Genomic DNA, 72,089 nt, shown 5'->3' with positions numbered 1-72,089 from the left:
CTACCAAATGTTGTGACAAATCTAATTGGTGTCACAGTTGAATTATTCTTCTCCTTGTACTCAAGTAAATCCTCTCGATTAAACTGTTCCACCCACTTAGAGGCTAAAATAACATCTTCATGTTTATATCCCCTAGCAAAAAATCTATTTCTAAGATCCTGCTGAAAAAATTCGTAACTGTCCTTATTGGAACATATTCTTGTAATTCTTAAAAATTGGGACTTGGGTATGTTTTTAATATGTTTAGGGTGTAAACTACTAGCATCCAATAATGTATTATATTGTGGATATTTTCTAAAGATTTTTGGTCAAGTGTATGGTCACTTTTTCTGATCACACAAACATCCAAATATTGAATTTGATTGTATTGCACATTGAGGGTGAACTCAACCCCCCAAACATTGTCATTAAGATATTGAACAAATTCTAACAAGTATTCTTGATCACATCTCCAAATAAACCAACAGTCATCTAGGTACCTTCGCCATATATCCAATTCTTCTATGTATATATTGTGGGATTTATCATAAATAAGATATTCTTCTAGATAACCCATAACCCATAAAGAGGTCTGCATATATAGGGGCGAAGGAAGCACCCATGGCTGCACCTTGAACCTGCATATAACATTCTTGATGGAAATAGAACACATTTTTATTCAGTACATGCTCCACCATACAAATAAGTAAGGTGTTAAAACCCGGTGGATAAAGATTACTTCTTTTCAACCAATAATCGACTGGCTGCAGCCCGGCCCAGTGTGGAATATTAGTATATAACGACTTAACGTCAAGTGTACACATCAACCAACCGGGGTCCAATTGAGAATCTGTGATAATTTGTAAGAATTCAGTAGTATCTTTTAACCTAGATCTGACTGAAGTCAATAAAGGTTTGAAATGTAAAGTCAAAAATTCTGAAAGTGGTTCTGTTAATGACCCTCGGCCTGAGACTATGGGTCTACCTGGAGGCTTCAATAAGTTCTTATGAATTTTTGGCAACAAATAAAAAATTTGTTTACATGGATCCGTCACTGTTAATTGCGTCTTTGAATTCTTATCAATAATCCCTTCCTTAACTGCTAAACCCAAAAATTCATCAATTTGTTGCTTAAATATATTAGTGGGATCTAAGGGCATCAGCATATGGTGTTTTTTATTAAGTTGAATATGTGCCTCTGCAACATACTGTTCCAAATCCAATACTACCACAGCGCCACCTTTCAGTTGAGGTGACAATGTTTGGGTTGTTCCTCAAATTCTCAATAGCCTGAAATTCTAAATCAGATAAATTATTACCCAATATAAATGTTTCTTCCTGTTTAAAGTGTAAATCTTTAATCACCTTTTCTTGAAAAATGGCCACATATTTGTCCATCGGTGGCTGGAAAGTAGATTTATAAAATCGAAACCCAATAGATCTTTGTGAATTATCTATGTCCCCAAAGAATAATTTCAAATTAAGTAATCGACAACATGTCAAAACATACTGTACAAAACTATATTCATTAACAAAAAACGGGAACAAAAGATAACCCTTTGAGTATTTTTAATTGTGTATCATCCAATGACACAGAGGGGATATTATGTACATTTGGATATACATCTATTTCTGAGTTAGAACATCTAACAACATTTCCAAATGCTTTACTGTATCTATGTTTGTGTTTCTTACCCCCCCCCCCCGTGTCTTTTAGTCCTAAAGGGCAATCCGTGTTTTTTGTTCTCTTATGTGCTGGAGACTCCTGAATGGAAACATGTTCATGCTCAGTAGTCGAAGATTCCTCCCCTGAGGTACTACCAAAATCAGTCTTAGATCTTTTTAATATAGACCTAGGTCTTTTTCCTGAATTTTGTGGGTAGGGACTCACCTTCTCTAAATCTGACATATTTTTTAGTGACGAATGGTTTCCCTTCGGCATAATCCGTAACATCCCTTTGAAATTTATGTATCTTTTTATCCTTTAGACCTTGTTCCAATACCAATAAATCCTTAGAAAGTTTAGATAAACAGTATTTATATATCATCTGTCCCTCAAAGGGCTTAATGTTGTCACATAATGTATTACCTCTGCAGTATTAGCATCAATACTTCTCTCATAAAAAGAGATAAGAATATCTACAAACAGCATCGTTGCTGTATGTTGAGCCTTAACCTATTCATCATTTAACTGCTCATCCGGACCATTCACAAACTGTTGAAGCTTAATTCTGAGTCCCCTAGGAGTGATATTTCTAGCCCTATAGGCCTTAAATAGTCTTAGATGCCAAACATTACTTCTGAGTTGTGACATACTTTGTTAGTTTAAAGAACAACTCTTTACAAGAGTCCCCCGGGTCCTTAACCCTTTCACCTTTGGGAGAAATACCCTCCTCAGGAATACCAAAAATTTGGACATCATCTTTGTCCGAAGACAAACCCTTCAAAATAGTTATCAAATCCATTTATACCAAATATTGCAATGAATCCTAAATTATAAGGAAGTCCACCAACATTACTACAATAGCTGTCAGTAGGTGAATAACCAAATCTATCCTAAGAATGTCTAGATCAATTTAGAAAATAGGGTGGATATAAACAGCCACCAATGTATAAATTACATCCCTCCCATCCCCATCCCCTCCCATCTTTCCAATAGCCAACCACAGCGCTAACCCAACACTATCTCCTCCATATTCCCTCTACTATCACACCTCCTCAACTGACATGTACAAGCATACCTTTCCTTTGCTTACTGCATGCACTCTCCTTGCATATCTTGCATCCTACCAAAGCTCCATCATTCCCCCACTCAACCACTACCACTGTACTACTACTCACACCACCACCCATGTCTCACCCATACTCAGATCCCCTCCCACCAGCTCAAGAACCATCCCTATGCACCCCCCACATATTCTACCAACTATATTACCCAAACGTAAAGCATCCCTTCAACTTAATATAGTAACCCTCCCACCATACCTATTACCCACAGAGAACAATCATAAAATTTCCCTTATAAACAAACACATTCAAAAACTGAGAAAACTAATAATCTCATGCATATCAAAACTAGCCCTAAGTGGAGACATCCACCCCAACCCTGGCCCTACCATCCCCAACCCCAATCCTCATAATCAGACTAGAAATCACAACTTCTCCCATATTACAGCCAATAGAAAGCCAAGTGACTTCCTTCTACTAAGCCTAAATATTAGAAGTATATCCAACAAAGTCCATGAACTCCATGCCACCATAGACTTATACTCCCCAGATATAGTCATCCTGACAGAAACCTGGCTAAAATCTCACATTACCAGTGAGCAAATACTCCCTACAGGTTACGGCATACTAAGAGTAGACCGGCTAAACAAAAAAGGAGGTGGTGTAGCTATAATATTTAAACAACAGCTAAACATCCAGATCTTAAAATCATCAGCTCCACAAATAGGCAATGAAGAAATAATATATACCAACCTCAAAATTAACCGAAACAAAACCAACATAATTGGATGCTACTTCCCACCTGGCCAAAACATCCCTCCACTAGAAAACCTCCTCAGCTGGTCTACCCACCATCTCCCCCAAGAAACTATCATCTTAGGTGATTTCAATATTGACTGGCAATCCTGTTCTGGCAACAATCCAACCCATCATGTACACCTTCATGGCTTCACCCAACTAGTCCAGTCACCAACAAGGATAAATAAAAACTCCAGCAAGCACTCTACCCTGGATTGGATACTAGTCAGTAAGAACCCCCAGTCATATATAACAGGCTGCTTATCAGATAGCCTCAGTGATCACTCCCCAACATTCCTACTCAAAAAATACCTGTACCAAGCTAAACCTGTCGTCTATCGTCAAATACGTAAAAAAATAAACTTTAACTCACTCACATTCATCTCATCCCTCAAAGAATGTAACTGGCATGCTCTAAAGTACCTCAGTCTAGATGACGCAGTTGAATCTTTTAATACTACCTTCCTGAACATCCTTAATTACCATGCCCCATAAGATTTTCCAGAACCAAAGCACAACCCTCCCCATGGCTACAGAAAACCACTAAGTCAGAAATGAAAAACAGGGATAAAGCCTGGGAGCCCTGGCGCAAAACCAAAACCCCTGCAGCTAGACAGAAATTCCTAGAACTACGCAATAGAGTCAAAAAGCTAATAAAATGGGACAAATTCCAATACTACCAGTCTGCCCTAGACTCCTCACAACACAGCCCCAAACAATTCTGGTCCTCCATAAACTCCATCCTCCACCCAGGTAAAGTCAGTACCCCTCCTCCTAACATCTCTCACTCCTCAGAAAATATTGCTACCTCATTCAACACGCACTTCACCCAAACCATACTATCACTAGCTAAACAACACAACCCCCCTCCCCTCCAACCCACACCTTCAACTAGTAATCTCCCCACTGCCTTCTCTTTTTCTCCTGTACCTACCTCCAACATAAAAAAACTCTTAACTAAACTTAAACCCACCAAATTAGCAGCAGACAAACCTCCCAAGTGAATACCTACAAATCGCAGCTGATGCTCTGGCCTACCCAGTATCCATCTTGATTAACCGATCTCTGTCAGAAAGTTACGTTCCCACATTGTGGAAAGTCTCACATATAATTCCCCTCCACAAAGGCGGACCCTCTGCAGAACTAACCAATTACACCCCATAGCTATTCTCTCTCCACTCTCCAAAATACTAGAGAGATGCATACACTCTCAGGTCTCACACTACCTCCTTACTAACAACCTCCTTTCCAGTACTCAGCATGGTTTCCGACCAAACCATAGCACCACCACTGCCTTGCTCTCCTTTACAAACACTATCCTTCAGCATAAAAACAATGGCTATCTCTCCTCTGCTACTTTCCTAGACCTATCTAAAGCTTTTGACATGGTCCCACACAAACAACTTATCTCTGTCCTCAATAACCTATCCTTCTCACAATCAGTCACCAACTGGTTTCAGAGTTACCTGTCTGACCGCCAACAATCCGTTGTATGGCAGAATGACATATCTCCCCAACTACCTGTCTCCATAGGGGTTCCCCAAGGATCCATCCTTGGACCCCTACTTTTCTCTGTTTGCACCAATAATCTAGCCTCTGCCACCAAACATGGCACACTCATCCAATACGCAGATGACTCTACCATCATCTGCTCAGCCCAGTCCCTACCCAAACTGCAAAAAGTCACACAGGAAGCCTTTTCCTCTGTTGAAATATGGTTATCCGATGCCCAATTAATACTCATCCCAAACAAAACTAAACTATTCATCTTCCAACCCACCAAACATACTCAAAACAACTCTCACTTTAACATCACAGCAAAAGACACCACCACTATATACCCAACTGAACACACCAAATTGCTAGGAGTGGAAGTAGACAATAAACTAAAATTTGACATTCACATATCCATGACCATAAAAAAAGTCCACAAAAAACTAGGAGCATTATACAGAAATAAACAATTTCTCACCAAAGCAGCAAAGATTTCAATAGCAAATTCTCACCTTATCTCCACCCTACTTTATGCCTCTCCAGTATATACCAACCTAAGGCAATGTGATCTAAATAAGCTAGAGACCTGCTACAACAAAATTGCAAAATTCGCCACAGGGGCATCCTACCGTAGTCACCACTGTCTCTCACTTGCTGAACTGGGCTGGCTTGAACTCCCTCACCTCCTTCAGTGGTATCAACTCTCACTCACCCACAAACTTGTAAACCATCTACTAAATGTCCCATCCCTCCAGAATCTACTCCAACCCTATCGCACCACCAGACCACTAAGATCCAGCAACAAAAATCACTTGCATATCACTAAAGCCAATAACTCTGCTGGTGAAGCACTATTCTCTTGCGCCATAGCCAAATTATGGAACTCACTCCCACCCACAATTATCTCCGTACCATCATGCACCAACTTCAAAACTTTATTAAAAGCACACCTAAAAACATGATGGCTATGCCCTTGCAACTTCCACTCTAATATCATCCACCCCATCCAACTACTACCTTTCTTTCACCTCCACTAACTACCTTGATGATAGCAAGCTCAGATGCTCATAAGCCTAGTACTTATTATACAGCAGGAACTTCTCATTGTTACATTTGTTAATGCCTGTTATGTACTTCACAGATAAAGATTCTAGTTGTCTACTGATGTACTATGTTCTTCATCTGTAAATATGTTGTAAGTAATTTCTGTGTTAAATTGTTAATCACTATGTAATCCAGTGTAACTACTGTCTGTTTATTTTACTGTGGAGCTTTTCTCCCCGGGCCTCCGCTGAAAATGGACCCACGTCCAGTCGGACACTCCCGGTCAACAAATTTAAATAAAATAAATAAATAAATAAATTAGCCATCCAATAGTTGAGAAGCATTAGCACTGACCACCTTGTATTGACAAGCCATGTAAAATCGGCCCCATCCATAAGCAGCCTAATGTTATTCAACATACGCAATAAACGCCAAGCGTCGCTAAGATGAAATCAACAGTGTATACCCATACAATCCACAATATACATATAAAAAGATGTTATTTCTTAATGAAACCATCTATATTAATTCGGATAACTGACAATAAACGTCCAAGCGTCGTCTGATATCCTGAAGAAAACTTAGCTGCTGATTCACTTTGGGCCCCAAATCACCCACAGTGCATGACCCCTCTAACCATGAATGGCATCAAAAGTATAAATCCAATAACTATAAATAAGAGTTATAAATGGCAGCTATAACTGTGATGTTCAGTAAACCTCCTCATTAAAACATAACAAACTGTCCATACGTTTATTAAGTATTTTGAAAATATCGAAACATTCAAAAACAAATTTCAATTGTTGAAAAATAGAAAAACATAATACAAGATAAATTTTGTATCATAATATGAGAATCAGAACTATTCGTGAATGTCCGTGATAGTCCAAATTCACAAAATAACTTTCCAGAGAGACAAAGTTCCCTTCCATAAGCAATCATCCAACAAGATACTTGTTGGATAGTCAGCAAAACTTTCAAATATACTTTGTAGTAACCGCGTCTCGATGTTGTACCACAAACGGCCTGTTCATATTAGAACCGTGTGCTCCGAATCACCCCCAAAGAAGTGAAAATGTTTATAATGTTCACATCAAGTTCAGAAACACAGCGTTGATCTTCACTTCCCAGTTCCATGCATAAAATAAAATAAAAAAGGCAAAATCACCGACAGATAAGACCAGCAATCAAGCAATGAAAAAATAACATGGCCTGCTCATAACTGATAGCATAATACTGATGGCACTCACACTATGTTTAGGCAACTGGGCTAATTATCCTTCATAAAAAATATGAAACAGAAAAATCAAAAAGCCCATACCAAACAAGTTAAAAAGTCAAGGCCTGTTGTAACTAATATATACCTTAACAGGCAAGGCAGAAACCCTTTATATATCGCCTAAAAAGGTATATAATTCACTGTGTCGTACTGTCTTATACCTTGATGAAAAAAACTGGTTGCCATAAAGAAATATAATATAGGAAGTACTTATCCCAATAATCTCCATGAGAATAGTTCCATCCAAACAGCATGAATCTTTGTTGAAAATAATGGTTTTCCCATCAAACAAATGGCGACAGCTTTAAACACTAGCCCCTTTCACAAACTGAGGTCATCCGTTCAAAATATAGGATGGATGTAAATCTCAACGTCGCTTTACTTCAAAGACGAAAAAAATGGAGATCATGACAAGAGAAACCTCACCAAGCTTCAAAATGATTCACACCGTCTACTCAAACGTAAATCCATGTGTTCATTCAGGAGCCCCCAGCGAGAAAGAACAGGAAACACCGCAACAGACCTGGCACGTAGGGCTGGTGCAACGGCCAAACACATCAATAATGTCCAAAAACAACAGCCAGCACCATGGAACACAATTTAATTCTTTAATAGTGAAAAGTGTGAATCCAAAATCATACCGGTTTCAGCATATAGCCTTCTTCAGTGATAATAAAACATTATATCCAACGACTATATATAGCCTTAAGCTAATTAATTATTCAAATTGGTGAGGATCAACTTAAAGATGCAGTCTATAATTTCAAATTTATGTAATATATACCCATAGTTATATATATATATATATATATATATATATATATAAGTATGTATTAATAAACCGACATCCAGTATATTAAACCACCATTAAGAAAAAGCATGGATCATTAGACTTGGTGGGTTGTTTCATCCAGGTCTAAATGAACATTTATAAGTTTTTGTTTGAATGTTACAACAGAAATTTGTGGTTTAATATACTGGATGTCGGTTTATTAATACATACTTATATATATAACTTTGGGTATATATTACATAAATTTGAAATTATAGACTGTATCTTTAAGTTGATCCTCACCAATTTGAATAATTAATTAGCTTAAGGCTATATATAGTCAGTGGATATAATGTTTTATTATCACTGAAGAAGGCTATATGCCAAAACCAGTATGATTTTGGATTCACACTTTACACTATTAAAGAATTAAATTGTGTTCTATGGTGCTGGCTGCTGTTTTTGGACATTATTGATGTGTCTTTGGCCGTTGCACCAGCCCTATATGCGAGGTCTGTTGCGGTGTTTATAGTACTAATTCTGCCAAATATTCCACATCTGAACGCCAAACCAACCAACAATCGTCCAAATACCCAAGCCAAATGTCAAGTTCCTCAAGATATAGATTGTGTGTAAAATCCTAGATGAGATGCTCCTCAATGTATCCCATACATAAGTCTGCATATATGGGATCAAAAGATGCTCCCATAGCAGTGCCCTTGAGCTGCCAGTAGCATCCTCCCTGAAAATAAAAAAACATTTTTATTGAGAACATGCTCAACCATACAAACCAAAAGTGTGTTGAAGCCTATGGGATAGAGTTGGGCTTTACCTCTCAACTGTCCCAGATTTTGACTCAAATTTTGGCTTTGCCTATCTTAATCCCTCCTAAAACTAGTGACTTTTGGAGCAAAGGTGGTGAATTGAACCTAATGAATAAAGACAATAATTAAGAGTTATAGACTTCTTTTATTTCAGAAAATGTGTAATAATTCATATGCTCTGATTCTGTCAATGTTTCAAGTTTATAGCACTAATATTTTAAGTGTCCCTGATTTTTCTTTACTTGTCCCTGATTCTGTTGAAATTTGTCCCCGATTGGTTGAGACCAAAACTTGAGGGCTTCCAATCCAGCCCAATGTGGTATGTTGGTGTATAGAGCCTTGACATCCAGGGTGCAGAATAGCCAGTCAGGTTCTAGTTGATTGTCAGCAATGTTTGTTTGTGTCTTTCGGCTTTTCCCTGTTAGGGGTCGCCACAGCGGAACTCCGGTCCGCTAATGATTGGCAGTAGATTTTTGTATACTGGCTTGCCGGGCCTAACGCACAACCTTCAACGAAGGAATGCCCATTTACGCATGTTGCTACACAGAAGACGCTCTAACTGAGAATCGAACAGGCAATGTCTAACTGTAAGGCAACAACGCTACCGCAGCACCATGGTTGTCAGCAATAATGTGTAGAAATTGTGTGGTGTCCTGTATTCTGGCACAAATCAGGCTTAGTAGTGGTTTGAGATATAATGTGAGGAACTCAGATAATGGTACAGTCAATGAACCCATATCAGATACAGTTGGTCTTCCAGGAGGTTTATTACGGCATTTATGTATCTTGGGTAACAGATATAATGTTTGTTTCTGTGGATCATGGACCGTGAGATGTGTCTTCACTGTGTCTGATATGATACCCTCAGAGACAGCCAGGTCCAAAAAGTAAAATAAACAATGTTTTTATTGTCCCTAAATATTCAAAATATTACCATCTATTGTCTCATAAGTGTTTGTATAAGACCAAACAAGGATGGCATTCAATTCCCACCAAAAAGAGAAGTATTGGATCATTAAACTGGGTGCTTTGTTTTCACCCGGTTTGAATGATCATTTATAATAATAATATATGTTTTATTTTAACATTACTAATTACGATGGACATTAACTATGTGGTTGTTTTATTGTATAACTTTTCCCGCTTGAAATTAGGAGTGGGGTCAGTAGGCATCTTCATGTAGTGGAGGGGTTGGAAAGTTGTCCATTTCCCTCCCCCAGATAATCAGTGTCCATGATAACTATCGACCCACCCTTGTCAGCCTGAGTAATGACGATGTTTTTATTGTCCCTAAGCTGTTGCAGTGCCTGTTGTTCAGTAATAGGTTGTGTTTCAAGGGTGAAAACTGATCCAACTTAGTGTATATCCCTAAGTACTGCTTGTTGAAAAACAGCTACATTGTGGTTCATGGATGGTACAAAGTTAGATTTGTGAAATTGGAATTCATTAGATCTTTGAGAATTAGCTCTAGACCCAAAGAAATGTTTGAGGTTAATCCTGCGGCAAAAATCATTAATGTCATTAACTATGTCGGATTCATCGACAAAAAACCCAGGAACAAAATTCAAACCTTTATTCAAAAGTTTCTTTTGGTCCTCTGTTAAAACAGTTTGAGAAGTATTCAAAATATTACCATCTATTGTCTCATAAGTGTTTGTATAAGACCATTGATTGTGTCTATCTTTGTACCTTCTATGCTTTCTCCCACCCCTCCTCCTAATGTGTTTAAAGGGTGGGTCTGGTTCTTAGATTTCTTGGAAACCGAGGATTCCCCAGTAGTCCCTTCAGTGTCTGTAGTGGACGAATCATCCACGGATGCACTGCTGTACATGTGAGACCGCTTCAGTATGGATCTGGGTCTTTTTTTTTAAATTCCTGCCAGGATTTTGTCTAGTATTCATTTTTGGTGGTGTCAAAAGGTCATCCCCTTTGATAATTGGTTAAGTCTCTATTGAATTTTTAAAATTTTTTTTGTCCTTCATTTGTTTTTCAAACACCAGCAGTTCTTTTGACAGCTTATTGAGGCATATAGAAAATTGTGTGTCCCCCTCATAAACTTTGACTTCCCCACACAGGTCACTAACCTCTTTAATGTTGGTTTTGATAGTTTGTTCATAATATGAACTTAATATTTGAACAAAGTTCATAGATTCATGTTGTTGGGCTAGATACCATTCATTGGTCAAAGTTTCATCAATTTTATTTACTAGAGGTTGAGTTTTAATTCTCAAACCCCTGGGGGTTATTTCCTTGTTCATATAGGCTTTAAAGAGCCTCAAATGCCATATGTTTGATCTCATACTTGTCATACTTTTACTACGTTTATGAAAAGCACTGTTGCATTTTTCAACTGGATCTGTTAGTTGTGGAATACCATCCTCATTTGGTATACCAAAGACACCAATGTCATTTTTGTCGGCACAACGCCCTTGAAGTATTGTTTCTAGATCTATGACAATAAGCTGTAGAGTGATGGGTCTTTTCAGATCACAGAAAAATGTAATTGTTTGTAGGAGCAAGTCAGAAGAATGGTATATGCTGTAAGCTGTCAAAAGTGCTGGGCAAAATAGCCCTATATATCCAGTCTAATAAAATAAACCGACTTATCAGAGAGGCAGTTCTATTACCTACCAAAATGGTGCCAGTAAATCTGGTTATATATAGTAGTGACCAATGAACTATGGCCACGAACTGATACGAATGGAGAATACAATTCGCTAAAGTAATTGGCTTCAGCTCGAATCCTGACAGGAAGTTGTAAATGTGCAAGCATAGGTGGTTGAAGTGTTCTTGATGAACTGGTGGTTCAACATCATATAATAAAAATATTAATGATTTGAAGAATTTTAAGATGTTCTAATTAATACCAAAGAATAGTTCCCAAAAGGCATATTGTTGTTGTTATGTTTAGAAAAACTGCTTCATGTATTCTGCATTTGGAAATGCAAGGTGTGGTGTCTCATCAAGATAAGATTAAACCTTATAATTATTAAGAAGTTCTTAGAACGTTCTGATTGGTACTACAATCTAGTTCCAAAATGCTGGTATTATTCAGTCCTAATATAGATGTGGTCAACTTGACCTATAGAGGTTACTCAAACTAAGTGGGTGCCAGAATATGGCAGTAACCACCAACCTAGAGCAGGGTGATAAGTGTTATTCATGGGGTAATCCAAAGGTGTAAACATTCGTATACAATCATCAAACATGAGGTAGAGAAACAAACATGTTGTCCAACCCTGTGAAACAATTTTCCAAGTTATCTTAGTGTTAGTCAATCAGGTTCTAGTGGTATCTATTCTGATCTCGAACTGTCAAAACAATCTGTCAGTTTATATCTAATTTGACTAATCTCTAAATCACACAATGGCAGTGAGTGTGTGTAAGCCAGTCATAACAGTATAAACATGCAGCTTAAAAGTACATTAAATGATGGTTCTTATATGTTAATTAACAGTAGAGGCTATTAAATGCAGGTATAACATTCCACATCTGTATAAAGATCAGCAATTGTCCCACTGATGAGAAACCAAGTTATATCCCTGTAATTTCCAGCTTTGTTTCAAACACGATGTTGCCACATCCATTTCCATGCAACAATGGCCCCAAAGTTCTTAATTTAGTATCTGGAGTCCGACATAAACCCCAACATATATATCTGGTTTATCAAAACCATATAGATAGTGGCAGCAATGTCCAGAATTGTTTCAGTTCCCAATAAATGCATCCAAGTAAACTAATTTGAATACTTCCATAAGGTAAATTGTAATTCCATGACCGTGTTGTAGCCAAGATAGGTTCTGTATTTCCATCTGACAGACCACACTGATTGTTGACATGAAACAGCTACATATCAGTCAGAAGAGCACCCGTTGACACATCTAATCACATATAACTGTTCCTACCATAAGATTGGCGCCCTCAGCAAGCCAAACCAAGGAAGCCATCAAAAAATACTGTGAGGCTTCTCCAAATGCAGGCATTGGTAACCTGATATTAATCATATAAACACAAAAAAAACTTAGATAGGATATTTATAGCCCAAGTATTAGAGAAACAGGACCATATATTTATGTAGCAACATGGCGTCCGCTTCCATTCTTGAAATAATGAAAATACGGCTGGAGCATAAAAAATGAGGTTGAAGCATGAAAAAATAAGGTTTCCCAACAGTATGTTATCGCCAAGACCAGTTACGTTTCTCTATCTGCCCAAAAAAACACTGATTGTTGCCAAAAAAAACAGCTACACATCCAAAACGAAAACCATCATTCATATATAGATGTTTGCACCATGTGGTATACGCCCTCAATGAGAAAAACCAAAAGAAGCCGTAAAAAATGCACTGTTCAGCTTGTCCAAATGCAGGCATACGTGAGTCAATAGACCCAATATACACAAGCAAATCAAAAAAGCCCTTAGTAGAATGATTCCAGCCCAAATAATTATTGAAACAGAACCTTGTGTTTGAGAATGAACATGGCGTCTGTTTCTGAACATAAAATGAAGAAATTTGTTGTCGTATTTACCAAGTAAAACCAGGTTCAACCAATTTGTAGAATAATGTGGTGAATAGATCCAAAATCATCCAAAACTCACTGTAAGTAAAAGCAATCCATGGGAAACCTGGGATAGTTCTGAGTAGCAGAGAGTACCTCCACTACAGCCACCGATTGTGCTAACACTGGAAAGTCCACAGCAGAGTGCAGGAAGTCAAGGTCAGAAAAAAACTCTGCAAGTAGGACCCAGGTGCAAGGCAGGAACACCACACATTTCCCTCCCCCAGATAATCCGTGTCCATGATAACCATCACCCCACCCTTGTCAGCCTGAGTAATGACAATGTTTTTATTGTCCCTAAGCTATTGCAGTGCCTGTTGTTCAGTAATAGGTTGTGTTTCAAGGGCGAAAACTGATCCAACTTGAAGTGTAAATCCCTAAGTACTGCTTGTTGAAAAACGGCTACATTACGGTTCATGGGTGGTGCAAAGTTAGATTTGTGAAACTTGAATTAATTAGATCTTTGAGAATCAGATCTATACACAAAGAAAAGTTTGAGGTTAATCCTGCGGCAAAAATCATTTGTCATTAACTATGTCAGATTCATCGACAAAAAACCCAGGCACAAAATTCAAACCTTTATTCAAATGTTTCTTTTGGTCCTCTGTTAAAACAGTTTGAGAGATGTTCAAAATATTACCATCTATTGTCTCATAAGTGTTTGTATAAGACCAAACAAGGATGACATTCTATTCTCACCAAAAAGAGAAGTATTGGATCATTAAACTGGGTGCTTTGTTTTCACGCGGTTTGAATGATCATTTATAATAATAATATATGTTTTATTTTAACATTACTAATTGCAATGGACATTAACTATGTGGTTGTTTTATTGTATAACTTTTTATTCTCTCCTTATTTTCCATACAGGAAACAATTTGAATGTTGGGAAGAATCCTATTGGATGATTCATGCTATATATATATATATATATATATATATATATATATATATATATATATATATATATATATTATGTGTGTCACTTCGAAGTTGCTATTACTTTCATTCCCTCTGAGGAAAGCCTGTTGGCTGAAACCAGTCTGGGTTGTTTATTACATTTAAATAATAAAAAAACTTATGTATTCAATTTATTAGCCTCATTTGATGCTTTTCACTGTACTTGGTGCTAGCAGTTTTGTCTACTTAGATATAGAGAAAGCCTTTGATTCCCTAAATTGGGAGCTATTTATTCAAAATCCTAATGCTATTTGAATTTCCTGCATCCTTTGTTCATCTCCTAAGGAATATATATATATATATATATATATATATATATATATATATACAGATATATATAGATATAGATATAGATATATATATATATATATATATATATATATCTATATATATATATATATATATATATGTATGTATATATATATATATATATAGCGTATATCAAGTTAGGTCCTTTTACCTCTGAATCTAAACATATAACAAAAGGCACTAAACAAGGATGTCCCATGTCACCGATTCTATTTGCTCTGGCTATTAAAGTATTGGCAGATTCAATTTGTAACAATGCAAAAATCAAAGGAATAGATGTTTATGAACCATACAATTCTAAAGCAATGCTATTTGCTGATGAGATATTACTAACATTATCTAATACAAAAGATACATTAGAAGAATTAAATATATTAATTGATAAATTTCACATTACTTCAGGACTCTATTTTAATAAATCAAAATCAAAATTTATATTTTTAAATTAAAAAAAGAACCGCAGACTAAGGAGATCACATCAAAGGGAAATAAGAATCTACCTTGAAATTTCTAGGAATTGAGTTATGCAAGGATAATTATAAATTAGTCTCAAAAACTACAATAATATCATCAATACAATTAAAATCTGTGTGGAAAAATGGAACAAAATATTAACATTTGAAGACAGACTACAGTTAATAAAAATTGTTTTACTGCCCAAGATCCTATATATAGCATTGGCAATGAACTGTTACCAGAAAGGAATATACTTAAAGAAATAAATTCATGCCTAATAAAAATTTTATGGTTTCCCAAAAGAAACAGAATAGCTTTAATACATCATCTCAGACCATGGAAACGGGGAGGATTAAATTTTCCTGATATAGAAACATATATAAAAACATCAATATCTAAAACAGTCTCAGATTGGACAGGTCCAAATTACTCTACAAATTGGAAATAATTACTAACTGTAATATCAATAAATTAATTTGATTTACAAAAAAAATTCAAATAACAGATAAAAACAATTTGCCATGGCACATATTATGTATTAGTATGCAATACGATATAACTAAACCTAGAAACTCATATGATTAATTATTACATTGACTCATTTAGAAAAATTATTAATGCAAATATAGATTTAAAAATGTGGTTTGATCTTGTAACACCATTTATAGTCACAAAGAACTTTCCACATAAAAGATGGAGAGAAATGATTAATTCCTGGGAACAGAAAGGATTTGTTTGTTGGCTCCAATGTATTAAAGAACTAAATGTTTTAGATATGCAAGTAATAAAAACAACATACAAAATTCCATAACAGGACTGGCTAACTTTACAGAGTATTCTGTCATATTTACAAGCTTTAAGTAGAATTATTAACCATTCTTCATTTAAAGAAATACCTAAATTTACAAAATACATATATGAAATCATATATATAATGACTTTGACATGGGAAACAGTATTTCAAAATTTTACAAAATATTGATAAACTATAAAACAACACCCAAAACCTCATATTGGAAATATATAACAAAAGGACACTCAATCCAGTTAACTGAAGATATTAAAATAATATCTTATTGTCGATAAAATATACATCCTTTACACAATACTGGAAAGTTTTTAATTGGAAATGCTTGCACAGAGCATGCTTAACCCCAGATAGAATCAGTAAAATTATTTCTTCCATAAAAGGAATATGTTGGGGATGTGAGCAATTACGCAATGCAGACTGGAACTACATTTTCTTTGATCGTGTTAAAATTAAGCCATTTTGGAATGGTATTAATACATTTCTACAAACTTTAATTATTTTATTTAACTAAAGCTCTTGTATAATTAAATGTGAACGAAGGTCCTCATTTGAATAGGTCAAACATGTATCTAGTATGGACTATACTTGCAATTTCAAGGAAGTGTATAACAAGAAGATGGAATACAAACACAATACCAACTTTGGAAGACTTCTAAAGCCTACTGAAGACCACGCCATTATTGGAAATTAAAATTAAAGAACTAAGAGTTTATTCAAAGCCATTTATGAACAACCCTTGGGGAAAAGTCTTATCATTGATTGACACTATACAATAATTGATCAGACACTCTGATAATGGATTTGACATACTTATAAAGTAACTATACATTAAGATCTGTTATAGTGTCAGGCTAATGTAAATAGTGTACATAGTTATTTAAGATGTTCTGTATAAATACTATGGAATTCTGTCAAATGTATTTGAAAAATAAAGAATTTTGAGAAAAAATAAGGTGCTTCAACAAAGTATTAGTTTAAGGGTGTGCAGACTTATGCAACCAGTTTATTGCACGTTTTTTTATTTTTAATATTTTTTCCCCTAATAGATTTGTTTGTTTCAATTGAATTGTACAGGTTATAGGTCACATTAAAGGTGGAAAAAGCTTTGAAATGATTTATTGTGGTCTCATTTTTTATATCGCAAAACCCTGTCATTTTAGCAGGGGTGTGTACACTTCTTATATCCACTGTACCTTACGCAAATTAATACTTACAAACCTTTCAAATTACACCTCAAGCAGTTCCTCATTGACTCTGTTCATGCTCTATTCCAGGTTAACTCACTCAACCCTATTGAGCCTCGCACTGCACTTTACTCATCTCGGTTATCTTGTAACTCATTACTATTACTAACTCCACTCACACTTCCACACCCACTGCCTTTCTCTACTCTGTTTTTATGTTAATTTATGACTCTCCTCTCTGCCTCCTGCTATCCTACCATCTGCCTTCCCATCATTATCATCATAAGGTTGCCATCTTATGTCATGAGTCTCAGTGAATCATAGTAGAAAACTATATTACCATCACAGCAATGTAACTACATATAAACATATGTCCATGCAACAGTTTGATGCAACTGAATGTAATGTCTACTTTGTGCATTTTCTGTGCTATGAATAAGCTTCATAAGCCCTTTTTGCCATGTGGGAAATACAGATCTTGTTTTCTGAAATGTTTATGCTCAGGTATCTAACTGAATGTAACTCCACTTTGTGCTCTGATTTTATGCTATATACATGATCTTTTAGGTCATCTTTGTCATGAAGAAATAATGATCTTGTGTTATTGAATGTTTGTATGCTTACTGTGTTCTGAATGCTGTCACTGAAAGCATGTATGTGAATTGTACACTACTGGACCTTTTCTCCCCAGGCATCTTCTGAAAATCAGTCACTGTGTTGACCTATTTGGATTATCCTAGTAAACATGTGTTAAATAAATAAAGGGATAAAGCCCGACAATGACCAGGTGAAATGGTTTCAGTGAGTGGCTCAGGCATCTGAAACAATAGCAGGGAGGGGAGGGCTGGTTGTGCATATCTCAGGGGAAGGGGCATTCATAGATGCACTCCCTGAAGACGTCTGGTCCATCATGGGAAGTAGGCCTTAGATAAAATAGAAGAATTCATGAGATGGGAGAAGGGGAGAGTAGATCATTTTTTAAAAAAAATCCCTCGCAGAAACAAAGACCGCCATGGACCCCCCCCAGGATTGTCTTAAGATCCACTATGGCCCCTGCCCTGAGTCAGAGGAGGTCTAGGGGTAGAAAATGCTGATAGTCCTGGATATGGATGAGGGCACTGTGATGGATGGAATTATGAAGCAAAAGGGGGGTGAGACCTTAATATATGTAATAAGCTCTTGAGAGAATAACTACCCTGAGAGCGGTTATCATCCTGTATATACAATGCATCTGCAGGTGAAGCAGAAGTGTTTAAGATCCAATGTCTGTCGTATCATAAAACCTACCTGCCCTCATAAATGTATACAGACTAAAAAGCTTCAGACTCCATATCCACCAAGTTTCTGAAATCAAACTTTCTCTCTCTACCACACACAATGGCTTTAGATCCCTGTCTTTTTAGCAGGGGTCTAAAAAGGTCTGCACAATGATGAAAATTGAGAACAATTTTATGTTGCAGAGGTCAGAAAGAGTCTTACCCTGCCTACGTTTTCCAGACAAATTTCTATTTACAAAAGCCTTTACCCTACTAATATTAATGGGACAACAACACTTTCCAAATTTACAAAAAATGTTTTTTAAAGCTTTTTGTATTGCTGTCTCTAATAGCAAACTGTCTCTCCCCAATGATGCCATTGTTGAAGCATTTGTGCTCAGAGATCTGATAAAGCACAATTGCCACCATTTTAAAGTTAGCCTGGGTATATGGTTGCATGGATATTACATTTCATACTGGGTAGATTCAATAACTCAGAAATGGTATATCCTTCTGAGATTTATTTATTTATACATTTGTTGATTGTGGTAGAGCGCTCATCTCAATGGACTGATTCCAGACTCAGCCTGTTGCTTACAATCCAAAAGAGAAAACAGAGAAATTATTTAGCATGCAAAGTTAAATAAAATAACATTATATAGTTGAGGTTAAATGGACATTTTAGTCAGAGATGACCAATTCAGAACCCATAAACATGAAACAATAACTTTCATATGACAACAATTAGACTTTAAACGTAATCTGTAAAGGAACAGCTATGAAGTGGCGACTTAAACTTTCTACCAAGAAAAATAAAACTTGCTTTCCACCAGCCCTCCACCCCATAATATTTGAAGGTCTGATTTAAAAGCTCCAGAGTATGTAGGAGTCTCTATCCACCAATGTATACATTATCCTACTTTTAGAACATTACTGCTTCCTGATGCAAGAATCCATCTAGTAAACAAATAAGATATAATCTAAACAAAAAAACACAATACTTTGAAACGCTGAACTGAGTTGAAGAATATCATAACAGTACAGCAGTGTGCCACCAAAATAATCTAATCCTTTTTTGTTGAAAGATCAAATCTGAACCCCCTTCTAACCTGCATATCTGCCACACAATGTGAATGATATAGTCTCTTTGTCCCTAAGCATTACATAGTTCCTCTTGATATGTGTAGAAAAAAATTGAAGCGTTATACAAAGATGAGTGAGCACCTCGTTAAAAGAAATAACCACAAACTCCATGTTATATTTGTCACCCTCAACATAAAATAAACCATTAACCACTGCACAGTTATTTACATTAAGACAACACTAAAAAGGGAAAATACTTTTCTTTTTTGACTTATTTTAACCATGGAGTCTATATTATATATTGCAGAACATTATATGTTTAATGGAGTACACCATGTAAGACTCCGGGGTGTCTACTGAAGTAACTTCCTATATGCTGAAGCTATGTGCAGTGGAATGGTTGAGTGTTAGTTTACGTTTCCTTAAGGAAAAACAAAGTCACTTAGCCATGGCAAAGAAAATGTTTTGTAGGAGGCACAAAAAGTTGCCCAAATTCCTACTTCTAAAGTTTCTCCATTCACCTTTTAGTTCACTGTAAAAGTTTCTCCATTCACCTTTTAAGTGCAACTTTGAGAAGACATTAATGACATAAATTTTCAAGGCTGTTTATATAATATGGCCTTTCCAGGGAGTGCAAAATGTTATTGAAACTACACTATAAGGAAAGTTTCTGACCTGGCCTTCAGCAGGTAAATTATACAAAATCTATGACTGGTTCAAAAAACAAATAAACCATTCAGTGCTACTACATTATTTATCCTTTATTTTTGCTCATTCTTCATTTGTGTTCCCTTGTTTCTGCCTAATTTCATTTTCCCATCTCATATGGCAGTCTTCCTTGTTGTAAGTACTGAATCACTGTGGTGATCATCAAGCTTTTCTACTGAAGATGATCATCCTGACATCAGTGGTTAACATTCCTAGAGTACAAAAATCTCCAGAGAAGCAGCCAGTATGACATCATGACTAGTATTATCTGTAAGTCACACTTGACTCAGTTTTGTCATTATATTTCTGGTGAACTTGACAAGTGAGTGCCAAGAGATATAGTCTACCTGGAATTCAGCAGGGTCTTTGACATTGTCTTCTAGTCTGGTGGCTGATAGGAAAACCGGAGGGGGTGGGGATATGATAAAGACAGAAGAACTGAATTGTTGCATGACTACATGGTTGAATAGTACAGCACAGAAGGAAATGGTGATGGGGATGATGTACAAAATAGGGAAACTAATTGGGGGAATACAGCTTGGGCCAGTCTTGGGTGTAGTACTTTTCACTGTGTTTGTCTTAGTTATCCGAGGAAGCCGTAAAGAGGGTCTAGTTCTTTGTTGATGCAAAGATAATTGTAGCAGTATGATGGGAAGATTTCTAAAGAAGGATTTCAAAAAGTTTACCAGACACAGTTTCTCAAAATGCAGCACATTACCTTTGATGCTGAAAGATCAGAAGTCTGTGGGCTCTATTCCCCACATTGGTGCTTTGATTACTTTTCCAATACTGACACTATAGTGCACCTTAAGGGAGTGCCTCATGCCTGAGTGTGCCATACTTTGGATGAGATTGCCTAATCTGGTATTGCATATGTGGACATAAAAAGCTGCATGTTACTTCCTGAAGAAAGTAGGGGCATTATTAAAATCATAAACAAAAGATTTACATTAAAATCAGTATGCAAGCAACATAACCAAATATCTCATCCCAGTGTTAAAAAAAATAAATAAAAATGCCTTGTTGTACAAAAAGAGAAAATCCAAACAAAAAGCATTGCTGAAAGCAACTCTTTACACATTCCTATAATATATGTCCATCTGATTACTTCATAAGGTGTCTAATATCCATATTCTATTTTGTAGCACCTACCTGTGCTTGTCTTGTCAAATACTGACTTTTATAAGATAAACAATTTTACAGCTTATACACTGTCCACATCTAAACTTTTTAAAATTTCTACTGCCTTCTTTTCTATTCTTCTATTATATCCTGCATCCCAAAGGTACTCCAACACTTCCAAAGTTGTATTAGAAAGACATTATCTTCACCTGTCCTCAGTGCCTTCTAATTTCTATGCTTACTTTCATTCAAAGACATTTTTGCTGCAAAACATTTGAAATATTTAGCACAGCTCCCTAAATCTCCCAATTTTACCATTATTATCATATTTTTTGCAGATGGCATTTCAATAAGAATTCTATCTTCTTCCCAAATTCTGAGTTCTGTTTTACATATCTGTACTTAAAGCTTCACCATTATAGTATTCATCAAAACAAAATCGGTCAATCAGCATAGCACAATCCTCATCTGCATCCCTTTACTCAACTGTCAATTAACTAATGTCTTTGACGTCAGATGTTCACATGCCAAATAGATTTTTGAAAGCTACATCCAAAACCACATTTGCCTAACAAACATCAAAATCAAAAGTTTTGCTACCATCACCTATGACTCCACTTCCATTATTTTCTTCCACTACTTCCCCAATCAACACTAACAAATTCTGCAACTGCTTACATTTAATCACTCCATAATATATGAAGACTATTATTTCCAGCAAAAGCTTGTAACTTTTAGTTGAAATAATTTAGACAAAATCTAATCTTTGTTTCATATTGCTAATGGTCTCCATTATCAGATGCCATCTTATTTTCATTTTAAAATATTCTAATATTCCCATCAACAAATATTCTGTCACATTTTTCATTCCTTATGTCCTGTAAAAACTCTCTCATCAGACTGTCTATCACTTGATGAAAGCTATATCTCATTCTACCTAACCCTGAGGATGATTTAATTTTGATATTTTGTATTACTTCCTTGACTTTATTCACCATGATGCCTACCTTAGTTACCCTTATAAGATTTTTCTTTTAATGTTTTACTAGCTCACTCTGTCCTTTTTATCATGCTCTATCTATATTCCCCTGAAAACTTTTGCCTGCATATTTCAAAAACTGCTGTCTAGAAGTAAAACATTCATTTCCTTATAGGATCATAAGAGATTAGTTATTTCAGAATCTCCATATACACCACCTTTTTATGAATAGCCTTTGGAAAAAAAATCTTTCTTCCTTTGCTTAGTAATATATTTGTTTTTTTAAACTAACTTTTTTCTGTATTCTCATATAATTCTCTCTCCAATTTTGACCCATTTGCCTTCCTTCAAAACTTCATGAAAAGTATCCATGCAGTCCCTATATTCTTTTTTCCTATCTATCTTATTCTTTTATCATTTGATATAAATATTTGTTTACTTCCTCTTTGTCTTCTACCATTCCATGTATGATTTTATAAAAATACACATTTATATGATCTTCTCATGCCACAGAAAAAAACTTCACTGACCTCTTTGCTATCAAAAAAATCACCTTAGAATTTAAATGTCTTTATCCACCCTATCATTAATTGTCAATTCAATAATACTTGATTTATCTGCCTTGTAATCTGAAAAACATGTCGAGAGTCATACTGAAACACCTCCCCACAAATTTTTACTGTAACATAATCTGACAGAGTCAGTACTTCTGTTATGAATCCATATCCATGTGGTAATTCTGTTTCTGCTCTTTGCAGAATTTGTAGCACTTTATTTCTTATTTCTTGAAAACTTACCACACCTTTTCAGTTCACAATTAAAATCTCCTACTGAAATTATAGTATCTTAAATCAGAAGATATATTTATACTTTATTAACCAGGTTTAATCTTTTTCTGTCCTATAAGCATACATATTACATAATCATAATATTTACCTCTGTATAAATTCAAGTTGCCAATTAGGTTTCATAAGACTCAGTTTCGTACATTGATCATATTCAAAATTTTTCTTTGCATATTCTTTTAAAACCTATATATTTTCTTCAGTTATATTGATAAATCTGTCAGTTTTCCGTTTTAACATTCTCCAAGTCATATGATTTCTCATATATATCATATCATTACATCACTCATGTCAGCAATTCTTTTTTTCCTTTATTCTTTACTTGATGCTGCTTTTGACTTCCCCCTTTGAGATAATCTCCATGCAAAATCCCAAAGTCCCTTCTTATTCTCCTTGCCAAACTTACTGACTACTTTTATGTTTTCTTACTAACATTTCATAGCACAGCTATATTCACATCATTTTAACTTCATCTTTCCACAGTAGTAGCTTTTTCATGTGCAGATACTGTAACATTCCCTTAACTATTTCACTTTTTCCACTGAAATTCATCTGCTAAAACAGCATGATGTGTTGTATTGCTAGCAAATCTAATAGCAACACTTCTGATTTCAATAAATACGTAAACACTTCCATGAAAAGATTAGTAGCCAACATTACCATTAGCCAAAATACTTTTATTTTCAGCCTCATTTGATATACTACACTACTTTCTATGTGGTTTAAATGAAAGCCACAGCATACTGAAAAAAAAAAAAAAACGGAACCATTCATTAAGATTCAAAAGATATTTGGTTGAATATATTTGGACATAAAGGTTAGCTATACAGTAAAAACTGCAAAGAAAACCCAGACAAGCTTGAGTTTTCACTGTGTGATATCTTAAACCTCCAATAGTGGAGGCCCATGGGCTATATGCAAATGACCCCTTCAGAACATCAGGTGTTTCAACCACCTGGCTTCTGAATGTCCATGACTTTTCTATTCACTTTACGTCTTTATGGTTACATTCAAATGAATAAAGGCAAACCTCACTAGCTGTGGACAAGCATGTTTCAGTCTTTTTACTGACCTTGTCAGCACAACATAACTGGATAGTTTGACAATACTTTACAAACACAGGGTCTTTAAACAGAACTGATGTCCATAAAGTGTTAAGTGCCTACAAAATATCCTAACTAAAATCCAAACTAAAGGAAAAAAAGGGAACGCAGGCAAACTATTCAGTAAAAACTGCAAGAAAAATCCAGACAAGTTAGAGGTTTCACTGTGGGGTATCATATACCTCCTGTAGTGGAGGCCTATGGGATATATGCAGATGACCCGCTCAGGACTCAAGTGTTGGATGTTAGAATATTTTCTTATAAACTAAAAATGATCTTATTAGTGTTACTTGGTTATTATTATTTTCATCTTATTAGTGTTACCTGGATTATTATTTTTTCGTCTTATTAGTATATTTTTCTACTTAATGAAAAAGTATATCTTTCCAATTCCTTTTAATACCTTTCACCAGCTTTATTAAATCTTTCCACCCCCTAATCATTGCAAAGTTTGTCCAATAGTGTGATTTTCTCAGAAAGTCTGTCCCATTTGTACTCTTCTTCTTAAGCACTTACAATTAGCTGAAGTGAGAGTAGAATTTTTACTCTATGTGCTAGTCCTACTTTCCAATCCCAACTTTCTGTGATTCTTTCAACTTCAGATGTTGCTGTATTTATTATTAAAATAAAAAGGACATTAAGTCCCTCCTTGACACATTTCATTATTCATGTTCACTTTTTCCATAAATGATGTATATATGGTTAACTAGAAGTGTTGTCATGTACTTGTATTTATATATATCCTTTCTTGACTGGGTTAGTCTCACTAGACTAGTAGCCTGTTTTCAGAGGAGACTACTACTGAAGCAACAGCTCTGAATCTTTTTCCAAAACTGTAATATTGTCATATTGATCCTAATTATTTGCGGTACATTATCATATGCTTTATTTATGTGCCTGATTATAAACTTCCATTCTTTTTGCTCTCATTTATACATTTTATGAATTTTAATAATGTATTCTTTTTTCTGTACCAATTTCACATACTTCTGATTATGTTGTATATCTCTCCTTAATCTGATTTGTAAGGCCCATGTAGTAGTTTTGCAAATATTTGATAATGCCAGTAGCTCAAGTACCTTAACTGGTCATTCTCTTTCCCCATTCAAATAAATGTAGGGTTTGCATTGTATTTCTGAAACCCAGTATTGCAAACTCTGAAAATCTGAGGAATTAAGTACAATCTGGGAGAAATATGTACTACATCTGAAATTTCTGTATGCCAGAGAATCCCCCTTGGAGGTGTACAGCAACCTTGTATTTTAGCATACAAGAGTTGCAGGGGTGCAGAAGTTCAGTCTCTCAGATTGTGGGATGCAGAAAAGCTTGACCCATACAAAAAAAAATTAATGCATAATGAGTTTCAGATCTTACTATTTTAATTGAATGGTCACACTTAATTCAGAATTTCAAGACTCTATGAAGCTTTTCAAACTTACAGTAGGGCAAGATAAACTGGGTAGCACTTGTATAATTATCACTGTCTTGTTTCTGCTACCATTCTAGCAACACTTCTAATTTAAATTATTAATTTCTTAATGTTTGATAATATTCGTAAGTAAATCCATCACAACTTGGTATCTCACCAGCTTTAACATTTTAATACTGCTAAAATGTCTTCATTGGTAATATCTGCTTAAACAATTTTAACTTTATTATATTCCAATGTCCTGTATCTCTACACTTCCCTTTGTTTTTCTTTCCCACTCTTTGAATCTGTTGCTGTTTCAGTTATGAAAATTTTATTCTCATTCCTCAGTATTTCCTAAAAACATTTTCCTTCTGTACCAGTTTACAAAGATTTGTGTCTTCCTTCTTTCATTTTGTAATATCCTATTTTTTATATAGTGTTAAAAATCACGTACCTTCTCTTCTTCTTTGCTATACTGTATTTCACTCTGTTTTTAGTTATTTCCAGTGACATTTATTTTAATGATTGCTACACAAATATTCCAATTTAAATTTCCTTTTATACACTTTCTGTTGAGGCACCAGTCATCTGTAGATCTTCATATTAAAATGACGCTTCTGTAAACCTGAACAATTCTCCTTTTCTCTTTCAGTAAATTGCATATTTATCCCAACAGTTATATTTCATTCTTACAACACTTTCTGCAGGTTTCATAAAATGTTCCCTGTGGTCTAGAAAGATAAGTTCTTACTTCTAATACAAAGTTACATAACATATAGTCACTCTTGGTCATTATTGTATGGCTTTTGTAAGTATAATTTTTTAATTTTAAAACTGCTTTATCTTTCATTTAAACCTCCAGTCAACTGCACAGACTAGTAGAGCATTTCTTTATCAGTTCATGAATCCTTTACATGGATTCGCTGTTTTTATGTATGTATATATATATATATATATATATACACACACACACACATATATATTACCTGTGTAACTATTGTATAATTTTAAATTTTAATTGAATAGTCTTATTGTGCAATAAAGCCTCCCATCTCTTAACGTTTCAAATATCTTCACATTTATCAGTATGTACTGAGTCCCATAAAACAGGGATCTACTACTTGTCTTTTTAGCTGATATAAGACAATGCATTTCCCACAAAGCCATTTACACTATTCTAATTTATGCTTAATATACGTAACTCAAAAGCTGATTAAAGTTTGGGCTTAGTTTTATACTCAATAAATACACCTTTTGTTTTTCTTTTCATATTACTGCTGCTATCACCTATAGATGCTTCCTGTTTTTACCTTCTCCTCCTCCAATTCCTTTTTTCCTGTGGTTACACATCTGACATTATTCACATATATTCTGTATTCTCAGTGTTTTACCTATTTTGAACTATCATTAACTTAAACATTTCCATCAGTTTTATCTATATTTCCTAAATCATTTTGTGTGCTATTATTTCAGTAATTTATATTTTGAAATGTATTCATCTTTTTCCATTAGTTTTGGGAAATCTACCTAGAAATGACATGCTTTTTTACATTTAACACGGTCCTTGTTTAAATGTTCTGTTTTTCTACATATTCCACATTTCTTCTTTAAAGCAGTCTTTTACCAAGTTCCCTTTTCCTCCACAAAAATAGTATCCCTTTGGTTGATCTGTGTAAAAAAAAAATCATGTTCTATATAATTATCAGACTTTGCAAGTGATGCAGCAGATTGGTCTCTTTTTGAAGATGTGTCTTTAGCAAACATTTTCCCAATCAGAAATCCATCTGAGGCTCTTACTCATTTTCCATACTGTAAACATTAACACATGAATCCAAAAAAAATGGTTTGAAATATGTTTTCTGTTGCTTCTTTAGGCCAGAAATGAGCAAAGGCCTTGTGTCTCTTGCTTACCCAGGAAGCATAGTTTATAATCCTTCTGCAGATGAATTTCATCCTTTTCTGCAGTTTTTATTCAAAACAAAAAGAACATCCTCCTTTTCTAAGGCCTTATCAATAAACTTTGTTCCCCAGGTGTATAATTGTCCATATTTGTCAAGCAGGTACACCCACAGGTTTCAGTACATTAACCTATTAGTTGTGTCAGACAGGTAACTTGTTTTCCAAATAATTACATTTTAAAGCATTCATTCTTGGTGATATTACAACACTGTCTCATAACTTTTGCATATAATTTAGCCATTCCCTTTTGCTACATTTTCATCTCTTCTTATATTACACATTTCTTAACTAGAAATGCATGTACATATTTTTCTTCTTGTTGATCTGCTGTAAAGGGAGTGGTTTCATTTTCTCCTTGAGTTTTCAAAGCTCACAGTTGTAAATCAATGTATTCATTACATCACTGCTGCATAAATTTGCTACTCCAGCATCAATCTCTGAATGTTTCTGTATCCAAGTATCAGAAAATCCTCCAGGTTATAAACTATTTTCCCTTCCAAAAATATTGTCAGGAGTTTTCCTGATTTTCAGAATTAATTTCATTTTCAACTGTATTCATCTATGCAACTTCACCTGCCATTGCAGTAGTCTTCATCTTGAATCCCTCTCCTTCCTTCAGAGGTTCACAGTACCCACTAGAGAAAAGCTTAGGAGAATTTCTCTGGTGCTCTGGATGTTACCCCTATTCAGTATGATTGCCACCTCAGGTGTCCCCTGAAAATAGGCCACAGATTCAGTGAGAATAATCTTATCAATGAAAGATAAATAAAAGCTGGTCAAGTGGGCAGAAAAATTGCATTGAAGTTGGATGCAGACAAAATAGTGAACCTGGATTGCTGCAACTATGGTGTGAAATCCTAGCTGAGGAGACTGGAGCTGATGGTAGCAGAGAGAAAAAGGGATTGGACGATAGTTGGTCCACTAGGTGCAGACTGAGAATGCAGTGGCTGTACCAAGCAGAATGCTAGGGTTCATCCTTTCCAATCAGCTGAGCCCTGACCAGATGAACCTTTTAAAATGTTGTTTGTAATTCTCAAGGCTGTACAAAGAAAGTAACATCTGGCTGCATATAAAGGCCCCAGAAGGAAGCCAGCAGATAGTTGCATAGGAATGGTAGATGATGTAATGATATAACCAGAGAGTAAAGGAGCTGGAACTCTCTTAACCAAACATTGAAAGACTTGGGAAACATGATGATGATGATGCACATGATCATGTCAGGAAGATTTGAATGGTCATATTGAAAAGCAAGGAGAGAGAGAGAGAGAGAAGGTACACAGAAGTAGCAGTCTGTGAGAGATAACTTGCCTTTGATCTCTAAAAGTACCATTTCTCCAAGACTTATAACCCAGTGAGTGGACTACAGGAACTGCTGGTGGAGATAAAATTCTCAGATGCATACAAGAGGTACGAGATGTGGAGAAAGGGTCCGAGAGAAGGCAAGGACTGAAACAAAATATTAAATACACTTAGTCTTGATAAAATTACTGTCTGTCTCAATGCTAATGCAATTTCATGTATTTTTAACCAATTTAAAAAGTTAAGTGGAAAGATGAAATGCTCTGAAAGTACATTGTTATATAGTGCTTATAGTTCAAAATGTTTTAACTATATCCAGTTTACAAATAAAGTTTGCATCACAAAAACTGCAGTATGTATAATGCATTTTGAATTTAATTCACTATGTAATTAAGCCCACAAAAATGTTGATAAGCTATGTTCAAATTTTATAATTTTATCATTGGTAACTGCAAATAACTTCATTAATCAGAGCAAATATAGGATTTATGATTGATCCTTGTAATGAAATCAAGACCTGTACCATAAACATAAGCAGTCCAAATAAGGTACATTCTGAGAAAGTACCCAAGTGAAATTGGCTGGCACATAGTAAAGCAGACATTATTTGCATCATGTGCCAGTAAGAGCAAGATAAGTATGAAGAGTAAATATGAGTGAATGATTAAACATGATCATGTTAATTTGGGAAACAATAAGGTAATTTGCAATAGGAAATCCTAAACTATAGTGCAACAACTGTGTTTAACACCCATGAATGAGGCAAAAACACAAGTCAGCCAAATGGCTGCAAAGAATATTCTTAGGGTGGATGTAAAGAATTTCAAAGCTTTATATGTCATAGTGTGACTTTTTTTTTCTAACTACTGAGAGAACTGAAGGCTTTAGTATAATCGCTCTTGGGCATTTTCTAGCATAGTTTTGCCATCTTTGTAGTAAAGCCACCTGCTGCATTATCTGTGTTTTTATTTCCTGCTTAGACCCAAGAAAGACTGGGATCAGCACTAGCCAATAAGAACATTTATTCTGTACAAGAAGAGATGTGCCTATTTATAAATCCATTGTCTTTGTTTTATTGATATAATTCCACATGCTGGACAATGCACTTCAATGAAAATTGATTTGCTTTCCTTGCTTTGCTGTTCATTGTCTGTCTTTTTTTAATGAAGCCATTTTACCTTGCTAACTCCTTTACCAGGCCTTCAGATCATAGTTAATACCTGAATAAATAGACATTAAATGTGTGCTAAATTCTGAAGGAACCATGTTTAACACCGTTTTACAGCTAGATAGTAGAACTGGTTGACTAGAATACATAATTGGCACAAGCGAAACGGCAACAGAGAATGAAAACTGTTGATGCTGCATACAGGGCCAGGTATAGGTTTGGATTTTCTGACATAACATATGGAATGGTAAGTGTGCTTTCTCAGAATGAATTTGCCATTATTTGTAGGTAGTGTCTGATTTTAATAAACTGGAATCCGCTGTGTGTGAGTGAGAGAGGAAACGTGTGTGTGTGTGTGTGTGTGTGTGCACATCCGCATGTATATGCCTAGGGGTGTGCTTCCACATGAGTGCACATCTACTGAATTCTAATAAAATAATGAGCAAACAGGCATTTTTATAGTACTTTATTATGACAGAGAAACTCCTAAATTCTCAGAATGTCTTCTCTTGTCTATTAAAACCATTAGTTATAATTCACTGACAGGTATTCTTAATTAGGTCTTGAAAACTGAAAGGCACAGATTACTGTAAAGAATTTGCCAGAATCACAGGATGAACATTATTTTAGGTGGACTGAAGAAAATTAAATGCCCTAGAAAGTGCTAGTCTTATCTCAGCAGAACCCTATGCCTCCCCCACATTGAACTGGGAGACGTCTATTACTTCAGAGAAGCCATCAAAATGAGTGCACAAGAATTATAGTATTCCTGTTCACAAAAGATGATCCTGACATCGAGAACATTATCAGGGACAGTTGTAAGATTATCAAAGACACTAGGGGTGGGCTTCATAAAAACATTGGCCCCACTCCAGTATTTTACAGAAAGGTGTGGAACATATAGACATTTAAGAAAGAAGCCCTCTCTGCATCTGATGGATCAGTCTTTCACATGAAAGATCCAGTTATTGTAGACATGCCAATAGTTTTCATCACTTCACTGGTCCCCATAAGAATGAGGCATATTATTTCAAAGTTTATAGAAATACAATCACGAGTTAATGTCTGAATGAAGACATTAGATGTGTGCTAAATTTCTAAAGGAACCACTTTTATCTAACACCCTTTTACAACTTAGAGAACTGGTTTTCCAGAATATATAATTTGACAAGTGACCGATGAAACAGCAAGAGAGAATGAAAACTGTTAATGCTGCATACAGGGCCAGGTGTAGGTTTCATTCCCTGTGTTATCTCAAAGTGCAAAAGCTTGCTTTCTCAGAATAAATTTGACATAATTTGTAAGTACTTTATGATTTTTAACCAAGAAAGATCTACCACAGTGTAGAATAAACACTATAAAATAAAAATGCTGCCAAGCTGTCAAGAACTGTTATTACATAGATTAAGCACTTTCATCCATAGACTACATAAAAGCACCCTCAGAAACCATTATATAAACCCAGCCATTGACGCAATAAACTTAACCAATTAAATTCAACTAATAAAATCAATTAATTAAATTACATAAATCTCGCAAAGATTTCTTCCCAGATGAATTTCGAGATAGTGCATTTAAAAAGAGCATATAAGCATATACCCTCAATCACATATTTAAAAATGGGACTTATAAATAACCACCTGTATAAAAATATTCCTTAAACTTCTTTAAAATAAATTTTGTGCACAACTTCCCTGACTTTAAAATGAATGCACTGTTTATACAAACCTTGTCATTATTACCAGGGTGTTGAGTGGCATTCATTTTAATTTGCCATAACAGTTTCCTTTTTTTCAAATAAGAGTCCCATTCACCACCTCTAACAGTTTGAGAAACATTTTCCATCACAAAAAATAGGAAAATTTTAAAATCCCTACATCCTATACTATGTTTATAAAGGCCATTTCTCACATCTTTTTTCTTTATGGCATATACACATTGATAAGTTATTTGCCTCAATGGCCTCTTTGTTTTTCCAACATAGAATGCCTCATAGGGCACACATTGTGCCAAGTAAATCACTCCTGCAGTATTAAATGTAAAATGACCATTCTCATTCAACGCCCTAGGAAAAGAAGCAACTGTAATATTAGTACATTCATAAATAAAGTGACATTGTACATAAGCTCCACGTTTAAACATCCTAGTTACACCACTATCAGTGTTATTCCCTTGTAATATATCCTTCAAATTCTTCCCCCTTTGTACACAAGCTTAAGTTATATGATATTAACAAACTGGTACTTGAAGGGCTCAAGTTACGATCACCTCAGTGCAGTAAGGAATCAGCATAAAAATGATGTCCTTTTACGATACCTGACCACCACTGGACACAAGGTTTTTGGTTTGTATATTTTGGAAAGGAAATTGCAGAGGAGGATACGACAATGCATTTTTAGACTCTAACAGACTGTATTGGCAGGTCAGACTTATGCCTGTAATCCCCCCTGGTTTAATTCTCAGTGAATAGCACCTAGTTTACCTTTATACAAAAATTCCTTTGGGCAGGAGTGATTACCAAGTATGAATCCTTTGTACCAACTACCTTAAGATCAGTTTTTATTTCACCATATCTGTTTATGGTCCCTCTGCATGTCACTTTATGGTGATTTTGGAGCAGCGTTTATATGCCCTGGTAGATGTTTGTCTTATTTTTAATATCAAATTTTAGATGAGCTTATTGATTTTTTTAGGGTAACATCTTCATTGTTGATTTTATTTGCCTACTACTTAGTTCTCTCAGGATTGTTTCCATTTTACTGTATTTCCATGAAACTTTATTTGATATTTGCTTACTGAGAAAGTCTGATTATAATATCCCATTTTCAATGGAGGCAAGGATAGAAAAGCTCTACATTGGCATAACATGTTTACAGTTATTTATTACAAAGCCTAAATACAGAGGAATGACATACTAACTTAGTGAAAATTCAGCTTCATTTCAAACAGTATGAAACTGTTGACACAGTGCAAATATTTAGACAGATATAAATTAGCTGAAAAAGAATATTTTCAGTAGATAAAATATTCACAAGCTGCAGTTCATAGAGGTGACATTAGACACTCTGAGTATACTCTTTGGAACTGAGATGACTAGATAATATAGCCTAGGCAATAATATATTTGATCTTTGACCATGTTCAGAGAGAAGGAATTAGTAAAATGTATTTCTTAGACAAACTATGCTGGTGGCAAAAGGAGGAGGGGCTAGTTCAGCCTGTTGTGGTGCAGGAGCAGAGTTAGGTTTTATTTAGGTAGTCCTTTAGTAGTAGTTTGAAGTTGGAGAGGTTAGAAGTAGATATCATTTGCAGAGGGACTTTGGCCAGAGGATTTCAGGGGTTTATATATGCGGAGCATACCTCTTAAATGTACAGATTTTTGCAGAATGTCTAGATTTTTGCCTCATATTTTTGGTCTGTTTCTCATAAAATTGTAGTTTTCTGGCAAATCATTGAGGACTGAGTTGATAAAATGGCAGGCATTCAAGATTCAGACTTCATACCCTTCAAGATTCAGACTTCATACCCTTCTGAAAATTCATCTTAATGCAATACCTATTGTTTTATCAACTTTTTAGGTTTCTAAGAGCAATATTTAAAAATTGTCCCTATTTTTGGTCCTTGTCCCCCCCGTAGCTTACAGCTTTTTCCAGGTTTCTTGCTCTAAAAGGTTGAGGGGTATGATACTGAGAAGATGATCATTATATCGAAGAATTCTATTTTGGAGATTGGAATGAAGAACAGGAGTAAAAGCAGGGCAGTCATTGGCTTTGTGAATAATATTGTGGTTAGAGATAAACTGTACCAATTCAAAGCCTTTAAGAATATGAGGCTACAATATTGTTTGTTGTTGGCAAATTGTGCTACCTTATTGTACCATTCCTCCAGCTTTTTTTTAAGGTTGGTTAGGATGGATACACCATACAAGAGTGATGGTAGAAGGTAGGTAGTTACAAGAGTGGTTTTGATGGTGTTGCTAAGGAAGTTTTTATGCCTGTAGAGCATTCCTAATTTTTGGTGCCTTTTGTCATTTTGAAACTGCCGATCAAATTTAAGGTCATCTATAACCATTCCAAGAAGTTTTGAATGGGAGACTACTTCAATTTCCAATTTGTTTAGTGAAAACATTTTGAAATTCACTTTATCAGGTCTGTGGATTTATGGAAAAATAGCAGTAACTGTTTTTTTTAGGGTTGAGTAATAACTGGGCATTATGGAGCATACCATTCAAATGTACTGAATTCCTTGGTATTTACTAGTGTTCAGGCCAAAATAATGGGGTACCATGAATTCCCGCGTGGCCCCTTTAATTCCCAAATTTCCCATTTTTTAAAAAATTGTTTTTGAGAATTTTTTTGCTGATGTCATCGCATGTAGAAGGATGCGTGATGTTCTCAGCTTCATGGGCAGCCTGCTGGAATTCAGCTGATGGCTTGAAGTGTTGTGTACTGTACTGTCTGTGTTTATCTTTATGGCAATGTGTTGCAGGTAAGCCGTTCGTTACTAGTGTAGCAGTCACCGGACTCGGATCAGTCATGAGAAAATATATCGCCATCAGTTCTTCCCCGGGTCTGCCAGGTAAAAGAAAAAAAAAAAGAAAATGACAGTGCAACGTGCAATGCTTCTAGCTAGGTCAGGTGTGTCTGTGTTGTACTGTTACTTGTTTTTTACTCATTAGCCTCCACATTTTATTTGTTGACTTCAACTTATCCTGAATTAAAAAACTAAATCTGTGCTTTCACTGCCTTGCAAATGCATTAATGTAGCACTGTTCTGCTTTTAGCTAGTGTGTGTGTAGTTAACTATAAGTCTGCGGTAGTTATGGAGATCTGATTCTAAAGCAGACAGTTAGTGTGTGACTGGTTTTGTTGCTCCTGCTTTCAGAAGCTCTGAATGCATTTGCTTTCTTAATTGATGGGGTTTCAACTCCAATTTCAATGGATGGTGGCAACAAAGTCTGGGAATTATTAGAGCAAACTTGCCTTCATTACTTTATTCTTTTGTCTCCCCACCAAGGACTTTCGTGGTACTGTACTCAGTGTCCTAAGTGGGTTTGGATAGTATTAATGCTGGACTCTATTTTTCCAAAAGTTAAGTGTTAATGTTTGTATGCTGCTTGTCTGCTTGTTTACATAAATCTGCAGTAATGAATGTGGTGACAGCATCTTACTTTGGCATACACTTTTGTTTGTGTTTATTGAATATAGGAGGATTTGGCACACAAGCTTCACCACTGGCCAGAGCGCAAGTGTGTTTTAATGGGGTCTTGCTGGAGTACTTTCTGAAATGATGTGACCTTTGTCTGAAAGAATATTGGTCATAATGCATTGTTTCTCTCTCTTTTTTTTTTTTTCCTTTTTCGCTGCTGCAGAAACATGTTTTGGGGACAGGGTATCAGTAGATTGCTTTGTAAAGAAGGAGGGTGCAGCACTTGTGGAGTTTTGTGTTAAGCACCAGTTTAGCCAAACAGTCTCTCCTTCATAGACCTGATGTGCACTTCTTTTTATGCTTGCCATCCAGAGTGGACAGTCACAGCTCTGCCCATCCTTATTCCTGCATCTAGTACTAGGAGATGAGTAGAGTTTACTGCAAATGTGATACAATGCCCCCATCCCCTTTTTATCTGCTTTTACATGATTTAAACTACCCTTTTGACAGCTCTCATGAATGTAAACTGTCAACCAGCTGCACAGATTTACCACTGGACTTTAGCTGTTGTGGAGTGTTTCCAAAGAAGAAAACAATGGTTTCAGGAAGTTTGCTTGGGTGCCTGCTGGACCTTACTGAATGCACTTACTGTAAAAGAGATCATGGCAGCTGTACCGTATATTAGGATTAAGATAAAGCTGCCACTGGACAGCACTGCAGGGACATTAACATGGGGGTGGGGGTCAGTAGGCAAATTGGGAAGATGGCATTGTTAGTCATTTGGGAAATGATCCATTCATGCACCATACCACTGATACACATTTTTATTACTAGGATAGCACTGCACTACTTTACTTTTCTTCTGCCACTTATAACAACAAGCTGGGTAAAACTTCAACCGCTACGGTGCTGAGGGAAAAAAAGCTGCCAATTTCAAAATAATAAAATACTTCACTTTATTAAGTATGTGAAATAATTTAAAATAAGCACTTTTGTTCTATATAATATCGAACTTCATCAGACTGGCTGTCTAAAATGTGCCCTATTTGGAAGGGCTGCGTTTCCTACCCATCAGAAGCTCTTTAAGACTTTGAACATAACTTCCTCTTACAGTGCTTCAGTAGACATAAGATAAATTCAGATAGTGATATATCACAGTCTGAATTATGCTTGGTAATCAGACAGTGAGGTGGGAAAAATACAGTCAAAATAAGAGCATGATAAATGCGACTGTTAACGCCCCAGGAACATTCTTGAGACACTCCTCTGTGTAACTTATGATTCTCTCCAAAAACATATGTAGCCCTAAGATATATATCCACTTTGCATGGCAGATGCTACCTTTCTTTGTTTAAAGGTAATCATTGCTCCAAAAAGAAGGGTCGTATTTCTTTAATGGATCAGGCTTTTATCTGGTTGTAATAGAAGTGGTTATGCATATGTGAAGAATTGAAAGGCTGCCAGCCCAACCAGATAGATTCTTGCAAATAATTATATGTGATTTGTAAATATTAATATAATCCACAGGCTAGTTTTACAAATGTAAAAGACAACTATATGTTATGATTAAACTATATGTTGTACTGCACTTGAAAAATGTAACCACAGTGCACTCTGCTGGAAGAAAGCTGATAAGTCAAGCATTGTATGACTGTTTGATCTCAAACTCGGAGCCGTGATGTCTGGACCGGCAAATTCTTTCTATTGTTTTGAGCCCAGCGTTAATTGATAGATTTTACATATATAATGTATTTTATTGCTGTGGGTTCCTGCAGGTGCACATTACAAAAAGAAATGTAAGTTTTGTGTTTCTGTTAGCCTGGGAAGCTAAATCAGAACTGTTTGATGCAGTCTAAAATGAGTCAGCAGGGATGCATTACCAATTTAAGACTTTCTCAGAAAGAGAGAGAATCAGAGCATTTTGGATTTTGTCTGAACCTGAACACAGCTGCTTACCAGTACTCTGCCTTTGCTCTGTATGTTATATATGTTATTTAGAACATTGTTTCTCTTAAATATAGAAAACAGCTAGACTAAACTTACTATTTTCTATCTATTTGTATGTCATACTATTCTACAGTATTATTTTAAGCATTTTCCTGTGATGTCTGAACTCTTGAATAGCACTGTGTTGAATTGAAGAGATTTGTCTTGAGTCTTTTTTATTTATTATTAAATATTTTTAAACCTTTCAACTGTGGCTGTTTTGTGTAGAGATAATTTAAGCTCTAGAGTACATTGCATGTATACTGTCAAGCCACTCCAATAAGCCTTGCTCTTCATTATGCTTACTAATTGGATAATAATAATAATATTGCACAGTAAAATTGGACATCCTTTGGTAAGGGCATTATTAGTAACTGATATTAGTGGTTGGCAGGGATTTCTACCTTATAGCCTTGGCAGGGAAGGGGGCTTAGGTGGAGAACCTGTGCCAGCCCTCCCCAGGAGTGTCTGTGTTTTTGTGTATAACTCGTATCTCAAAGTGTCTGCGTGTCAGCTACTTGGGCAGGGACGCGAAGCACTGGTTGGACAGAGAAGGTGCTGGAGGTCACATATTAATTTTTGGCAGTGGTGGGATATCTACATGAAATATTAATTGTTTGATAGTGGTGAGGTAGCCACATCACATACTAATTGGCTTGTAGTGGTGTGGATAGTGAATTCCTGTAGCTTGTGTACAGTGATCACTGAAGTTGTTTATGTACTCTAAATCAGCCATGCAGTGAATATTTAGATTTCAGATCACAATTGTTTTATTTCTTTTGTTAGTTTAGTTAGTCAGGGAGAGCAGGCAAGCATACCAGCAGAGGAGTATTGCAATCTGACAAGGAGACAGTTGTCTGAGATGTGCCAGGCTAAAGGACTGGTGCATGGAAACCTGACTAAGGCAGACATGATTGCAGCTTTGGTCACAGCTGCATCAGGAAACGGCAATCAGAAGGATGATCAGACTGGCTGTGGAGATGTGTAACACTCAAGAGAAGGGACAGCTCAACCTTTCTGCAGAGGACTTAAAAATCCATCTGGAGCTAAAGATACTCGAGTTGGAGGGAAGGCATTTGGAAACAGAAGCAGCAGAGAGACTGCCTATGTCCTACAGCTGAGGAGAATGAGAAACAGCTACGTCTGGAAGCAGACAAAAAGGAGAGGCAGAGGCATCATGAAAAGGAGATGCTGACTCTTTGCCATAGTCATGAAGATAATGGGGAAGGGAGTAACTGGACCCCAGAAGCATAAAAGGTCAGTAAATTTCTTCCGCAGTTTAAAAAGGGGGATAATTTTGATAGTTTCATTCATATGTTTGAGAGGGTATGTAAACAGTATGATGTTGACCAAAGGCTTTGGGTGTGGTTCCTGACCCCTTTACTTTATGGTAAAGCTGCAACTGTGCTGTCTAAATTATCTGATCATGAATTTTTTGATTATACTGCTGTTAAGAATTGTTTGCTAGAATTTTTTAAGCTAAAAACAAAGAAGAAAATCCCCAAGGAATAAACTGTATGTCTACAAGCCAACAACAAATGTAACTGAAGAAAACAAGGCACAGAAACACGACTGGAAGCATAAAATGTTGAAAGTTTAATGAGGTAATCCCTTTCACGCCAAATACTAGTGCTTCTTCAGACCATATAAAAAAAACTATATCAGCAAACACCTTTAATATATTTACGTTAGTTCAAAGCAGCCAATAAACATCAAAGAAGGGTAAAAAGTTGGCTACAGCCTTTATCATTTAAAGAGACATTGTGCTTTCAGTGCAGGTTTAATAGAAACCCTGTCATTGACCTGGGTATTTATCAGCTTGCCATAAAATAATTCAATGCAATTCTCTGCTTTCATTGAAAATTTTCATATCACCTCCATATATATTTTCAGAAATAATTTCAACAACTTGAAATCTAAAGCCATGTTCGTTTTCATTCTGCATGCAGTCTCTGGCTAGTGCATTTTTGATGTCACCATTCCTAATACAATACATATGCTCCCTGACTCATTCCATCAGTGACATATTAGTTTTTCCTACATAGAAACAGTGACAAAACTGTGCATGTCACCAGATAAATCAAATTCCTGGTTTGACAGTTAGCTTTAACTTCAAATTTATACTCAAACTGGGTGACTGGATGAATAAAACATGCTGACGTATTAATAAATGTGCAGAAATTGCATGTAAGACATTGTTTAGTACCTGCCCAACCACCACCTAATCTCAAGGGAGATGAAAGTGTGTGTGAATATGTTGATGAACTGAGCACTTATTTTCATAGGTGGGTGAATGGATGTTGGGTTACCACTTTTGAAGGGCTGGTGAGGGAACAAACCCTTAGCACTTTGCCTGAGGACATGGTTAGCTGATAGACAATGTGCTACTTGAAATGAGTTTGGGAAGAAGGGAGACCTATACCTATCAAGCAGGGCATCCCTGCACAGGAAAGGGACCCCCCAATACTGCTCATGGGTCTAAAGGAACCCATGGTGGGCAGCCAAACTGCCCCAACAGAATCTGCCAGTAGCAGGGGAAGCCACTAGTTCAGGTACACATCCAGGACCGAGGGTTAAATGTTTTGAATGCAACTAGTGGGGCCATGTGGCATATAGATGTCCATGGAGGCAAGGTGGGGAACAAAAGATGAGGAAGCCAATAAGTGGGCAAGACAAAATGCCAATAGTAGGTTGTCTAGAGAAAATCATGGTACCAAACTACCATCCTGCAGATGTCCTGATAGGGAAAGATTTGGATGAGACCTAATTTGGATGAGGCAGTACCATGTGTTTATGCAGTCACATGCAGTCAGGCTTTGAGACAAGCATATGGGTCTGGTAGTCCAGGCGAGACCCAGACAGACCACATACTTGCAGCCAGAATTGGTGAGGTGGTTACTTCAGAGAGGGAGCTACTCTGCAGCAGTGAGAATGAAGGTGAGTCACAGCTGCTTCTGGATACTAATGTTCCCTTGGACAGAGTGACTGCAAAGGTAGAGGGGAGTAGTAGCACTCAGGCTGACAGGCACTGCTGTCAGATGATTCCAGACTTCCTGTGGAAGGGGAGCTGGGAAGGGTTGCAAAGAGACAGTTGAGACAGGCTCAGCTCTCAGACCCTACATTGCAAGGCCTGAGGCAGGTAGCTAGTGAGGCATCTGATACTCCAGGGAAGGGGGGATCTGTATACTGGGACAAAGGGTTACTGTATAGAGAGTGGACCCCTGAGGGAGGGCTAGAAGGTGAGAGGATATAGCAGTTGGTAGTGCCTAGAGCCTACCATCTGGCACTTCTAGCCATAGCCCATGATATTCCTTTTGCAGGTCATATGGGCATAAAACGTACAAAGAGACATATTATGCAGAACTTCTATTGGCCTGGAATTTCCAGAGATGTAACGGGGTACTGCAGGACTTGTGAGCAGTGCCAAAAGGTAGGCAAGGCAGGAGACCAAGTGAGAGCTCCTTTAATGCCTTTGCCTGTGATTGAGGAGCCATTTCAGAGGATAGCTATGGATATTGTGGGGCCTCTGAGTACCCCAAGTTCCACAGGGAAAAAGTATATCCTAGTGGTAATAGATTATGTTACAAGATACCATGAGGCAGTGGCTTTGTCCTCCATTGAGGCAGAAAAGGTGGCAAATGCTTTTAGAGATTTTCAGTAGGGTAGATTTCCCAAAAGAAATAGACTGACAGAGGTGCCAATTTCATGTCAGACCTGCTGGTTTGTCTATGGACAATGAGGTCTATACAATCGGCATTTGGGAGTGGGACAAATATTTGCCCCATCTGTTTACTTAGAGAGGTTGCCCAGGAATCCACAGTTTTTTTCACCCTTTGAGTTGATGTATGGGCATAGGGTGAGAGGACCTCTAGATTTAATCTGAGATTAGTGGGAAGGCGAGTGTGAATCTCACAAGGAGTCTGCTGTGGCATATGTCCTAAACCTCAGGACAAAGCTCAAGGAACTCATGGGTTTGGCTCAGGAAAACCTGGCAGAAGCCCAACAACAGAAATAGGTCTTTTGGGATAGGAATGCTTGAGTTCGAGAGTATGCTGTAGGTCAGCAGGTAATGGTTCTCATTTTTGTCAGACACAACAAGCTGCAAGCAGCCTGGGAGGGACCCTACAAGGCAATAAGCAAGGTAAGTGATGTTAACTACCTGGTAGAAATGCTAGGCAGGGGCAAAAATTGAACCATGTTAACATGATGAAACCTTACCATGATAGGGAGGCCCTTGTGCTGAGTATTTGCTGTGGATTGCAGGAGGAGTCTGAGGGAGCTCTGGTGACTGATGATCTCAGTGCGGCTTGGACTGACACCTCAGTGAAAGGGGGTAGCAGTGCCCCAGCAGCTATCTCCTACCCAGGTTCAAGAAATCCAAGTAGTGTTACAGGAATTTTGGGACATGTTCACTGGGAAACCAGGGTGCACCTACCAGGTGCAGCACCAGGTGGATACAGCACCCCAAAGCCTATTAGGCAGCCCCCTTATAGGGCTCCTGAGAGAGTCAAACAGACACTGAGGGAGGAGATACAGTAAAGGTTGGAACTAGGGGTAATTCAAGAGTCCAACAGTCCCTGGACCTCCCCAGTGGTGCTGGTGCCAAGGAAGGATGTCAGCACCAGGTTCTGTGTGGACTACAGGAAATTAAATAGTCACACAGAGTCAGATACTTACCCCATGCCTAGGACAGATGAGGCCCTAGTGCAGCTGGGTGGTGGGGCTAAGTATCTTACCAAGGGTTACTGGCAGGTGCTCTTGGCTCCCAGTGCTAGAGAGAGGTCAGCCTTTGTGACTCCTTTTGGCTTGTATGTGTTCACAAAGATGCCCTTTGAGATGAAAAATACCCCAGCGACTTTCCAGAGGCTGGTAGATCATATCCTAGTAGGAGCAGGAGGGTTTGCCCTTTCTTATCTAAATGATATTGCTATCTACAGCCATTCCTGACAAGAGCACCTTCAACATGTCAGGGAGGTGCTGGGCAGACTACAGAGGGCAGAGTTGACCATTAAGCCCATCAAATGTCAGGTGAGTATAGCAGAGGTCTATTACTTGGGACATCGAGTGGGGAGTGGTAAGATCAGGCAAGAACCTGCCAGAGTGAAAGCCTTTTAGGCATGGTCTGCACTAGTTACCAAAATCAGGTGAGGGCATTCTTAGGGGACAGCAGGGTACTACAGAAAGTTCTTCCCCAGTTATAGTACTATAACAGGCCATATAATGTAGTGTGGACCACAGCATGTGAACAGGCATTCCAGGAGCTTAAAGAGGCTTTGGGAGGACCCCATGTGTTAGCCAGTCCAGATTACAGCAAAAAAATGTGTTATGCAGGTGGATGCATCAAACCATGGGGTGGGGGCTGTACTTAGCTAGATTTCTTCAGAGGAAGAAGAGCACCTAGTGGTTTATCTCCATCATAGGCTCCAACCCAGGGAGGAATGCTATGCAGCTATAGAAGAGGAATGTCTACCCCTAGTGTGGGCACTGCAAAAACTTCTGACTTATCTGTAAGAAAGAAAATTCACTGTAGTTATAGATCACAATCCCCTAACTCGGTTACAGTGAGCCAGCCAACAAAATGCCAAGTTGCTAAGATGGAGCCTAGGGTTGCAAGCATATGATATGTCAGTGCAGCACCATAGTGGGATTAGCAATGCCAATGCAGATGAGCTCCCAAGACAGGGAATGTGGTAAGGTATACTCAGATAAACCTAACCCTCTCAAGCAATGTTTGTTAAGGGTCATTTGAAAAAACTAGCTTGAGTTCTCAGGGAGGAGATTTGTAAATATTAATATAATCCACAGGCTGGTTTTACAAATGTAAAAGAGAACTATATGTTATGATTAAAACTATATGTTGCACTGAGCTTCAAAAATGTAACCACAGTGCACTCTGGTGGAAGAAAGCTGATAAGTGAAGCATTGTGTGACTGATCTCACTCGGAGCTATGATGTCTGGACCAGCAAATTCTTTCTATTGTTTTGAGACCAGAGTTAATTGCTAGATTTTACATGTATAATGTCTTTTATTGCCGTGGCTTCCTGCAGGTTCACATTACAAAAAGAAATGTAAATTTTGAGTTTCTGTTAGCCTGGGAAGCAGAATCAAAACCGTTAAGAATGATGTAATCTAAAATGAGTCAGCAGGTATGCATTATCAATTCAAGACTTTCTCAGAGAGAATCAGAGCATTTTGGATTTTGTCTGAACCTGAACACAGCTTCTCACCAGTACTCTGCCTTGTTCTGTATGTATGTAATTATTTAAAACATTGTTTCTCTTAGAAATAGATAGAAAATAGTAAGTTTAGTTTAGCTGTTTTATATATTTGTCAGACTATTCTACAGTATTGTGTTCAGCATTTTCTTGTAATGTCTGAACTCTTGAATAGCACTGTGTTGAATTGAGGAGATTTGTCTTGTGTTTTATTATTTATTATTAAATATTGTTAAACTTTTCAACTGTGGCTGTTTTGTGTAGAGATAATTTAAGCTCTAGAGCACATTGCATGTATATAGTGATACTGTCAAGCCACTTCAATAAGCCTTGCTGTTTGTCATACTTATTAATTGGATAATAATAATATTGCACAGTAAAATTGGACATACTTTGCTAAGGCCCTTATTAGTAGCTGATATTAGTGGTTGGCAGGGATTTCTACCTTATAGCCTTGGCAGAGAAGGGGGCATAGCTGGAGAACCTGTGCCAGCCTTCCCCAGGAGTGTCTGTGTGTTTGTATAGAACTCATATCTCAGTGTGTGTGTTAGCTACTTGGGCAGGGACACAAAGCACTTGTTGGACAGAGAGGGTGCTGGAGGTTTTAGCTTGACCACTAGGCTGAGACCTGTACCCTATAGCTGTGCCAGTGGGGGAGTCTTATTGGGGATCTGGAGAGAAAGGGAGAAACCAGCCCCAGACTGACTGTGAGCTCTGTGTGCTCTTAAGGGAAATTGTTCTTTATTGTGTGTGTACTTGTTATCCTTCCCAATGTGCATGCCCCTCACTGGTGCTAGTGGTGAGGACTGAGGCTCATTGATTACTGGGCCAGTGCACAGGCATCACAGCGTAAATAATACTTTTATGTTTAGTTGAAAGTACATGCACATATGGGTGCAGTACATGAAAGCTGCCCATTTTTGACAGATGAATAAGTAAAAATGTAACTGTACCATGAAAGAAGGCTCATAGTAGTAAATGTGTTTGCTGAACCAGAAATACACAGAAGGAGAAACCAAGAGGTGTGAGGCTGTCAATAACATTATTCTTAAATGAAAAGAAAATGGAATAAGGATTATTACACTTTTGAGGTTTAGAATGGCTGAAACTTTATAGTATTTTAATACAGTAAGGCAGACGTGTTCAGAGATGTCTAAAAAAAGATTTTACAGGTTTAGGCACTCTAAATTGGCCCTAGGTGTGAGCGTGTGTGTGTGTGCCTTCTATGGAAGGTTGGGCGCCGGGCTGGCAACTCGACACTGTAAAACTCCACTGCCAATCATGAGCGGACAGGTGATCCGCTGTGGCGACCCCTAACCGGGAAAAAGCCGAAAGAAGAAGTCAATCATATTTTTTAAAGAAACTTTTCGTGCATTATTGATTTATTTCAAACTCCATTTTTTTTCTTCATTTCTTTTGTTTTCTTTGTTGAAAGTGAACTTGTTTTCAAAGCTGGATTTTGGAAGTTTCACTTTCTACTCATGGAAAGGATAATGTATTTGGAAACATTCTTTTCAGTTGGCCCTTAAATTTAGAACTGAATTCTCGATCACTTCAACTTCTGCTTCAATTGTTGATATACACTGCAAATTGTCCAATAGTTTACTTTAAGATCAAAGGGACTTGAGAGTTAGGAACATGTTCAGGCTATTGGGATAAAATGGTTTTCTCTGCTGGTGTGGGATTTGAGTAGAAAGAAGCCCCTGCTTGACGACTGTGAGAAGAAAAGAATGAGTGAAAAACAGGCTTTGAGTCCCAACTGGGAAGGTAGATGGAGTTGTCCAATGTCTGAGATTAGAGTGGTCTTGCTAACATTGTAAGTGGGAAAGCAGAGGAGTGTAAAGAATCTGACTGGAAAAGATTATGTATCATTAGCCATGCTAATGTGAGTACATGAGATGTACTAGTTTGGAAGTGCAATCACCAAAATAAGGTAATATCAGAGCAGTTATGAAAGTGATTATAGTATAAACATGAGAAGGAATGATCAAGCTTTGTAACATTTTATAGTTATGTGGGATTGTTTGTAGCTAAAGCTGCCGAGAGAAGGTGGAAGAGTAGTTGCTAGTGGAGAGAACATGGGTTACAGGAGAAGCTATCAGCAGCAGATTGTAATGGGCTGAACAGTTCTAGGAGATTTAAACAGATCACTGCAAAGCACTGTACTGTAGAAGGTAGCAAAGTATAAGGAAAAAAATACACATGTTGTAAGGGGGCTTAATTATGATGGCATGTTAAAAAGATGAAATTATAGCCTTAGTTGCATGTTAAGAGACTGGCCTACTGCTGTCAGAATGAGAGGAAGAAGTATTTTATTAGTCTGAGTATTTCATAGTGAGGTGCCTGTAGGTCTGAGAAATGGAGGTATGGCAGATAGTATACAGTTTCATTGCTGACGCAATTGGTATCTGCATGTGAAATAAATATTTGCTATACACAGTTCGTTATTTATTTCTTGGTTTAATAGTGACTTTTGGAAGCTTCCACTGTTGGTAGTTATTCATTGCTGAAGCAAATATGTGTTCACATTGTTGTGTGTTTTTTATAAACATTTTTATCATTTTTTATTTATTTTTCTGTTTTGTAAGAAAGTGATGTATCTGAAAACATGAAGTGTAGTTTGCTCATCTGATCTGGAATTCATAAGTAAAACTCAAAAGAGGAAGGAGTCTAAAGAGGTGGAATGGAGCTCCAGACAGTTAATTTTCACATTTTATGTGTTAAGATTTATGGAGAAAAGGAGTCCCATGAAAGTATGGCTTGAGAAACACAGCTGTGCCAAGTAATACTTATTTCTGTTTTATACAAGTTCAGATGTTAATATAAACAAGTTCAGATGTTAATATAGATAAAACGGGTTTGTCCTGGTTATATTTTGTTATTTAATATTAATGTAAAAGGCTGAAGTGCAGTTAATTTTATTTTTATAAAAGGAAATTGTATTTTAGTTTTGCAGAAGTTTAAATATTGATATAAATAAAACACTATTGTTCTGTTTATTTTGTATTTCATGATCATATTTTGTCTGTTCTTTAGTTTGCATTTAAAAGTTGGTATCCCACAATCCCATTGGAGTAGATGGGGTTACATAACTATGTATGCAAATTTTATATTAATCAGCGTGCAGATTTTTGGTCAGTTGTACCTGCTTTTCATGGGTCTTTGTCCAGATTTTTGATGTTTCCAGTTTGAGCCATTCATTTACTGAGGAAAAAGCTGCTTGTTTGTTATGGAGGAGTTATTAGATGCACACATAAGTGCAGAATCTTCAGCATATTGTACAAGAGACTGGACCTGCAGAGGTATGGAGGTAAATGATAAAAATATTAAAAAGGAAGGGGGGCCAAGAATATAGCCTTGGGGTACACCAGTGGAGAGTTGCAGGCATGGTGAGAGAGTGTTCTGCCATTTTAAAGGTTGAGCTTATCAGTTAAATAGCTATTGAACCTCAGTAATGAAGAAAGGGGATAGTCCAAATTGAGACAGTTTATACAGGAGTTTAGGGTGAGAAACTGTATCAAAAACTTTTGACAGGTTAAAGAATAAGGAGGAAACAAGTATGAAGGAGTCCCTGTATTTGTTTAATATCAGTGAATGATAGAAGGGCAGTAGCTGCACTGCATGTTGGGTGAAAGCCATGTTGGGTGGATAAGAGCTGTTCTTGTAGAAGATAGTGGAGGAGTTGCTTATGAATGTATCTTTCCAGAGATTTTGACATGTGCTAATATTGCAGTAGACTGAAAGTTAGAGATGTCAACCGAGATGCCTCCTTTATGAAGAGGGATAACAGATTTTTTTTTTCCATAGTGAGGGTACATAGGATTCAGATATTGATCTGTTGATAAGGATAGAGACTGGTTGTGCTATGGTATTGGCAGCTACCTTTAGGCGTTCAGGTGGGAGGATGTCAGCTGCAGTAGAGCAAGTCTGTGTGTAAGAAGCTTTTTTCTCACTGATATGGAGACAAGGTCATAAGTGGAAGTTGCTAGCAAAGGACATAGAGGGTAAATTAGGTTCAGCTGGAGATGTTGGAGAGGGAGTTAAGGAAGTGGTAGTGTGTATGGTGTATGTTGGTTTTGGTCTACCCTGTTTGCTGAATTAATGGGATCAGGTATTACTGAGGGCTTGGTAGAAGCACTGGATGAGGGTGAGGAGTTTTTAGAGAGGTAATGCTTTCTATGAAGTAGGTATTGAATAAGGTTGCGATTTCTAGTCGAGAGACATTAGAAGGGCTGGGTTCCATGTTAGAGCCCGGATGTATTGGGTTATGTACTGATATTCAGAATTTTTGGCATCAGTTTTTTGTTGAAATTGTAGATGGCTATAATATTGTTTATCTAGGTTAACTTGTTTTTCACTTAGATTGTGCAATTCTCTATAAACTTACAGGCTATAGGGAGTTTTTTGTTTAAACCATTCTTTCCAAGCTTTGTCTGTATTAGACATTACAGTTTTTGTCTAGGTAGTGATCCGTGGTGTATGGTTAATTTTTAATCAGTTTTGCAGAGTGCGGTATGGCTATTTATTTGTATTAAAAGTATTGACTGTCTCGTTGAGTGGAAGAATTTTTAGGTCAGACAAGTTAAAGGCTTTCAGTGTATTGATGAAGGATTCTATATTGAATATAAAAAAGTTGTGAGCGTTTTTTAAAGTTGGTAAGTATTAGGTAGGTGGTTGGTATTTCTATGGGTGTAAGCTGGAAGGTGGTCACTAAGTGAGTGTGGACAGGATCCAGAGGATGTAAATTTACTAGGGGCAGAGACCGGTATCCAGTCTAGAACTTCATGTTTACTGTTGGTGTTATTAAATCTAGTGTGTTTGTGTTGATAAGTTGTACTCCACCATAAAGGTTGATAATAGCCGAGGGAAAGTCTGATGTATGATTTTGCCTGTCAATATTTACATTTCCTAGTATTATTTTTTTGTAAGGTATATAATTGGATATCCAGGAGATGATTTCTTCTAGAAAGGTTGTATTTCCAGGTGGGATATAGACTAACAAAACAAAGCTATTTTTATTGCTAAGCTTTAGCAGTGATACTAGTATTTTGACATTTTGGAATTCTGGGATGTTGTGTGAATAGGGAGAGAGATTGTATGAACCTAGATAAATTAAGGAGGAGTCCTGAAGGAAGATATTCAGTCAGGAATTAGCAAAATACCAGTAAAAATGTCTTAATAGACTAGGACACAGCAAATAGCAGTGGCAGTGTGAAAAACTAACAGCAAAAAGTTAAAAGTATTAACATGAAAAACAGGCAAGATTGTAATAGCAGGAGATCGAGAATGGACAATGTATCAAATAGCTGTATGAAGATACTAAAGGGGACAGAACTAGGCCAACCAAGACTGGGGAAAGTAGACAGGGAGTTAGGAGTTAGATGTATGTAGCAGATGGGGGACAGGCAGCAGCCAAACCTATAATAGCAACTCACTGTGCCTTATAACTGAGAGAGAAACAGAAGAGTGGCTGGGGTACAACAGTAAAAATAATAACCAGAAAAAACGGAAAGTGCCAAAAGTAACTAAGAAACAAGTTAATAAGCACAATGGTCCGATCAGTCCCAAAACTCGATCGCTTTATTGTACAAGAAAAATTCACATTAACGCTGCCAGTATTACAAATACGTTTTCATCCCCACAACTTCTTCAGATGAGTATGCTAAACTAACCTAACCCATATTTTTAAATAACTTTCAATTAAGTAATGACCAATGAAATAAAGCACTCTATTAATGAGATATATAATATCTTTAACCCTTTTGTATAAAATGTATATAGGAACAATTGTTCATTTAAAATACCAATCACATACAGTTAAATATACATATTTGAACTTTAATAAAATCATTAAATGAACATAAATAAATACATTAATAAAAACACTCATTTCATTTCATAATTCACAACTAAAACATATTAACTTAAATAAAATGCATATTAACCTTGTGTGTCCTGATGCCATCTAATGGACAAATGTTAAAATCACATATACTTTTAATATTTAAAACCTAATATTTAAATAATTTATATTATATTGTATTGTATATTGGTCTAAAAACTATATTTATTTCTTTATCAATATAAGCTCAGTCTATAATTTAGCAGCTCTGAGCTTTAAAACAGGTAAAAGGGAAATCATATCGTTCAGACCAGGGAATTTACAAGCCTCCAACATTATTTGCCAGTAAAGTTCTCTATATTCGACTCTTGTTTCCCATGGTTCACTCCTTGGATCCATAACCACTGTTTCGAGCACAAAAAAAAAAACAAAATGTGCCCCCAGACACACACAGGTGTGTTTATATAAGGCGTTATTTTCATGTTTCCTCCTTATGTCATATAAATGCTCATATAATCTCTGTTTGAGCTTTCTCTCACTTTTACCCACATAAAATGAATTGCAGTTCTTATATACAGCCAAATAAATAATTCCCTTTGTGTTACAATTCACAAATGTATTTAAGTTGATTTTTCTATTTCTAGACTTCAAAAACAAGGATTCTCTTGTTATAAGGTTGGAACAATAATTACAACTTCCACATTTGAACATTCCTTTTTTGCCCCTCATATTTCCATCAGGGTTTCCTCTATAAATTGTTTTTCTCTAAAAGGTTATTTATATTGTTCCCTTTCCGATATGTAAATCTCAATTCTTTGATAAAAATGTGGTTCATATCAGACACCTTTGCAAAATTCTTCCATTCTTTTTCAATGATTTTCCTAACTAGGCCTACCTCACCATCATATGTAATAATTATACCTGACATGAATGTCTTTTATTATTTCCTCTTCATTGTTTGTGTTTGAATTAAGTATTTCACTTTTCCCTAGTATAGTGGCAAACCTAGATTTTCTTCCCAATTCCACTTCTTTCTGTATATGCTCTATTAAATCAATAGGATAATCTCTGTCAATAAACAAATTCTTCAAATATTCAATTTCTATATTGAAAGTCAAATCCTCAGAGGTCATTCTACTAGCATGTACCAGCTGCCCCTTCACCACTCCTTCTTTTGATGATATGGATGGGCACTGGTATAGTGTAAATATGAATTCGAAAAGGTGTCTTTACAATATATTTTTGATGTGAAAGGTCCATCAATCTTCCATATATTCACATCTAAATAATTCATTTGTTCCCTGTTAAAATCAAATGTAAACCTTAAAAACATAGTAGTCGTGTTGAGATATTCCACAAATTTTTTGAACATGCTTTCTGTATTAATCCATAAAATACAAATATCGTCCAGAAATCTCCTATAAAAATTCCAGTAACATCTAAAATTAGAATTAAACATGCAACTGTTTTCCCAATGTGACATTATTATATTTGCAAAAGTGGGGGCACAGTGTGCACCCATTGCTACCCCACTCAATTGCTTGTAGTATTCCCCGTCAAAAATATATAAAATTATTTTTTAGTATTATCTCAATCAGCTCTAAAATGGTTCTGAGTTCATTAAAAATGATTTCTTTATAGTCTATCAACATTTCTTCAAACCATTTTAGACCCATATCATGGGGAATACAGGTGAATAAATCAATAACATCCAAGGTGCCAAAACATAAATCTTCTTTATATAAAGTACTGTCCAACCTTCTTAAAATAATTTTTCTTGTACAATAAAGCGATCGAGTTTTGGGACCGGGTGGACCATTGTGCTTATTAACTTGTTTAGTAGAGTAAAAATAAATGGGGTCCAGTAAGAAGGGAACCTGGTATGCAAAGGTTTCCTGAGACACCTCAGTAATCATATAGGAAGGTGAAAGGGGGTAGATGCACTCCTTTTATGGCAGGAGATACCAACAACACTGAGATTCCCTGCACTAATCCAGGACATACCTAACTTAACTTGCATTATAGTGAAGGTCCTTACCTAAGGCATTTCTTTGTGACTTTGCACTCTAATGCCCACTGGAGCTGAAATAACTGGGTGTCCTGACCCTGCTTCAGAGCCTGATGTTACCAGTGATGTTAATGTGGAAGGGGACATTGAGCCTAGCATCGCTGTAGCTAGTAAAATTATCTGAGAAAGTTTAGTTTGCAGGTTAAGAAAAGTGTGCAAGTCTCTCTCTAAACCACAGACACTAAGCACTATATGTTAACTGAAGAATTTATATATTTGAGGACTACTTAAGGGTTAATAGACAGAGCAGGACCAAAATTCACCTTTATCTTCTACAGCAGCAGTCCAATCAAATAAATACACTAAAGTGCAACTGCTGATTGGATCATCTTAATGAGAAAATAAAATGGATAAGATCACGCTGGAGCAAACTTTAGGTAAATCCCTACGCATGTCCTTATCCCCTGCCTGCTTATGAAGATGCATCATATTATATAACAGTAATTCTCAAGCACTGTAAGCTAAACTTAGGTGCAGGAGTCAGCCCTACAATACTTTTAACTTCTAACTTTGTTTTACTTACTGATGATCTTGATGATCCTTTATCAACTAGCCGCCTCTTTATTAGGAGTCTGAGAATCATAGCTTAACAGTAGCTTTTCTGTTAAACAGGGAAGAGAGAATAAAAAGCCACAAACTCTTACAAATGTATTAGCTGAATACAGCTTTGATTAATTAAATACATCAAAGCACTTAAATCAACCAACCAAACAGTAATCAATAATCAGTAAAAACAGTTCATCATTGCCACCGTCATAGCATTAACAGTATCATAGCCCTGCAGCACAGATAATATGCCTGCAAATAACACTAAAAGTATTGCATTTCAAACAATATAAGAATAGGCAATCAGATAACATAGTAATGTTATCAAGTAAGGAAAATCACAACACTTACAGCTGTATGTTTTACATGCTGTTTCCTTGGTATAATGATTGGGATGTTTCCATTTTAATTTCTTGGTCTTCATTGGAGTATAATTCAGTATGCATTCACTTTGTATTAAGAGCACTGCTGCTTCCTTTGTGAATTTACTAACTTCTCATTTACTTTTATGGAGTCTGAAGTCCTACTTGCTTGGGATGAAAACACTACATGTTTGAAGCCTGACCAGTTAGCCTTGCTTTCATTAAGGCAGCATACCTGTTTGCACTGTCTTTCCAGCGTTCAAGACCACAATTATTTTTTGTGGATTATGTTTCTCCTTTACAACCTAATTGGATGATTTTTCTCTCATATCCTCAGATAAGCAACCATTGGCTAATTATGCTTGCCTTCCCATTGCTCGATGCAGCTCTGAGCCAAAAAGGCCATTGGCTGGTAAACTTCTTCCTTAATTACCATAAACCACTCTCACCAAGAAGGCTGGTGTCAGGCTCATGATTATGTTTGGGGCAGTGTTCCCTAACAATATTTTCTATGGTTGAGGGTGTGTGTATTGTAATATTTGCTGAAACCCAGTTTGTATTTTTCAAGTAAGCTCTAGTGTGATAAAATCTCAAGCAATGATAAATTTAGAATAAGACTATTTAAAATTTTTTTTAGCATTTTGTTTCATTGTTTTTATAGTACAATACATTACTTGACTAGTAAGCATTTAGCTTTTAGTAAGATAGAAAAGTGGCATTCAGATCTTTGGGCAAAGACAACGAGGTAATATAAGTGACTGTTCTGACTGTGATTTGCAACAAGGATTTTTTTGTGTGTGGGGGGGAGTGGATACAATTTGGAATAGTCCACATTCAGTCTGGGCAAGATGGATTTTGTTTTCTGTTCCAGCTCTAGCACTAGAGGAGAGCTGGTATTACATACTCAGAACAGTAGTTTTATTAAGTTAGATTTGGTCTACTCTCTGTGGTATCTAATGGATGAGGTTTGAACCATCCATAGACCTAGGGATTAGAACTGTGAAGTTAGTCAGTGGATGGGTGACTAACAATTTTATGGCAACATATTTTAGCTAAGCACTGGATCTCAACAGCATACTTTTGTATTATTTGGTTTAACTATTAAGCCATGGCTGGAGGAAGAAATATCAACAAAGTCAGAAACAGCCCTTAGAAATCACATGCAATAAGACTGTCAGCATAGACAAATCTCACCAGTTCTACTCAAGGACTCCCAACCTTCTCACAGACTCTTTCTGTCAAAGACTATCTCCAACACACACACACACACACACACACACACACACACACACACACACACACACACACACACAAACTCACACACACACTCTAATCCTCTGCTAACATATCGTCTGTCGATTCCTTTATATTTCCACGTATATTTAGTCAACTCACCAGTAATGCAGGTAACTGATTTGCTTGGAAGTTCTGTCAAGTCTATCTCTGCATTTCAATTTCACCCTAGGTTTATAAAAAAAATCTGCTAGTTATGTACCTCAGCTATTTGCATATGGGCAACTCCCTCCTTTCTACCGGCATCTCCGATGCAGAATAGAAATCTACTGCTGATGTCCCCTTCTCTAAAGTATAAAACCCAACTCAACTGAGGCACTACATAGAGATTTCTCCAAAACCAAGGTCCTTAAAATATTCTCTACAACCAGGTAATCCACTTCTTCCAAGACCGGTACGTCTCATCACTAAAGAAGCACAGATTTCACCATGGTTATAACAACTCAACTCCCCTTCTGTCCACCACATACACAAACACACATGCACACTCACATGAAATGCAATAACAGTGACAATGGACTTCTAATAGAAATCATATTATTCAGTTTTCAGAATGCTTTTGAATCCGTTGATTGTGTTACCTAATTACCTTAGCAAAAATTATTTTGCATAACTCATTAACAGCTGTTTGGTCTGGAATGTCATACCTCTGGTGGGCAGTGTCATATTTCCAGCAGATTACACGTCCTTACATTCCAAATCATTTTTTAGAATCCACTTAAAAAGTACAACACAAGGAAATGCAAATGTTTTGTGAACAATAAAAGCCATTAACATGGCACGAACAGCAGTGTTATCAGTAAAAAGTAGTCTTTGCATTGATAGTCGGTACAGTCACAGTCTTTATATTAATGCTATAATATATTATGCATACAAACCCTGAGTGATATTTTTCTCTATTTCACAAACAAATTTTCTTATTTTGGAAAATGTACAACCTAGATAGTTTGTCAACTTTTGTTAGCCAGGCATAATCTTTCACAAGACAGCAAAATGTTCCATTCATTGTGAATGCTTGGTGACATACTTACAGAAATATGAAGAATTATATTTATTTGTGTAATTAGAAATATAAATAACCTTGAATATCTTGGGTCTATGTTTAGCCATTGAATGTAACTTTCATTGAAAGGCTAAACATCAAACTCTATTCATCGAACGTTTAATCATCAAATGTTCATTTCAGCAAACATGTGAGACGGGGAACGTAACTAGTTGGATCAATGTTAAGCCATTCGAAGAAAGTTTCATTCGATGTCTAAACATAGATCTGGTATCTCTTTATGTGCAATTCTGAGTGCAATCATCACTGACAGTTTTCTTCATCATCATCTAAGGTTTCATCTGATGCAGTGCAATATTTTGTCACCCAGTTTTAGAAATGTTAAATGCCTATGGAAATAGTTCATTTTCATAATTACTAGCAAATAACTACCAATATCTCCATAGTATAGTGTACTGTAATTTCACATTGACAATGTACTTTTCTTTCTTCCGCCAGGGCATTTCACACTATGCCCATCAGTAAGAGGTCAGTCTCTCAGATATGAAAATATGAAGACAGATATGAATAAAAAGGGAAATCTGAGGTTATTTCTCCACTGCAGAACATCCGAGATTCATCTTAGTTTCATTTTGTTAATTAAATCTTACATATTCTAATACTGCTTATTATTAACTGGTGACTCAGTTAATGAAGACAGACACCCCCAAAAAAATGTCTGGGTACCATAAGAAGCTATGGATACCAATTAAAGAATACAAAGCAGGTGCTATAGGCTTGAATGAGCTAAGGCGGCTTTATTTGATTTTCTGACTTGTGCAACAATAGAACGTTCCAGATCAAATTTGGAGGTGCCCTCTCTTCCCCTGCATCTTGTAGATCTGATGATCCTCCAGGATTTCCAATTGGCTCTTTTCTCTTTTTTTATTCATTCCATTCCATATAATCTTCACACTTTATATTAAGTAGGAGATTTGTGGTGCAGGGTAATGTGTTTAAATACCTTCCAAATACTTGGTTAGAAATACTTCATCAATATCTTCAAGTGGTTCTCAGCCATTAACTCAAAAGCCAAAACCATGCTCTTTGGTACCCCAAAACATAACTATTGTCTAATTAGTGATGGTTCATGACCGAAACTTTACCCTAGAAGTATGTTATTATTGTTTGTCTTTCGGCTTTTTCCCGGTAAGGGGTCGCCACAGTGGAACTCCGGTCCACTAATGATTGGCAGTAGATTTTTATGAAACGCTGAGGTGCCAGCTCAATGCCCAACCTTCAACAAAGGCATGCCCATTTATGCACACATGTCTTTCGAATGCTACCCAACCACGGGGAGGACAGACAGACTCCACACAGAAGGCACTCCCAAGCCATGCCGAGAATTGAACGGGAGAACCTCTTGCTGTGAGGTAACAACACTTCCGCCTTACCACCGCGGCTTACTACCCTCGAAGTATATTCATACAAATACCTACAAATGTTCTTCCATCTTAATCTGCTTGTAAAGCACATCACTGACAATTTATTACATTAACTAAATCTATCATACCATGTTTTCAAATTTCTCTCCTTGTAGAGTGGTAGAGAAGATCTTAACATTTTGTATTTTTGCCCAGCCAAAACTTTACTAATAACCAAAGTTTAAATATTCACTGTACTTAATCGCCTTAGGTAATGCATCATACATCAAGTTAAGAAACACTTCAAAGTTTCTGCTTTACAAACTTATATTTCAGAATACCTCACCATGACCTGCTAATCTCCATAAACACCTTACCTAGCAAATGAAAATCTGCATTCCTGCTGTCTGTCTTCAGATAAAACTTCTGTTTTTAAACTTTTGTCCATCCTTTGGCCTGCTTTTACAACCCTGTCTACCCCTGAATGACACCCTTGATTTACTTACCTCTACCATTGGGAGTGCTTTTTGTAAGCTAGCCCCGGTAGTTTGGAACAGTCTTCCTGCAGTTATCCAGAACAGCCCTGAGTGACTAGTCTTTAGAACCTTAGTAAACACTCCCATATTTAAAGCTTTACAGTCCATCTGCTTGATTTGCCTCCTTAGGCACAACCCCATTGCTTGGTACACCTTACTCCTACAATTTTGTAAAAGTACTATCATTCATGGAACCATAACATGGGTTTCAGCTTGTAGTCAACCGACTTCTGGTTTCATATGCTACTGCCCTACTGCAAGTTTAACCACTGGTCCATAGTGAAATGCTGTGGTCTACCTAACTCTTATATAATGCATCTGCTCATATTGTTTGTTTACACTGCTGTGTAAATTGAGTATAATATTTACTAAACCTAACAATTTAGTTCACAAAGTAAATAATTGCTTATTGTTATTTCTGACCATCTATTGGCCCAAGTTATAGCTGTAAGGGGGGTTTATAAATGGACTGCTATGTGGTGTAATTGCCTGATAAATCAGATTCTCAAGGAAGGATTGTTCATTTTTATGCCAAAAGATAGATATTGGTAGTCCCATCACTAAATAAGAAAGGCATATGGTAATGAATATCCTACAAATTCAAACATGGGATGGATAAAACACAATTGTAAGCTGTAGAATTTGTTTTGGTTCCAGGCTGCTGCTCTGCCCATCAGCTGATTGCTGTGTCCTGTACTACACCAGCTCCAAATCCCCAGTACTGCATCCATGTTTTAGTGTTATTGGTCAGGAGTGAAAGGGAGGTAGAAAGTGGCTTGTACCTGGTACTGTCCCCTAGTTTATGGACCACTAGTGGGTTGAGAAGTGGAATAGGAGAACATTGTCATAGGAAGAGAGCGGATTGGCATCTGCAGAGCCATTGCTCCTTACATCTTGGCTTTTTCTCTGTCTAAATTCAGTATTCCAACATGCCAGTAACTGTATCTGGTTGTGCAGGCATTGGGGTTTCATTTCTCAGTCTTCTAACCCACATCTTTGCAGCCTGGAATAATTTCTTGATCTTCAGTTTCTGCCATAGATCCCAACAAAGGGAAGCCTAACACATTTGCATCCACACTGGATTGGCACACTGAACCTTCTTGCTTTTCCAGCAAGCACCTGGGCTGCTAATCAAACTCAGGTTGACTAGGCTATAGTCAGGTCTTTATTCCCCTATGCCATTGGTGAGGCTAAGATCTTAAATCTTGTGTATTGACTGAAGTACAGGTGGCTGAATAAAAATTGCTGAAGATGAAATTCGGATCATGAATATAACAGTTAAACTCTACCTTATGCTTCTGGCAAACTGCTAACTCACACAAGGGGAGCTTTTCCCCATGCCTTTTATATTCTGTTCTGACTCAAACAGTAGCCAAGTATAGCAAGGAATACTTTGCATCGAACTGTAACAGGGTATGCTCCTTACAAAGAAATATTGAAACTTAAGATTTAGAATGAAATAGTAAGGTGACAGTGGGTATAGCCCCTACAAGGGGAGTGCAGGTGAGTTTGCTAACTGTACAATATTTATTTTTTTAATTTAGTGTCATTTCTTTTGAGAGTTTCACTTCCGGGAACTTGTGTTTGCATGCCCATGATTCGACCATGTATAGTAGTAACCGTTACATTTAGACTTATTATTTTATACTGTTATAAATCATTTAGGGGAGATACTCTGCATGTTGACATTAGGAGCAGCATAGCAAAGAACATTTTATTGCTTTTCTTGTTTTATTTTAAATGCAGAGTAAATGCAAATCATGTCATTGCACAAAACTACCAAGACGGATGCAAACTGTTTAATTACTGCTACATCAAAGTCAAAGTAAACTTTATTGTCGATCAGATATACACAGCAGTGCAAGCTGAATGAAATTGTTGCTTTGGTCCCTGTGCAAGGCATAACAAATAAACACACAGTTTGAGTGACAGCAAGACTAATGCACATACAGTAATAATTTATATATCATAAGGAAAGGTAATTAAGAAAACTGTGGATAAGCTGAATCGTTATACTTATTGAAAACTGTCAGCATTATAAAAGTACACTTAGATTTGCAATACAGTGTTATTCTGTAACCCAGTGATATAATTACTACATGTATAGATTTGTAATCTCACAGAATCTCATACATGTGTTTATATTTTGATGCACAAACTGGCAAATATGTATTTCTTGTATCTTATCAACTTACTACCCCTCTCCTTGGTGTAATTCCGGTATGTGCATTATTATGCAAAATGCAGTTAAGGAGTAGTAAAATATTAATTCAACTTTATTTTATTTTTTGTTTACCAGGATAGAGTACTGATCAGAAATGACCAGTTGCAGGTTCAATCCGGGTTTCATTCTGCATCAAGATAAAAAATAGTAAAATGCTGTGTGGTCATGTGATGTGTCATAATCATAACTAAAGCATTTTGGTCATGTGATGTCATAAGTAAAGCAGTTTAGTCATGGTGACTTAAGCATGAAGTGGCGCCTGTTCCATTCCTCAGGGTCTCTGTGGTTAGATGACTGTTACAGTTCCTCCTATAATGCCTCAAGCTGGGCAAGGGGGTCATTCAGTAGAACAGAGAACAGCCATTTTAGTCTTAGCCTTTGCTTACCTTTGCCAGCCAAGGTTAATAGTTTTGAAAATGAAAGCACAGCATCTTTCCAAATAAGTTTGTTTATTCTAACCAAGATTAGGAAACAGTCCCTAAGCTCAAAATATCTCCACTAGGGTATCTTCTGTCTGGAGAACCTTCTAGTTTATTAAGTATGACTAACTGTTTGGGTTCCAAATATCTTTGACATATAAATCCCTATATGAATACAGTCTTTAGTGACCTGCCCTCAATGTGAATGAACTGGCTGTTCAATAGCCCAGTAAACACAAAAATGGCTTGGTAGAATCTAGCTTTTCACACCAAGTGAGACTCAAACCAGTAATCAAAACCTCCTGTGTCCAAGACTTTTATAGGATGGGGTGTTTAGGATGTGATCATTTGGATTAGTCATTACCTTACTTCCATTCAGAATCTGATGCACTTTTTGCAGACAAACATAGAGGGGTCAATAGTATGAGGTGCTGAAGAGCTTTGTTCTTTTTTATGCACACAAAGGAAGGATAACTATAGTTGTCTGTGACAGTTGGAAATATTAACAGCAGTATACATATTCATGAATTTATTAATTTTAGAGTTATGCCCTGAATTCAGATCAGGGTTACTTGGGAGTCAAGATACATCCCTGTACTCCTTGAGTGTGAGCATGGAATCTAATCGTTGACACAATCCCAGCCCATTGGAAGATGCACTTGTATAGTATCTCATACATGCCCTGAGGCAAACTGGAGGACTGTCTCTTCACTTAGAGCAGGTCTTTGGAGATGGGGCAAAATACTAGAACACAAGGTAAAACCCCATTCAGTTTCAAATGGGATGTAATAATCTCCACACAAAAAGTACACAAGAAAAGAACTGAATTGAAGAACCCAGCACTATGAGGCAATAATATCAACTGCTGCACCACCAAGTTATATTGCAGAACTGTTAATGCTACTAATTGGGGCATTTACTTATAGGTTCATAGGGGGTTACTAGGCTAATGGCCCTGGGGCCTTTACAAGCCTAGCCATGTTATACCCGTGTTCCCTAAGTGACCTTGATTAGATGGTCGTTATTCCCACAGCAAGTCTATGATCAGCACAGATTGTCCCTGTCCTTTCAGTAGGAATGTGGGATACTAAAACATATGTTAAAAAAACGTGAACACTTCACAAGGCCGAAATCCTGAAAGATCGAATTTCATATGGCCAAGACCTTATGATCGAACTTTCGGAACCCCGACTTTGTCAATGGAGATTTGCATACAGCGCAGAATGGGAGAGTTCCCTTTTCCTCGCTGTAGTGCGATCTCGGAGTTGGAATATTTAAGTAGCGGGGTGGGGGGTGCAGGGGAGCTTGCCCCCCTGCAAAAAAATTTAAATTGTTTTTTATTTGTTTTGCAATTTCGATATCCCGAAACATTGATCATATGGTCTCGATTTATATGAAATTCGATGTTTCAGAATTTCGAGATTCTGAAATGAATCCTTAAACATATGATGGAAAAAATATAAGCACATTATCAATGAGACTGTAAAGTTTGTAGACTTTAATGAACTATATCTCAAACTTCTATTACACAAGGTAATTTACTTTGCTTCAGGAAAAAGGAGTGGTAAGATAGGAGTCTTTCTTTAAATTATTACTGTCACTAGTATGTTGGTTGTGTAGTGTGGTTTTCTGTATACTTAACAGCTGAAAAAAATCACATATGATGGGGGAGGATTCAGAAAATTGTGTGCAGGGTTAAATCAAGCCTAAAAGTAGGGGCATCCTAAATCAGGCCTGAAAATAGGAACATTCTTCCAAAATAGGGACAGTTGGGAGGTCTGATCCTAAAAAGAGCTGCTCTACATTTACTGCAATTCACTTAAGTCACGTTTTTCAATAGTGTCAGCTAAATTCATCAAGAGTAGATTCGTTTCCATCAATAAATGCTTATGGGTATGCGCTTCAGCATGAAATCTGTCAGTAAAGGGGAACTGACTCCCTTGTGATTTCTACAAATGGTGTATTTTCCTGTATATGATGGTATTTCCTTGTTGATGCAGTACATTGGTTGCTTACACTTGCATCTAGATAATTTACTATCTGCATTTATTTTAATGTTTACAAAACTCACACTATGCCCACCCAAGATATAAGGACATTTTCAGAATCGCACAAAGTTAATTTCAAGTCCTGTACTGTTCCCATTCCTACAAACATTTAGGTAAGTAACTGAGTTTTTTGTTGAAAGTACAAATACAATTGTCTGACCAGGACGATTGTCACTCCACTGTAAAGAACCTACAAAAGAAATGGGTAAATTACACAAGGTTAATGAAACTTTGATATGTAACTTTAGAAATGCCTACACGTTAAACAGATAAAACAGTATGTTCCTACTACGAGCAACAAAAAGAAAAAAAAATGCTAACATGTTTGAGACACAAGTCCCAACCCCTCTTTTCAGAACTGTACAGTAATCAAGCCCTGAATGCTGAGGGTGGAGTAAGGAAAAGACTACAACACCTCCCCCTTCAGTTTAATCTGAAGAAATGCATAAAATTATCTTTATCAGCATCATCATCTTCTTCTTTCGGATGTTCCCGTTAGGGGTCACCACAGTGGATCATCTGTTTCCATTTCTTCCTGTCCTCTGCATCATGCTCTTTCACACCAACCGCCTGCATGTCCTCTCTCACCACATCCATAAACCTTATCTTGGGCCTTCCTCTTTTCCTGTTACCTGGTAGCTTCATCCTTAGCATCTTTTTCCCAATATACTCTGCATCTCTCCTCAGCACATGCCCAAACCAACGTAATCTTGCCTCTCTGGCTTTGTCTCCAAACCTTCTAACCTGGGCTGACTCTCTAATATACTAATTCCTAATCCTGTCCACACTCATCACACCCAGTGCAAATCTTAACATCTTTAACTCTGCCACATCCAGCTCAAACTCCTGCCTTTCTGTCAATGCCACTGTCTCCAACCCATATAACATAGCTGGTTTCTCTACTCGCTTGTAGACCTTCCCTTTCACTCTTACTGGTACTCATCTGTCACAAATCACTCCTGACACTCTTCTCCACTGACTCCATCTTGCCTGTACTCTCTTCTTCACCTCTCTTCCATACTCACCATTACTCTGAACTATTGATCCCAAGTATTTAAACTCATCCTCCTTTGCAACCTCTACTCCTTGCATCATCACCATTCCTCTATCCATTCATCTCATTCACACACATATATTCTGTCTTAGTCCTACTGACCTTCATTTCTCTTCTCTCTAGAGCATATCTCCATCTCTCCAGGGTCATCTCCAACTGTTGCCTACTCTTGCTACAGATCACAATGTCATCTGCAAGCGTCATAGTCCATTGGGACTCCTGTCTGATCTTGTCTGTCAACCTGTCCATCACCATTGAAAATAAGAAAGGGCTCAGAGCTGATCCTTGATGTAATCCCACCTGCACCTTAAACGCATCTGTCACTCCCACAACAGACCTCACCGCTGTCACACTACCCTCGTACATATCCTGTACCACTCTTACATACTTCTCTGACACTCCCGACTTCCTCATACAATACCAGAACTCCTCTCTAGGCACCCTGGCACATGCTTTCTCTAAGTCTACAAAAACACAATGCAACTCCTTCTGACCTTCTCTGTACTTCTCCATCAACACTCTCCAAACAAACATCGCATCTGTAGTGCTCTTTCCCAGCATGAAACCATACTGCTGATCACTAATCATCACGTCCCTTCTTAACCTAGCTTCCACTACTCTTTCCCATAACTTCATGCTGTGACTGATCAGTTTAATCCCTCTGTAGTTACTACAGCTCTGCACATCACCCTTATTCTTAAAAATTGGTACCAAAACACTTCTTCTCCATTCCTTAGGCATCCTCTCACTTTCCAAGATTTTGTTAAACAATCTGGTTAAAAACTCCACTGCCATTTCACCTAAACACCTCCATGCTTCTACAGGTATGTCACCTGGACCAACAGCCTTTCTATTCTTCATCCTCTTCATAGCTATCCTTACTTCCCCCTTGTTAATTCATTGTACTTCATGATTCACTATCCCTACATCATCCAACCTTCTCACCCTCTCATTCTCTTCATTCATCAACCCCTCAAAGTGCTCTTTCCATCTGTTCAACACACTCTCCTCGCTTGTGAGTATGTTTCCCTCCTTATCCTTTATCACCCTTACCTGCTGCACATCTTTCCTAGCTCAGTCCCTCTGTCTAGCCAATCGATACAGGTCCTTTTCTCCCTCCTTAGTGTTCATCCTTTCATACAACTCTTCATATGCCTTATCCAGCATACAGAAAGTAAATTATTGCCTTATGTTACAAAGATAACAGGCAAGAGGGCAAAAACAGGCTAAGTTTGCATGGAACTATAATAAATACACAACTGCAGAGAACGTGATAGCTACAACTAAAATGGAGGGATCCCTGGGGGTGCTCCCATCAGACTATCTGAATGCAAGCAACCATTTTAACTTGACAAATAATTTGTATGAAAACACAGCTGATTTTTTAGATGTTAATTTAACTGGGTAGAAGATCAGTATATGACAAGAAGGTTACAAGCTCGCTATACTTCATCCTCCACATCGAATACATGCTTTTCCCAATAAGAGTTTTTTAAGAGCAACCCAAGAACTAATTTCCTGATTAAAAAGTCATTGCAAATGAAAATTGTGTCCTATCACTTGTTTAATAGAGGGTATAAAAGGGAAAAATATAATGTGGTTGGGGTGGATGTTGATCTGTGCAATATCTCCAGTGACATCAGAGTAAATGGCCTTCATGAGATCTGGTAAAATTATGTTTTTTGAGGGATAGATTTATTACCTAATGATTGCCCCATGCCCTATATGTGGAACAAATTTGTGGAACAAATTGCCCTTATATGCTAAGCAGAGTAACACCCTTGTGTCTCTTTCAAGACTAACCTTGATAATTGAATGGGTACCCAAAGGTTCATCCATGGCCTGATGTGCTTTTCCTTCCTGAGAGTGGAGGGTACTTCTTGAAGATGGTATTTGAAAAGGTGCACAATAGTCTTCAGACTTGTGAACAAGTGTGGCATTTACGAAGTGGTCCATTTTCAAGGGCAAATCAGTGGAGTTATGGCACAAATTTAGGAAGGGTACTGCTTCCATATAAAATGTTCATATTGTTCGTCAGTTTCCAAAAGCTGGAGGTTATGAACTGTAAAAGGCATTAAATATGAGCAACTTAGTCTTGTCTGTCTAAACATGTAGTCTATGCTTTGTCTATCTAAACATGTAGTCTATGCTTTGTTTTGTAACTGTCAAATACCAAAATGGTATATTGGACAAACAACTCGAATGATAAATATACAGATACAAGAGCATTCATACTTAAAATTTGAATAGTTTATATACATTGCATGCTTTAGAGCATCATAAATTAAAAGGTTAACATTTTTCAGTTTTGCATTGTAGCATAGAGGGGTCAATACTGTGAGGTGTAAAAGAGCTTCATTTTGTTGTGGTGGGTTTGATCACATCACCTATACAACAGAAGGAAAAGTACATTTGTGTTTGGCAATCACTAATACTGTAAGTACCTTTCAGAACTATTTCTTAATTGTGCCCTAAATCCAGATCAGTGTAAAAGAGGGGTGGGGTGCATCCCTATGCTCACTGGGTATGAGGCATAGAATGATCTTGGACACATTACAAGCCCATTGCAAAATGCACCTATACAGTGACTCATAAATAACACACATACCTTTGGGCTGGGTGGATGACCATCCCTTTTCCTACACCATGCCTTTGTGATGTGTCAGAAAACTGGAAAACTTGGTAAAACTCAGTCTGTCATGAAGAACATGCATCAGCTCCACAAACAAAGTACCTGAGCCATGAGCATAATTGGCAAACCAAGTACTCTGGGTCAATAATACAAGCTGCTGCTTCACCGACCCATCCAGGGTGAGCATTAGAAAGCTAACAGCATACTCAAACTAGTGCTAACCCTAAATCATTCCTTATCTGCTTTAGATAAATTAAAGTACATGTTAATAAAGGGTCCATATTACATAGATGAAAAATCTAAATCTCAAATGCTCGGATGAGCGAAAACGCAGGTAATCAATATCACTATTGCGGGGGGGCTGTGCCCCCCCAAATATATTCCAACTCTGAGATGACACTACAGTGAGGAAAGGGCAAATTTTCTGATCTTCACTGTACCGCGATCTCACAATATCCATTTCAATTACCTGCGTTTTCGCTCATCCGAGCGTTCAAGATTTTGATTTTTCGTCATTCTGATAGGAACCCTTAATAAATACAGTAATAGGTTCAACTATCAAGTATCTGCAACAATATCCACAATGTCCACCTGGTGAATCTGGGCATACTGGAGCAGTGCAGCAATTGTCTCATGTATACAGACAACCCTCTCCTCTTACCACCCAACACTACAACCTGTGAGAGATGCACTTACATAGCCAAACTAGAAGCAAAGCTCTCTCCACACAACATTGTGCTAGACCGTCAAGAGGAGAAGGTTAACACCCACACTACACCTCAAGCAACACATAGCCCTTCTAAACCCACACCACCAACACCCACACATAGCAACACTAAATCCACATATGTGGAGGCCCTTAACTGTAACCTGCCCAAGCAACAAGGACCTCCGAAGTTGAAATGCAAACAAACACCAATCACAACCAAAGTGTCACATAGCTCACAAGATCAGTGTGCCACCCAGCAGCAGCCCCTAAGGGAAGACAATGTACCTAACACTTTAGTCATAGATGACTCTATAGTCAGGCACACTGATGTCCCACTCACCAGGCTGAACAAGGGGAAAATTACAGTCAGCTGCCTTTTGGGTGCCAGGATCCGCCACATAACACATGGACTCAAGTCACTGCACAACAAGTACAAATATGACTCTGTCATTGTCCATGTTGGAGTGAATGACTTGAGACATACCCCCCTGGACTATATGCAGAGAGACATGAAAGAGCTCTCGGATCATGTGGCCCAGGCAGGTATGACCCTAACCCTGAGTAGCATCCTGCCTTCGCCCAGAATGATACCACAATATAAGGACAAAATGATTGACTTCAACAATTGGCTAAGCTTCTGGTGTCATTCAAAGGGGATCCAATATCTGTCTGCCTGGGACGACATGATTGACAGACCATGATGCTTTGCCAGAGATGGTCTGCACCTGTTGCCCCTGGGATTCAGGTTACTGGCTAAGGCTCTTGCCACCCCTATAGTGCCTTTTTTAGGCAAAGTTCAAAGGACAAAATGACCACCGTAATGGGTACAAGCAGGCAAAATCTGAAGGTAATGCTACTCAATGCTAGAAGTCTAAACCTCAAAATGCACTCTCTCGAGGCACTCCTAAAAATGGAGAATATTGATATCTGTGCAGTAACTGAAACCTGGTTCAAGGCTCCAGAGAGCACCCCTACAATACCAGACTACAACTCTTACCACACTTTTCGGCCACCAAACCAGGATCGAAACACTAAAGGTGGAGGAGTGCCCATATTCACCAAGGATATTCACACCACCAGGCTAGTTGCCCAACACAATGCATCTGAAATTCTCCAGGTGCAAACTAACACTAGGTAGGACTGCAATCCAAATTGTAGCTTGCTACAGATCCCCCACCATGCCCCAAGATTCTCCCTACACCTTTCTAAACATACTGGAAAATATTAAGATACAACTAAACACCCTAATACTGGGTGACTTCAACTAATCTGCCATTAACTGGGAAAACTACTCATGTACCAACACCTTTGCCCAACGGTTCTTGGAATTCATAAATTCCAGTGCCCTGGATCAACTAATCCATTGTCCCACCAGGGGCTCCAATATCCTAGACCTGGTCATTACCAACATGGGAAATTGATGCTCCACACCTATGGTCACCCCCTCGTTGGTCAGGTCAAACCATAAGCTAATCACCCTTAGCATCCACATCCCACCCCACCCTCCAGTAAGGAAACCTCCATAAAAACTTCTCTAAAGACAACTTCAAGCTACTCAAGTCAGAAGCGACAAACTTCATGACAGCCATGTAAATGGGAACTGAAAGTTCAACTGCTGAGTCCTACACTAAGGCACTGTACGAGCACATCCACTCATGCATGAATCGGGCCATCCAAAATAGAACCAAGATGCTCTCCTCCAAAAATATGAAGCCAATCTGGTGGTCCCCTGCCATAAACAAACTTTACAACAAAAGGAAGAAACTGTTGCAGAAAAGAGGAAAATCCCAGGATGCAAAAAACTCCCTTACCAGCTTTGGTAAGAAGCTGAGATCACTCATAAAATCCTCCGAAGCTAGTTACGAAAATAAAATTGCCAAAGATTCCAAAGACAACCACAAGGCATTCTATAACTATGTGAATAATCTAAATGGCAATGCTCTGAGCTACAACAGAATGCCATTACATATATTGATCCCAAGGATATTGCCAATATCATGGCAGATCAATTCAGTGCCAACTTCACCCCCCTCTCACCCCCTAAATGCCCCATCTCAATACCAGAAAATTGTCAAATTCCTGTAATAACGGCCACACAGGTAAAAAACACACTCTCCAAAGCTAAGAATACAGAATCCATGGGACCAGATGACATCCCAGGCTGTGTACTACATGAACTACAAAATGAACTGGCACCTCACCTAAGTGTCATGTTTAATCATGGCCTCACCTCAGGCTTTTTGCCTACTGAGTGGCGCACAGCTACAGTTATCCCACTCCACAAGGGGGGATCCACCTTGGATCCTGGGAACTACCACCTCATCAGTCTGGCGAGCCTGATCTGCAAGGCCATGGAATGTATTATAATGGAACTTATAAACAAAGACATTGGCAACCTTCCAACACTGGACCCCACCCAGTTTGGGTTCGTAAAGTGCCAATCTTGTCTCCTGAACCTGATTGACTTCTTCAAATCAGTCTCCAGAGCCGTGGACGAGGGTAAGGCGGTCTACACTGCCTATCTGGACCTTGCCAAGGCCTTTGACACCATCCCCCTCTCTGGAATCATAGATAAACTTACTAAGCTGGGCATTAATCCCTACTTCATTCGATGGGTTGCCAACTGGCTTACTGACAGAACCCACACTGTAAAAGTAGCTGACTCCAAATCCAGCTCCAGATAAGTGGAGTTCCTCAGGGTTCAGTCCTGGGACCACTCTTGTTTGGCATCTATGTCTCTGAAGTACAGGCCAATACTAAGGGACTCTGGCTAAAAAAGTTCGCAGATGACTGTGAACTGGGAGCCATTACTGAATCTCCAAATGAAGTGAATACTCTACAAAAGGACCTTACAGAAACAGATGCTTGGTGCCAGAGCCATGGGCTCAAGCTCAGTGCCAAGAAATGTATAGTTATCCCCTTTGGAAAAAAACATGTACCCGTGAATTACCACATAGGTGGCAGTACACTAAACACTGAAAGTGTGATAAGAGACTTAGGGATACAGGTGGACAATGGTCTCACCTTCGATAACCAGATTGCCACAACAGTCAGGAAATCCTTCTATGTGGCACACCTCATCACTAAGGTCTTTTCATCCAGAAAAAAGGAGGTCATTGTCCCACTGTACTCATCCTTCATTAGATCCATTATAGAATACAGTGCCTCATTTGGTATTTATCTCTCAAGACACCTGCAACAACTGGAAAGGCCACAGAAATACCTCATTAAAAGAATCACAGGCCTAAAGCAGATGCCCTATGCTGACCGCCTTAAAAAACTCCAGCTATACTCTGTCACATATTGTCTACTCAGAGGTGATCTCTGCTTAACATACAAGGCCATGTCAAGCCCAGAGCTGTTGGACATGCTACACTTAAAGAAATCTCAATCCCTCAGAGCCACACACTCCAGGGATCTAAACCTTGTCATCACAATAAACAAAACATGCTGGAGGGAGAGGTTTCTGGCCCAGAGACTCCCCAGACTCTGGAATAGACTGCCCATACATGTCAAGCAGAGTGCCTCTTTGGCCCTCTTCAAAAGGAACATTGATAATTTGATAGGCGAAAGGAAATTCACCCTGCGGATAACGTTAATTGCCCTGCTAGACAGGGGTCCAGGAAGTAAATACTGTGGGAAGAAATAGCCAGGGAATTGTTATGGCTAGGCTTGTATCGGCCCTAGGGCTGATAGTCTAGTACCAACCTATGAACCTCTGAACATGGATGATCAAATGTAATGAATAAAAATAGCAGCACTCCATGCTCCATGTTTTTTGTTCACATTATTATGAGTACTGCAACAGCTTTTCTGGAATAGTACTGGTACTGTGTGGAGAAGCTTTATTATATACAGCTGATAGTACTGCAACTTTGCTGACTACTGACTGATAAGAGTTGATGCTTTATCAATAGTTAAATGAGATGAATTTTTGTGGTGCATCTGTTTTTTTTCTAGCTGCATTTTATATTTTTGTATACCATTCCTTTACATATGCATGTATTTGTTGTTTTAACATCTTATTTCTGCTTTTTTTATTTTGCCGTGATGACTATGTTTCCAGATAAACCCACGGTAGTGGTGCTGCAGTAGCGTTGTCACCTCACAGCAAGACGTTGTCCCGTTCGATTCTCAGCTAGAGCGTCTTCTGTGTGGAGGCATACGTGAATGGGCATGCCTTTGTTGAAGGTTGTGCGTCAGGGCTGGTAACTCCACACATAAAAATCCACTACCAAACATTAGCAGACCGGAGTTCTGCTGTGGTGACCCCTAACCGGGATAAGCCGAAAGACACAACAACAACAACTTTGTTTCCAGATATGTAATCACATCTTCTAGTCTTAAGTAGCCTCTTTCTATTCTTAGCTTGGGTACTTCAGTCTATTTAAATATGCAAAATGTATCTTTCTACACTGAGTAGCGCACTAGAAGTTGCCTACTGTCCTCAACTACTTGGTGGCAGCAGACCCCATTGATGCAACACTTAAGGTTTCCATAGTCTCTCTATGTTTTTTGGTGCCAATGGACATGCTGCTGCCACATGCTTACACATACCCATAGCCAACTGTGTGGTTTCTGGCCTGAGACACATGCAATCATCCTAGATAGACACCCAAATCTACCCCCCCCCCCCGATTGCAACCCCACTCATTGGAAATTGGAGGCACATTGCAATTGTCAAATAATGCACTGGTTACTTAGAGAAACCTGAGCATGAAGGTCTGTAATCTCATTTGTTAGAACAGATGTGGTATTAGAGACCTGAGCATGCAGGTCTGGAATCTCATGTGTTAGAACAGATGAGGTATTCTGGCTAGGATTCAGAGATGCTGTTGCTGCATTGATATACAGATGAATCACTCACCTCTCTCATACTAGTAAGTGGTGGTGTCTGCCAAAGGGAATGCTGCTTTGATCTGCTGAGGGCCTTTACTATGCTGTCCAAGGTCTTTTTGTAATCCAGTCCTGAGCTATAATGCAAACTAAACTTCTGGGGGGTTCTTAATAGATAATCTAAAGCTTGATCACCATATTCACACCATTGTCTCCTCTGCAGAACAAAACATTATCCAACAGATGCCAGTAGGAAGGTTGTAGCTAATGTTTATCGGCTTCCAGGTATGCCTCCTGTACTTTATTAACCTGCAATCCTCTCCAAAAAAACTTGAACAATGCTACAGTCACTACATTCTAACTTCCCATACAGCTGTAAAGCAACTGGACTGAACAGAATTGACAAACTTAACTTATGTTCTCACAACTAACAGTAGTCTAATACATTAATCTGACCAAGATCTTTGACACCACTCAGAATTTCTTACAGTATAGACTGACTTAGCTGGATCTTTCTTACACCACAGTAGGGATGACTGTGGCATTGCATCAGTACCAGACTGCAAAATGTCAGGTGAGTTGGTGCCTGTTATAACTGCCCTTAAAAAAAAAAAGTTTATGTAACATCGATAACTTAAAATACATTATCAAATTATGGACATCATTGACTTGCAGTCAGTGGCAACTTCTTTTTATCTATTTATTTTGTTTGCATTTCTTAACTGATCTTCATAGACCTTTTTAGGTGCATCCTGGGAGTGTTGTCTGGTTACGTGACTTGCTCAGAGGCATACAATTAGGCAATGGAGGCTGAGAGAATCAAATCCTGGACCATTGGACCAGAGGAAACCACTCATTAACACCTCCTTAATCCTTTGCACCAACTGCCAGAAGATGGTAACACCACCATCTTGGTACTGACTACTTTATATCAATACCCATATTTCTAAAGAATTTAAGATTTCATAACCAGTTACTAAAGCATTTTAGGAATGTAACTTTTTGGCTTTAGTGTTCTGCTCACCTAATAATTATCTTGTGTAAAACATTAAAGCTCAAAATATCCTCCTGGTGATTATATGACTTTTAAGTGGAAGTTGTCCTGTATAACATAGGTTCATAGGTGGGTACTAGGCTAATAGCACTGGAGCCTTTACAAACCCATCCCATAGTATTACCCTGACATTGTGCCACCCGATCTTAGTTCCCAGTGCCTCTGTCGAGTAGAGCCACTGGAGTTATCCCTGAGGTGAATTTTCTATTTCCCATCCACTCATCAAAGTTTCTCTTGAAGAGGGCCAGTGAGGTGCTCTGTTTGACATGTATGGGAAGTCTATTCCATAGCAAGGCCAGTCTCTGGGTTATGAACCTTTCCCTCCAGCATGTTCTGTTGATTGTGGTAATGAGGTTGAAGTCACTGGAGCGTGTGGTGCGGAGGGATTGGGATTTCTTTAGATGCAGCATTTCTAACGGAGCTGGACCGGACATGGCTTTGTATGTCAAGCAGAGATCGCCTCTAAGTAGGCGATATGAGACAGAGAATAGTTGGAGTTTTTTCAGTCTGTCCATATAGGACAAGTGTTTAAGGCATTAGCATCCTCTTTGTGAGGTACTTTTGCGGCCTCTCCAGTTCTTG

This window comes from Protopterus annectens, chromosome 4.part1, assembly GCF_019279795.1.
Source record: "Protopterus annectens isolate FY-2018-M chromosome 4.part1, PAN1.0, whole genome shotgun sequence".
Lineage (NCBI taxonomy): Eukaryota > Metazoa > Chordata > Ceratodontiformes > Protopteridae > Protopterus > Protopterus annectens.
The sequence above is the reverse complement of the archived record's forward strand: the minus strand, read 5'-3'. Positions refer to the sequence as shown.